The following is a 71,857-nucleotide window of genomic DNA, read 5'->3' on the forward strand; positions in this document are numbered from 1 at the left end:
ATCGAACCCAGCACCTTCTTGCTGTGAGGCGACAGTGCTACCCACTTATCCACCGTGCCACCCACGACATCACAATAATAGAATAGAATAAAATAGAATAGAATGCCTTTATTTCTTAAATATGCATATATAGGTGTACAGTACAACAAAATTATTTCTAAGCATATCCCAGTTTGTTTGGAAGCTGGGGTCAGAGTGCAGGGTCAGCCATTGTACTGCACCCCTTGAGCAGACAGGGTTAAGGGCCTTGCTCAAGGGCCCTACAGTGGCTGCATGGCTCAAACTCTCAACCATTTAGTTGATAGCCTAAAGCCCTACCCACTAGGCTACCACTGTCCACTGTAGTAAGCAGCAGTGCAGCGTGTTTTTACCTCCAACAGGACTAAACAGTGATTTTAAATAAGCTTTGTTTTTGCTAAAAAATTGGAGCTCCCGGAGGAAACCCACACAGACACGGGGAGAACATGCAAACTCCACACAGAAAGTACCCGGGCCGCTCCACCTGGGAATCAAACTTCTTGCTGTGAGGCGACAGTGCTACCCACTGAGCCACCGAGCCACCACCCCAAGTGCATAGCTGCCGTTTACTGAGTCATTACCGGCCCAGCATCTTCTGGGCTGTGTACAAAATGCTTTAGACTCACTTACAGCTTCTTCCTTCGTTAATAATATTAAACACATGCATTATTATTTAAAAAAACCACCCTGATCATCAGGCTGATTTTGATACTGATTCGTGACTCCTGATCACAACTAATGTCGAGGTCCAAAATGGTCGGGGAGTCCAAAATGTAAATCTTTATATTTCCAGCAAACATATTGTCCTATAGTATTCCCCTTTACACACTCACACATAAATACACACTACAGTGTTTGAGATAGACTACTAGTAATAGGTTTAAGCCCCACCACTGCCTGAGCAAGGCCCTTAACCATCAACTGCTGCACTGAATTCCATCATAACTAAGTGGGTTTTAATAAAATTATAATTACAAACACACAGATTATGAGTGATAGACTGTGTTTATTATTGTTATTATTACTGTGTTGTTTATATGTAGAGTTTGTGAAAATATTCACTAACACAGCAGGACTGGATTCGTATCTGATAATAAGGTGAATCAGACGTTGTGCTGGTACAAAATCCTTATTAGAAATGATAACATCTCTTCACATTGCACATTTATTGTAATAAATCAACACGAAACATGTCCATGAATCCTTTCAGTCCCATTTGGAGGATTTTCTGCGCATGTATCTCTCCCCCTCACTGTCGATAGCTTCATACAGCTGCTCGTTGTTCTCCTTCACCGCATGCAGGTACCCCAGGTATCCAACACACAGAGTAATGGTGACCAAACCAAAAGCCATCACCGGCTTGTTCTGGAAAAAAAAGAAGGAAACAAGAAAATTCATACAGAATCATACAAATCAAATTCCAAAAAAGCAGAACAGTAAATTATAAATTGTAATTTAATTTTGATTACAAGCAGCACAAAGAAGGAATATTTAGAGTTTCTCAAATTTACTGATTTTTTTAAACCAGATGCTGGGATGAAAAAAAATTAACATCAGGAATTATGTAAAATAATAATAAATAAACTAATCTAAATCTAAAACAGACTAGACTGACTGGTCGATTGGGTAAAAATAGAGAAGAGATGGTCCAGGTTCACCACTTTTAAAAATGTATGAGCAAATAGTCCAATAGTTTAACAACAATGCTATTAGTAAGAGAGTGCAGGTGCTAGACTAAGTTCACGTTTAATTTCTTTCTCATCTAGGTAGTGAAAACGGGCTTCCATAGACCAAAATAGTGAAGTTTGATATTTTAGAAGAAAATGTTAAGATATTATAATAAATCATGGATTAATTAAATAATGTGTAGTACCATGTGTGGGCGGCACAGTGAGTAGCACTGTCGCCTCACAGCAAGAAGGTCCTGGGTTCGATCCCCAGGTGGGGCGATCTGGGTCCTTTCTATGTGTAGTTTGCATGTTCTCCCTGTGTCTGTGTGGGTTTCCTCCGGAAGCTCCGGTTTCCTCCCACAGTCCAAAGACGTGCAAGTGAGGTGAACTGGACAAATTTGACTGTATTTGACATTAAACTTGTAAACTGATAAATCTTGTGTAACCAGTAACTACCTGTTCTGTCATGAATGTAACCAAAGTGTAAAACATGACGTTAAAATCCTAATAAATAATAAATAAACCACCACGTGTAACCACACAGAGGTTTAGCAGGTGGCGCTAACAGCTTATAGGATTAAAAATCTCTCCAAAAAGCTTTCTCATAGAAGAAGACAGAGTCAAAATGAATGCGTAATATTTCGCAGAAACAAGCCATTTTTATTAAAGTCTATAAACTTTATTTAGGCGTCATAAAACTCACAGGTTTAATAAAGAGTTCAGGATTAAAAACACGGAACAGTGACGTAGTTCTCACTCCTCTCAATCCGGGTCCTTTACTGTCCTGCTCTTTAGAGGACATGATGGATCCTCACAAAGTCTGTAATTACACATAAAAACAAACTTTAAACGCAATAAAACTATTTTAATTGACTATAAACAAGCATTAATGATTTAGAATGGTGATAGTAAAGGAGATGCAAACCTGTAAGAAGTACAAACCGATCAACTAACTGTTATGACTAGCCTTCTGCTCGCCGCCATCTTGTTAAGGTCTGAGAAGGGAGTGGGTTGACAAATCACAAATAAACGCAAAAATGTTTAAATCAATTAAATCATCTAATTCATATTTAAAATAATGTAAACAAAAACACACGACGAACGGAAAACTCAGCAGTGCATTCAACATAAAATGGCTGATGCATTAGGAATAAACTTAAAATTTTAAGATGTCATGTAAAAAGTTGGGTTTAAAAATGTAATTATGGCATAATGAGAAGCACAAAATAAAACTGAATAAAGTTTCATATTTGGTAAATGTATAAAATGATGATTAATGGAAAACATTCATGTTTAGTAACATGATTTAATCATATTTAACTTCGCTAATGGCGTGTCCAGGCACAGTTTATTTAGAAACCTACATTATATTACAGTTGTTACCTGTTCAGAGTAAAATTCTAAGAACTGTTGATGTTCCTGTAGACCTAAATAACGTTAGGGGTGTAATTTAAGGTACAAGTCAAGTCAACTTTATTTATATAGCGCTTTTTACAATAGACATTGTCTCAAAGCAACTTTACAAAATCCAGGACCAACAGATACAAAAAACCCCTGTTGAGCAAGCCGAGGGCGACTGTGGCAAGGAAAAACTCCCTGAAAATTACAGGAAGAAACCTTGAGAGGAACCAGACTCAGCAGGGCCCATCCTTCTTGGGTGGCCTGGAGGATACTTTAAATAAATACACGATTTACACAGAGCATACGAACACAGAATTAAATAATCTAAAAGTTTAAAACTGGTAATAAATGATCTAAAAGTTATAACTGGTAATAAATAGATAAATGGATAAATAATAATAGAGTTGTTCTTCGCTCTAGTCTTCAATAAAGTCTGAAGTGATTTCTTGTCATTCTTGGTGCAATTACTCCAGACCCGTCACATCCGGCAGGAGCAGCATAGTTGTCACGGCAGTCTCGACTTTAATCCTTAACCTCAGCGGGTAAGCAGGTTTCCATCAGAATGCCTTTGGAGTACACAGCATAGAGTTAAAAAATTAGAGCAGATTTTGGACCTATGGGATGGAAATCTGTGACATAAGTTTATTTGGTGATTTCTGATTAAAGTTGTTTATAACAATGAACATAAATCAGGAAGATAATCAAATTTACAGATACAGAAGTATTTTAGCTTCCTTTGTTCTAATTGTACACACTTCCATCACAACCATGCTGTTTAAATCACATCAACTTCCACCTCTGAATAAGTGCAGCTTTAAATACTACACATATTAACCCACCCCAAAACTACAATCCTTAAATCCAGAAGTTGATTAGAGGATTAGAGGTGGTTGGTCTCACATGGCACTGCTGGGATTAATAATAAATAAAGATGGTGGTGATGCGATTAAACATGTATGATTCTGACTGTATCTGATACACACAGCATGTTCTGTACATTCACATTCACGTCTTCATAAGCTCACGTACACACTTTATTTACAGAGCGTTAAACAGATCTGTCAGTCTGCTGGGCACCATGGAGCTGCTGCTGCTGTTTCCTACAGCTGGTTTATCATGTTCATTGTTCAGCTAAAATCTTTCGCTCAATTATTCATTAGTCATTATAGTAGGAGAATATTTTTCTGTAGCTTTAATATTAGTGGTTATTTTTATAGTGGTTTTTAATAAGCTTTTTTTATGGAAAAAAGTGAATATGAAACAGGTAGATCAGCTTACACAGTGTTTGCTGTAAGCACACAGGTGGGACACTGTCATAGCAACCTGTACACCACACCACACCACACCCCCCCCTCCGCTCCACACAGGTACATTTGACTTTCAAAACACTACAGGAACCACCGGCTCTTTCTCCTTCAACCTACAAACAGAGCTACAGGTAAATATAGATCTGTTTATTTCTTCTGTTGATTGTATAATATATGATTTATATCTTACTATACTGTCTGATGTGTTTATTTTGTGAATGATGAAGGATTGGAACACAATTCTTAGTGACTTTCATAATTCCTATTATCAGTTGATCTTTTTTTTAATCTGCTGGGTCAGAATCGATTCACTTTACCTGCTAAAGTTTAACGACACCCATTAAAAGTACACGGAGTAGTGGACTCTTTACCATGCTGTTACCTTATACTGAGCACGGACAAAGAGATGTCAGGAATTGGGATTGTGTCAATACAAATGTCAAAATAACCAAAGCTATATTTTATTTTTAAGCTGTCAAAGTCATTATGAGAGCTTATGTGCCAATGGTATGAATATTAATAGCAATAATATCTAATAATATCTGAGCTGATCCTGCAGTTTCTCATTTTAAATGGGTTCTTAAATTAATGTTCCTGATGGACCTGTGGCCAGTGAATAGAAAAAGTACTTTATTAATATTGAATGATTTATAATAGCAATATTATTAATGCATAATAAATATACAATCATTTTGGTTCACTCTGCTCAAGCACTTATTAACATTTTCTCTTTTTTTTAAAGGAACTATTATTTAAACTATTAACTATTTAAAGCACCATCAGATAATTGTTAGCCTTTTTAATATTTGTATTGCATGTTTTTTATGATTATTTGTATTTTTCAAATTATTTAGTTATTTTATTCTATTATTTTTAGTGATATTTTAAATTCTTTTTTTTATTTTACAGCAATGAACTGGGCGTTTTTGCAGAACGTGCTGAGCGGGGTAAATAAATACTCCACAGCGATCGGTCGAATTTGGCTCTCTGTGGTCTTTATCTTTCGCATATTGGTGTTTGTCGCTGCTGCTGAGAATGTCTGGAAGGACGAGTCGAGGGATTTTATCTGCAACACTCAGCAGCCTGGCTGTGAAAACGTTTGCTATGACCAGTTCTTCCCAGTGTCTCACGCCCGCCTATGGGCCATGCAGCTCATCATGGTGTCTACACCCTCACTGCTGGTGGCGCTACACGTAGCATATCGAGAACATCGTGAGAAAAAACACGGCAGGAGACTGTACCAGGATAAAGGCAGGATCGACGGTGGCTTGCTGTGCACCTACCTGCTCAGTCTAATCCTGAAGACGGCGTTCGAAGTGGGCACGCTTCTGATCTTCTACTTCCTGTATAGGGGGTTTTCGATTCCCCGGATGTACCAGTGTGAGGAGAGTCCCTGCCCCAATAAGGTTGACTGCTACATCTCTAAAGCCACAGAGAAAACCATTTTCCTCTACATCATGGGGTGCACGTCGTTAGTGTGCATGGTGCTCAATGTAACTGAGATGCTCTACATCCTGTCCAAGCAGTGCTGGAAATGCTTCAGTAAGAGATACGTCCCTGTTAAGGAGAAAGGAGCATGCCGATGCCACAGTCCATCCAGTACCGCACTCATTTTTGATCCAAAATCTGCAAAATGTTCTAGCAAGGAAGATGGAAAGGAATCTCAGGCACCACAAATGGTAGTAAAGTAAACACCCACCACGGAGGTGCAGGACAACACTTCTGGTTCTGTCCTAGTTCAGACAAATGCACTGAGGAGGAACCTTATGCTGTAGTTTGCCAAAATGTAAAATAAGGCCGTTTAAGGTTAACTGAATATGATCTGCTTTATGTATAGTAGAATCATTGTGCGCTTAATTGACTCCAGTCATTGTTCTTTCCCATTAATGCACTTCTGGAATCATTTTATGTTCTTTCACTGCAGCAGAGCCATTTCTCATTCAGCAAACCTGGTTTTGTTCTAGAATGTGGTGCTGTGAATGGTCAGGAAGCAATAACCAGTAACACGAGAAGTATTTACCTGGCATAGATTTGCTTCCTGGACTTTTGGTCCCTCCACGGTAATATGTGATCCCAAATCCTAAAAAAATGTCAATTTAGTTAAAGACTAGCCTCAGTGGTGATTAAAGGTCTCCCAGAAACCTTTCATCACTGTTTGTTTGTTTGTTTATTAGGATTTTAACGTCATGTTTTACACTTTGGTTACATTCATGACAGGAACGGTAGTTACTCATTACACAAGGTTCATCAGTTCACAAGGTTATATCGAACACAGTCATGGACTATTTTGTATCTCCAATTCACCTCACTTGCACGTCTTTGGACTGTGGGAGGAAACTGGAGCACCCGGAAGAAACCCACGCAGACACAAGGAGAACATGCAAACTCTACACAGAAAGGACCCAGACTGCCCCACCTATCGAACCCAGGACCTTCTTGCTGTGAGAAGACAGTGCTACCCACTTACATTTTGAATGGGCAGAACATGCAAACTCCACACAGAAAGCCACCGTGCCACCCCCTTCAATCACTAAAAGTTTTGGTAATGAACTGGAACCATTGGGTCTTTTACCTTAACACATACTGTAGTATCAGAATGTTTGGTTACTGGAAATGGAGCAGTGGGGTTGTTTATATGACAGTGACATCAGCTGTTTCTGGTTCTTATTTTTACATTGTGGTCGACAAAATCATTTGGCTGTGGGGAAAAAACAGTTCCTGGAACTGTTTAAAGAATGTAACACTATCATGTAATTTTTGAAATTGAAAGATCTGTTAATACCCATGTTCCAGCAGTTTAACGTTCATACTGGACATCTTTTGTGGTGGATTTTATAATACAGTACATTTGAAGATTTAGACAAAATTCCTGTCAGTAAAAGGTGACCGCTCTGGTTTTCATTTTAACCTTGGCAGAAGTCATTGTTCCATGTACATTTTAATAGGTGCAGTTAATTTAGTCCTTTTTATATAGACAAAGAAAAGTCAACAGCTGTTCCCAACTGTAATCGGTAATGAGGAACTGCAATGAGGCCATGATGCAAATTTTAACAACACCGATAAAGGTTGAACGCTTTTTGCCATCTATTTTTAGAAGTAAGAGGACAAACTGCTTGATTTGTTGTCTAGCTGGGGTTAAAAGGTGGAACGAAGGGTCCAAAAAGGCCAATAAAAGTCATGAGGACCCCTCCACAAGTGGGTCTGTTTCCACATGAGCATCCACTGGTATGGGCCTGTATAAAACCAATGACAATAAGAACAAACCACTAACTGTCAGTGCTATCAGAATATAGAAGATACAGCTTCATGTGCCAAGTCAATAATGAAATGGAGCACCCACAACATGCGCTTAAGAGGCATCTTAAAACACAATCTTAAAAGACATCCAGATCATGTTTATAAACCTGTACTCTTTCACCGAACAGAAACTGAACTTGTGTGTGTGGACGCATTTCTTCCTCTCTTCCCCTTAAATCCCTACACAGATTGGCTGCTCTTTTGTGTCTGTGGCTTATGTAGGATCTGAAAGGCTGACATACACAGACAGCATTTATTTTATTATTATTTTCGCATTGCACTTAAAAATAAAGCCGTATAATGGTTGTGTCTTAGCTCCTACTACCCAGGAGGTTAAACATGACAGTATGCTGTCAAGTCAGATGATTAAAAAAGAGGTTTGTGGTTTCAAGACAAAACCTTTAAAAACTACCGCACGAGAAAACATACCAAACTATTACTAAGAAGAAAAGTATTAACAGAAGATACTTTTGCACCACCGTCACAGATAAATGTCTGGTTCTGTTTAGGTGGTTGCAAGTCTGAGAACTGTTAGCCCTGCTTATTCTGCAATATTCAGCATTAATTGACATACAATCAGCTCCAGAAGTTTTGGCACCCCAAGCAATCCTAGAATCAGACAAATGCTGTTGTATGTTTGCATCCATGCTTTGTTGACCTTTAAGGCACTTTTGACTTTTGTAGATCAGCCAGTTTTGAGCAGACAGGAGCTGGTTTGTACCAAAGTACTGACAACATAAATTATTGCATTGCATTATTATTGTTTTTTGTGGACAGCATGTTAAAGATAAGAATATAAAATACAGCATGTAAGCTAATGTATTAATATTGTATAATAAATATATTTTGCAGCACATCATTGTGTGGGACTAAATTAAAAGTACTTACAAGCCCTGAAGATATACAGTGTATACAAGGACTTAAATCACCAGTATCCACACAAGGACCACTTGTGGGTTGGTTATGATCTAAAATAATACAATTGTTGCTGTTATCTGTTATTAAATCAGCCAGAACATTAAAACCACCTGCTTGCTGTCGAACCAGCTCTGACCCGCTAAGACATCTGGAGGAGTCCTGTGGTATCAGGTACAAGGACGTTGTTTCTTCCAAAGTGAATCGTCCTACAGTGCATCTCTACTTCAGGTACACAATGCATTCACCTCATCACCAGGATAAAAATCATCTGCAGTTTAATCCACACTTGATCTTCTGTTGGTTCGTAGCAGACTCCATAGCCTTCATGTAAGTGTTTGGTGGCTCATCCCGTCCTCTGACTACTGTTGGTGAGTACTCGCCACGACTGCCTGTGACACCCCTTGCTGTTTGGGACATATTCAACCCAGCTGTCTGGTCGGGACGATCTAATCCTTATCGAAGTCCCTCAGGTCTTTGTGCTGATCAGATCTGCTGCATTCAATACATGAACTACGAGGTACTACCATTAGTCCAAGATCTAATATATCCCTCACCCTCGCATGGAACAATGCTTCTTATGTATTACTATGCACATTTTAGGGGTGGTTTTCATATTTTGGCTCACCACTTTAAATGGAAGATATTTTTGGGGTGACCATGAGGTCAACAAAAAAATTGCCTCTCAGGGAAACTCGTCTCCAGTACTGTTGGTAGTGTTTATTAATGGTCACTGTTCAGTTGCAAAACTGGAATATAAATCTTACATAAACGCTTCAAGAAAAAGTAATCAGTCAGCACCACGATCAAGTCAGTTTATAAAATAAGGACAACCACACAGATTAAAAAAAAAAAAGGCAAGCTGTAATAAATTGGTCTTGGTTGTTTAGGGTACAGACTGCTGGTGGCAGTAATTTATCCAGAACGTCAGGTATGTCCACACAGATTACACAACATTATAGACGATTTTAAATTTATAATACAAGATGAAGACGACTAAAACCGGGTCACCATCTACAGGTCACCACTGCACTACAGGTTCTCCAGTCCAACTGGTACAGAGGCAAATTCATTGTCCTATAGGAGCCTCTGAAATGAAAATCTAGCTTTAAAAGTACTTTTCCCATGTAGATGGATGAGCATGCTTTAGAGGTATATCATTAATATCTGCTCTTTAAGTTCATCACTACAAAACAGGTTTAATACACACAGGACTTTTAAAAACCACCAGGTGCCAGCCAACAAATACCATAAAGGTCAAAGACCAACATACACTTCTCATTTTACATCTAAACAGCTCACTGACCATGCGCTCAGGGCCTCAGCACTACCCCTTAATATTAATCACACTTTCTTTTTTAATAACCACCGCGGGCCGCATGTCATGGAGCTGCTTAAGCAAATGTTCGAATACATTTGATAAACTTCTTTGCACCTCGAACGTCACATTTCTCAGAGAGGTTAGTTTCTGCGGGTTCTTAAATTCCACATATTTCACCGTTCCTCTGGTGTGCTTATCAGGATTGATCCTGCTGCACACGACAGTGGCCGTCTTTAGTTGCACCGGGAGGATTTTCTTGCGTGGAACAACGTCCACTTTTTCGGGCGCTTTCCTCTTTTCAGGGGACTTCCTGGATTCCTCCAGGAATTTGAGAAAGGACATCTCAAAGCCCATTGGCGTAAATGAGGTCAGCACGGGGTCTTGCTCAGGGGGCTGATGTTGTGTCAACGTGGCACTGGAAGAAGTATCAGAGTTATCTGTGAAGTTCTCAGAGAAACTCTGTATAGCACTTAACCTCGTTGTTCTCTTGCGTACCACAGGTTTCTCTCGGACTCGCTCCCCTTTGCGTGGACGTCCTTTCTTTCGCTTGACAACTACAGAGCTATCAGAGCTTACGTCAGTGAATAATTTGCCATCCGAAACTTCTGTATCCTCAGTACTCTCCTTTTCAGACGTCGGTTTTGACAACTCGGACTCGCTGGGCGCACTGTCCACAGCATCCTCGTTCTCGGACACCTCAAAAGAGCTCTCGTCCGAGTCGTCGCTCTTTGATGCTAAATGTTTGTACTTTGAGCGAGGCATTTTCTTGCAGAATATGTAATTGCTCCTCTGCTCCTCCAAGTCCTGTTTCGGCAGGCCGTGCTGGACATAATGCTTCATCAGATTCCGTTCCGACCCAGTTACAGTCTCGCAGCCTTTAATCATGCAAGGGTACTGCAGTGGGAACTTCTTGGTGCACATCGCAGACGCCTCCTCCTGCGATTTTAAAATGGGCTTCCCGTATTTCGTCCAGTGGTTCTTCTGCTCCTTTTTCTTTTTCTCAGCCCCCTTCTGAACAGGCTTTGGCACGGGTTTCTTATTAACTTCTCTATTCTCTTTCTCAAGGAAGGTATAATTTTTGGGAGGTCGACCGAGCCTAACACCATTTGCACTGCGCTTTGCATTCAGTAGTTCGAGTTTGTAAAGTTCATCGTGCTTTTTCATGACATGGCGCAGAAGATTGGACCGCGTGGAATACCCGAGGTTGCAACCCTCGACTTCACAATGGAACACTCCATCGATAGGCTGAACTTTGGAGACCTTTTTCTCTTTATGATCGTTGTCGACATGGCTGATGTACTTCCAGATAGCAGTGAAGGTGACCTCACAGTTTGGCTGGTCACATTGAAACCTGCCCAAATTCAGACCGGACATCATGGCACCTGCTTTGTGAATTTTTAGCTTGTGTAGCTGAAGGTAATGCTGCAGCAGGTCTGTAACGACCTGAAATATTCGAGAGCAGTCTTTGACTTGACACCGCAACTCTGTCACCTCAGTGACCTCTCCCTCGGGCAGATCCTCTTCTTCATTGTTTTCAATTTCCTCTTCCTCTATATGCTCCTCGTCATCATTAGCATCAAATTTGGGAAGAGCAGACTGATGGACTGCTTTGTAATGGAGAATCAAATTGTGCTGAATCGTAAAGGCGGCCACACAGCCCTGATGAACACAACGGTAAGGTCGGTAGGGGCTGAAAACATCATCAACACCCATCTTCTTTTCTTTGGGCTTTTTGATCATTTCTCTTGGTTTCTGCAGTTTAGGTCTTCCAAGTTTGGGCTTCTCTGCTAAAAGATTACCCATCTGCACAGTAAAAGATTGATTCTGTGCCATAAGTGGTGCACCTGTAGGCAATGCCCTTCCAGTAGGCATTGCATATGTGGGCTGGCCGGGCACAGAGAGTCTTGGCCCATCCTGCACCATGTCTGGAGTAGGGATCGCAGAAGGGACATGCCTAATTACTGACGGTTGCATTGCAGTCTGACTTTGAGGGGGTGCTGCCTCTGATCTCTGCAGGGTGTCCATACTAGAGCCAAAATAAGAAGCGGGTGGCTGCTGTTCAAAATGATGGTTGTATTCTGATTTTACAGGTACACCAGTTGAGATTTCCTTTCGCACCAAAGAATCAGTAGGACAAGGGCTTTGATCCCCCTCTAAGGTTTTTCGATTGTATGGACGTGTGATTCCCATCCTCACTATCTGCTCCATTGAGTAATTGTGGTTGGTTTGATAATGGGTTCTGAGGTTTGAGTTTCTGGTGAAGGTCTTAGGACAGAGCTGACAAGTGAAAGGGGCAAGGTTAAACTGCTCTTTCCGGAACTGGTTCAGCATGTCATCGGTGTAGTTATGCTGCCTGATGAGATGTTTGAACAGGGCATCCTTCGTCATTGCTCTGTAACCACACTTATCGATGTCACAGCCATAGCCTCTATTCCCTAGAACAGAGTTTGAATCTAGGGTCCTGGATGCTCCAGGGTTTTCTGTAAGGTCCGTGGTGGACTGCTCATCTTCACTGATTTCTTTATCCAAGTCCAGTCTTTCAAGGGCTCTCTGAATAGCCGTTATTTCATCCTCTTGTTGTATTTGTGGGTTGGTGAGATTTTCATGTGTTGCACTGTCATTAGAACCACCTGCCAAGAACATTTCTGGGGAGGTATTATCAGGGGCAACACCGACTCTGTGGACATCATGTTCTGAGGAACGTCCGGCACTATTTCCAGGAGGTTCATTTCTTTGAGGAGTCATCTGAATTACATTTAATGTTTGTTGAGGAATATTCATCACAGGACTAGAAGCAGCAGAGCTTTGCAAATGTACGTTTTCAAAACCTTGACCTTGTCCTGAAGTGTTTCTTTTGTGGAAATCTCCAGCTAATATCTGCTCACGAAGTTTTTCCTTGACACTCTTTTCAGAGACAAGATTTTGAGCCAGACTAGCCATTGCAGCCAGAAGCCCGTCATTGGACAATCCAGTAGTGTTTGTAATTGTAGATTTTTCTTGGATCTCCTTTATCTTATTTAGTGTTTTGGCCTGCAGGATTCTTCCAACATGGTCAGTAGGAACTTCATTAAATGTGTGAGAGCGATCTTCATCTAGCAAACAAGACAAAAGCGAATCTTCGGGAGCACTCTCATTTACAGAAGGTTTGCCAGGCTGGGGCTGAGTATAATGAACTTGATTTATCTGATTGTTCTTTTCCTTAATGTTTCCTGTGTGTTGAATCACACTGCTTTGTCCATCTTGCGGGTAAGACACGGAGGATTCTGCGAAGGTCTGCTGAATTACACCAACAGACTCGATGGGATTTGCTTCACCTTGTTTACGGGTCTCACTGCTCTGCTTATTGTTATTGTTGGCATATTCAGAATCATTAGTGTGTAGAAACGTGACATTTGGAAATAGTTTTGGGTCGAGAGGACCTTTACTCACTGAAGGCCAAGCTTGGTTGGAATCCATGTGAGAAGGTGAGGACTGAGGAGAATTTGTGAGGTGAGGGGAGTTCAGAAGATCAAGGAATGAAGTGGGAAGGTCTGCACTGAGGACGGTTTCATCATAGGGTTTGCAGATGGCACGTTTAGACAGATGTCCTCCAAGAGATTTAGGACTCTGGAACTCTCTAAAGCACCGGCAGCAAATGAATTTCCCATCTCTGATTATGGCGGGCCACTTCGTTCTGTTGCTTCGTTTACGCTTCTTTACTTCACCGTCTTGTGTGGATCTACCAGAGTCATCTTTAGTCTTCTGAGAATTCACAACTGTAGGAGATGCATTTTGTGGTAGAGGTGGCGAATCTAAACTTGGGTTTCTCTCCAGTTTTATTATACACTCGGTGTGCTTGACCACAGGTACAGAATTGCTTTCTGGTTGCTGAATGTAAGAACCTGCAGATGAATCACCGGTATGGCCCGTTCTGGCCGGATTTCCAATTGGTTGGGTGTCCGTTTGGGTCTGGATATATTGACCAGGGGGATTATTCTGATGCTGAAGAGCAGAATAGGCCATTCCTTCATGACGGGTATTGGGCTCCTGGCCTTGTGTAGCTGTGTTCATTAGGATAGAGGAATGAGCACTGGACATGACATCCATGTTCCTTGCTTGCGAATGGTAAGCCTGTTGAAGTGAATCATTCATCAGTACAGTATTCCATGTACGGTGGGGGGTTTCATGAGACTGATTTGTTGAGCTTCCTAGCTGCGAGAGTACAATGGGATCCAAAATGTTCTCCATTTGATTGGGAAAAGGTTGGCTAGTAGAAGCTCCTATGTGGGATGGCATAGCATGATAAGTGGAATTTGGGTTTGGGCAGCTTACTGAGTACTGGTGCTGATCGGTAGGGTTCTGCATTTGTGTTGCAGGAGTTTGAATGCTTTGAGCCACCTGATTGTGAAAGGGTGCAACTGATTGCGAGTTTCCATTCATGGACACAGGTCTGCTTGTAATGGGTGGTACCTTATTGTTTCTTTTTGCTAGTTTCCACTGCGTATAAAAATCACAGTGAGCAGCTTTCATGTGCTTGGTTAGACTCCTATAATTGCTGTAGTCACGAGAACAGGTTTCATAAGCACATTTATATCTCTCTTTTTCCTCTGCAACCGGCCCAGTGTTTGACTGCACTGGCTGTACTGGTCTGCTCTCCGAGACCTGTCTGTTGACAGGAAAGGGAGTGACTTGTGGAGGAAGCCTTTGCGACACTGGTAATACTGGTGCCACATTATGAGCAGTGTGTGTTACAGGTACAACGTTATTACTGTACTGAACTTGGTACGGAGCTTGAATCTGGGACATGGGGTTTGAATCATATTGTCCGTATGCAGAAGTTTCATTATTGTACAGCGGCTGGGTATGACCTTGAGCAACAGCCGTCTGCATTTGAGCTTGTAAAACATCTCCTGAGGGTACGGGCTGCAAGTCCTCAAGAATGCTTTGATAAGAGGGCGCTGGAGGAACAAGGCATGGTGGAGAAAGCATTGGGTCACTCATTAAGACATCCAACAAGGAATCCTCTTGTTTAGGTTCATTCAGGTGAGGCATTGGACGATTGATTGAAGATTGTAATGGATTGGCAGGAGGATGTATCAGACTGGCAGGATGGTGGATGGGATTGGCTGGAGGAAGGATGGGGTTGGCGGGAGGGTGATGAGGGCTGATCGGCGGGTGAAGGGGGCTGACCGGAGGATGAAGGATGGGGTTGGCAGGAGGGTGAAGGGGGCTGGCGGGGGATTGCATGGGATTGGCGGGAGGGTGCATGGGATTGGCAGGATGGTGCATGGGGTTGGTAAGACGATGCATGGGGTTGGCGGAGGGGTGGATGGGATTGACGTGAGAGTGGTTGAGTTTGGTCGGAGTGTGAATCGGGTTGGCGGGAGGGTGGATAAGGTTTGCAGAATGGTGCATGAGGTTGGTGGGAGATTGCATTGGGTTGGCAGAAGGGTGGCTGGGGTTGGCAGAAGGGTGGCTGAGGTTGACGGAGGGGTGGATGGGGCTGGCCGGAGGGTAAATGAAGTTGGCAGGAGAGTGCATAGGGTTGGCAGGATGAGGGTGGATGGAGCTGGCCGAAGGGTGGATGGAGTTGGCGGGAGAGTGCATAGGGTTGGCAGGATGAGGGTGGATGGGGCTAGGCGGAGGGTGGATGGGATTGGCAGGAGAGTACATGGGGTTTGCAGAAGGTTCTATTGGCTGGCTATCCATTTGCAGGTTCCTCTGCAGCGTAAGGCTTGGACCAGGTGGTTCAGTACTAGGGGTTCCTGGGTCAAACGCATGTGTAGGATCTAGACTACCTGCATTAAGCATGTTCTTAACAGAGTGTTTCACTTTCATCAGACCCAAAAGGTGATCAGTAGGCATGGTTTCAAAGTTGCCTACTGAAGGCCCTGGAAGAATGTCTTCCTCAATCTCATGTTTAATTGATGGCCTGAAATGGTCTGGTTGAGGGTCTGAATCATGAGTATGTCCTTCCTTGGTGGTCTGTGGTTCCTCCGGCTTAGCATTATGGCTCTCCTCATGCAAATCTAACTGAGACTGAGTATGAAAGACCTTCCCACAGCCAGGCACTTTACAGGTGAATGTTTTGTAATGCTGTGCCTCGTGGTCATAGAGTCTATAAGCCTCGCTGAACACCTTTCCACAGCCTGGAAACATGCATTTGGCCTTGAAGACCGGGTGCTCTTTGCTGTGCACAAGCAGCTCAGCGTTGGTGTCGAAGCTAGCTCTGCAGTTTAGCTGAATGCAGGTATAAGGCTTGGCGTCACAGTGGACCTGCAGGTGGTCGTTGAGGTGATTGACGTTAAGAAAGTGACGGCGACAATACTGACAAACGATCTTTGTGCTCTGCATTTCAAGAAAGCGCTTCGCCTCTTCAACCTCCCCGTGATCCTTAACGTGGGCGATCAGATTCCGGAAGTACTTGAATCCCTTCCTGCAGTTTGGAACAGGGCAAATATTTCCCTCGTTCCCATTGACTCCAACACCAGACTGAGAACCCAGCACACCCTTGTTGTTCAAACCGCCTCCATAGCCAGTTTTTGCTTTCGTTTTTGCTGGGTTTTCTCCACTTTTGGCTGTAACCGGCACATCAGTTTTCGCACTTGCTAACTGCTTAAAGGTTTTCATGGAAGCCAGGCGCTCTTTGCAGGACTGCTTGACATGCAGCGCGACGTGCGGCTCGAGAGTCTCTCTCGTCTCGAACGTCTCTGTACAAATTGGACAGCTGTACCGGCCGTCCTTCAAGTGAGTCTGTGCGTGCCGCACTATTCTATGGCCGAGAAACTCCTTATCGCACAAAACACAATACTGCATGTACGCTTGCCAGTTTCTGAACCTGGCAGACACGAACCCTTTCTCTCTCAACTTTTTCACTTCCCGGTTTTTCTGCTTCTGGTCCGAGATCTCATTGAGTTCATTCGTAGTGTCTAAAAAGTATTCGAAAACGTCCTTGAACTCCTCATGAGCCGAACCAGACTCCTCCAGGTCCATGCCTGCGAGAGGATCATCGTTCAGCTCATCGATGGAACACACAATCGATGCCTCCTCACCCATCAACCCCAAGCAATGGCGTTTTAGCGTTTTCCAGTCCCAGAATTCAGGATCGAAGGGCCACTGGGTTTTAAAGACGAGAAGAACATCGCAGCGTAAAGAGTTCGGTATTGGAAGGTTCTCTTCCTCAAGCTTCTGGTCTGGCTCGTTGTACAGGGTTTCCACGGCATAATACGATTCCAACGTCGGCTCCAGGAGGAACTCTGTTAGCTGGCAGGCCCGTTTTATCTCCAGATCAGAGGGCAAAAGGCATGAGATGGTTTTGCAGATGGTGGTCTTGTTTGCCCCCTCGCAAGACTCCATACGGAGGGCACGTATGCACATCTCAATGCAAGTGGGTAATCCAGTCTTGTCCAGCTGCAGGGAGAAAAATAGGATTAAAAAAAAAAAATTTTTACAAATGACATTGATACAGTTCAATGGGATGGGAGACATGAATTTTTTTATTGATACTTAACATCACAATATTTTGAATACAGACAGTTTTTTTTAGTTTTTTATACATTTTTTCAACATTCCCTTTCTCTATCCCTCTCTTCCCATCCGTGGAGGGAAGAAAACAACAATAATAGCGACAATAATAATAAAAGTACTTCTAAATGAACTATGTACAATTAGGGATTGAATTTTTATATATAACATATATTAGTCTGTGAAAATAAAGTCAGGTCTGAGGGGTGTCACATAATTAACCCATTTTTCCCAAGATGAGTCAAATTGTTCAAACTTTAAATTTAAGAATGCTGTCATCCTCTCCATTCGATAAATTCCCAATGTGATATCCATCCACGCATTCAGGGTTGGACTCTCCCGGGATAGGGAGACATGAATTTTAAAGAATAGATTTAACATTTATTGGAGCAAAAAGATCTGGTGAACAAAAGCTGGATCTGATCCATTCTGGAAAACTGCATCTATACTAAATATCTGAAACACAAGTGCCTTAAAGTATTATGATGCACTCCAAACTAGATTCACCATTGAATTATTCAAATTTTAAAACTTAATTTGCATGATTGCTGTTTTTTATGATGCGAACTTCATTCAAGCGCTGTCTTTGGTGCACTAGTTCCACCTACCTGTATATGTAACTAACTGTTGTGACTGGGCGGTGTTCTTTCTTAAGTTTTCTAAAAAATAACCCCAAGCCCTCGTCTTTTGGTGAACAAAGATTAGTTGGAATGACTAAGTAATCCAAGAACCATCAAATAAAAAATATTAATAAACATATGCAATGAATTTGACATGAAAGCATCCCAAACACAGACGTCACTGTTCACAGTCAAGCCAGCTTGATAATGCCATGGGCTTAGAGATAGTTAATCATGATACAAGCTCATACAAGCTCTTACTTTTCTTTGTCAACAGACTTTGGTACAGATTTGAGGTCCTGGGGTGTCTCTGCCCACAGCAAAGTTTGTTTGTTCATTAGGATTGTAACGTCATGTTTTACACTTTGGTTACATTCATGACAGGAACGGTAGTTACTCATTACACAAGATTAATCAGTTCACAAGTTTATATCCGACACAGTCTTGGACAATTCAGTGTCTCCAATTCACCTCACTTGCACGTCTTTGGACTGTGGGAGGAAACCGGAGCACCCGGAGGAAACCCATGCGGACACGGGGAGAACCACCGTGCCTCCCCGCCCACAACAAAGTAAAGCTTACTTGACTGTGTACATTGTTACCCATGTTGAAGCTTCTCATTCACACTAGAGCTGTTTTTGTGATGGTTTTCTGATTACATCCAAGCATTAATGGGTGCAGTTAAACTAACCCTATAAATATGGACACAAGTTTTAGTCGATCATAATCAGTAATGAGGGATTAAGAGCCCCACTACAAACTTAAATGCCACTATGACACTTTCCACATCACCACAATTATCTAAGTTGCTGTCCGTATATTTTTGACTCGGGACTGCCATGATATACAAATCCAGCTAGGAAGCAAGTTCAGGGGGAAGCACTCACCTCGGACTGGATCACTTTAATGAAGAATAGCAGGTGGACCACAGTTTTAGCAAGCACCGACATCTTCTGACATCTTTCCAGAAAGCTCTGCTCTGAAGATTCTAACCTCTTCAGCAGTTTACTCCAGAAGAGAGTCAGTTCCCTGGGAAAGATCAGATCATCAGATCATCCACACATTTCACTACAGAACTGAATTACATAGCAAAGCTTTCATCCGATCATTCTGTGTCATTTTTGCCTGAATGCTTATCTGTAACAATGTTTATACACTGATGAACCAAAACAAAAGCAACGTCTGAATCTGTAGCACTTGTGAATGTGAGCGTGACCTCTTATTAGATTAGGCTGATAGTAGTTCCTCATAGTTCCTATGTTAAACGCAGCAGATCTGATCAGCATAAAGACCTGATGGACTTTGAAAAAGACCAGATCGTTAGAACTGGACGTCCCGTTTTCTCCAAAATCATGTGGACGGCCAGGCATGTGAGCATTGTTTACCTGCGGAATAGATGGAGCCACAAGGCAATGTAGGGAAGCTGAAGCTGCTGCTAACATCTGGTACCAGATTTGGTACCACAAAACACCTTTAGATGCCTCTGCAGGTCAGAGCTGTTTCCCCATTACATTAGGTGGCTTGTGTGAATGTTCTGGCTCATTGGTGTATAAATTAAAGAGGACGGCGTGTAATAAGACAACATTACAGAGAAAGTGGACGTTTACAGACACGCAAATTGGAATCCACAGTAATCAAGCTTTCCAGTGATACAGGAAAAATGCAGTCGCAAACTTTGTATTTAAAAAAAAAAAAAAAAAAAAAAGGTTGTTTTTATAATTTTTGACCAAAGACGTGTCTACAACCCCTGGCAAAAATTATGGAATCACCACTCTTGGAAGATGTTCTGTCAATTGTTTAATTTTGTAGAAAAAAAATAAATCACAGACATGCCACAAAACTATCATTTTTCAAAATGTCAACCTTCTGGCATTAAGAAACAATAAAAAAAAGAAACAAATATAATAGTTGTGGTCAGTCACAATTGCTTTTTTTTAGATCAAGTAGAGGAAAAAAATATGGAATCACTCAAATCTGAGGAAAAAATTATGGAATCACTCTGTAATTTGCAGTTTAAAAACAAAACATCTGCAGCAGATTAGATTTGCTAATTATTCTTCAGTTTAAAAAGAGTGCTCACACCTCGGAGAGCTGTTGCACAAAGCAGATTGTCATGAATCATGGTTCCAACACAAGATATGTCAGTTGAAACAAATGAGAGGATTATAAAACTCCTTCAAGAAGATAAATCATTGTGGAATGTCGCAAAAGATGTTGGTTGTTCCCAGTAAGCTGTGTTTAAAATCTGGACCAAGTACAAACAAAATGGGAAGGTTGTAAAAGGGAAGCATACTGGTAGACCAAGTAAGACATCAAAGCATCAAGATAGAAAACTTAAAGCAATATGTCTTGAAAACAGAAAATGCACAACAAAACAAATGAGAAACAAGTGGCCGGAAAGTGGAGTCAATGTCTGTGACTGAACTGTAAGAAATCACCTAAAAGAAATGGGATTTACATACAGAAAAGCCAAACAAAAGCCACCATTAACACCTAAAAAGAAAAGAACAAGGTTAAAGTAGGCTAAAGAAAAGCAATCGTGGACTGTGGGTGACTGGATAAAAGTGATCTTCAGTGATGAATCGCGAATCTGCATTGGGCAAGGTGATGATGCTGGAACTTTTGTTTGGTGTCTGTCCAATGAAATTTATGAAGATAACTGCCTAAAGAAAACATGTTAATTTCCACAGTTGTTGATGATATGGGCCTGCATGTCGGGTAAAGGCACAGGGGAGATGGTCTTCAATAAATGCCAAAGTCCACATTGAAATTTTGGACGCTTTTCTTATTCCATCAGTTGAAAGGATGTTTGGTGATGATGACTTCATTTTTCAAGATGATAATGCATCTTGCCATAGGGCAAAGGACGTGAAAACTTTCCTTCAAGAAAACATATAATGTCAATGGCATGGCCTGCAAATAGTCCGGATCTCAATCCATTTAAAAATCTCTGGTGGAAATTGAAGAAAATGGTCAATGACAAGGTTCCAACCTGCAAAGCTGATCTGGCAACAGCAATAAGAGACAGTTGAAGGCAGATTGATGAAGAATACTGTTTGTCATTAGTTAACTCCATGCCTCAGAGAGTTTAAACCATTATAAAAGCCAGAGGTGGTGCAACAAAGTAATAATGGTGCAGTGTTTTCTAATGATTCCATAATTTTTTCCTCAGATTTGAGTGATTCCATATTTTTTTCCTCTACTTGATCTAAAAAAAAGCAATTGTGACTGACCACAACTATTATATTTGTTTCTTTTTTTATTGTTTCTTAATGCCAGAGGGTTGACAGTTTGAGAAATGATAGTTTTGTGGCATGTCTGTGATTTATTTTTTTTCTACAAAATTAAACAATTGAAAGAACATCTTCCAAGAGTGGTGATTCCATAATTTTTGCCAGGGGTTGTATATAAACTGGCCCATTATTCAAAAAACTGAAAACAATTACTGATGGGACCAAAATCCAAAAATGCTGCTACCATGTCTCACCTTAAAGATGTAGTGATTGGGACGTTTTGTTCACTAATAAAGCTTTTTTATATATATATATATATACAGTGTATCACAAAAGTGAGTACACCCCTCACATTTCTGCAAATATTTCATTATATCTTTTCATGGGACAACACTATAGACATGAAACTTGGATATAACTTAGAGTAGTCAGTGTACAGCTTGTATAGCAGTGTAGATTTACTGTCTTCTGAAAATAACTCAACACACAGCCATTAATGTCTAAATAGCTGGCAACATAAGTGAGTACACCCCACAGTGAACATGTCCAAATTGTGCCCAAATGTGTCGTTGTCCCTCCCTGGTGTCATGTGTCAAGGTCCCAGGTGTAAATGGGGAGCAGGGCTGTTAAATTTGGTGTTTTGGGTACAATTCTCTCATACTGGCCACTGGATATTCAACATGGCACCTCATGGCAAAGAACTCTCTGAGGATGTGAGAAATAGAATTGTTGCTCTCCACAAAGATGGCCTGGGCTATAAGAAGATTGCTAACACCCTGAAACTGAGCTACAGCATGGTGGCCAAGGTCATACAGCGGTTTTCCAGGACAGGTTCCACTCGGAACAGGCTTCGCCAGGGTCGACCAAAGAAGTTGAGTCCACGTGTTCGGCGTCATATCCAGAGGTTGGCTTTAAAAAATAGACACATGAGTGCTGCCAGCATTGCTGCAGAGGCTGAAGACGTGGGAGGTCAGCCTGTCAGTGCTCAGACCATACGCCGCACACTGCATCAACTCGGTCTGCATGGTCGTCATCCCAGAAGGAAGCTGACGCACAAGAAAGCCCGCAAACAGTTTGCTGAAGACAAGCAGTCCAAGAACATGGATTACTGGAATGCCCTGTGGTCTGACGAGACCAAGATAAACTTGTTTGGCTCAGATGGTGTCCAGCATGTGTGGCGGCGCCCTGGTGAGAAGGACCAAGACAACTGTATCTTGCCTACAGTCAAGCAAGGTGGTGGTAGCATCATGGTCTTGGGCTGCATGAGTGTTGCTGGCACTGGGGAGCTGCAGTTCATTGAGGGAAACATGAATTCCAACATGTACTGTGACATTCTGAAACAGAGCATGATCCCCTCCCTTCGAAAACTGGGCCTCATGGCAGTTTTCCAACAGGATAACGACCGCAAACACAACCTCCAAGATGACAACTGCCTTGCTGAGGAAGCTGAAGGTAAAGGTGATGGACTAAACCCAATTGAGCACCTGTGGCGCATCCTCAAGTGGAAGGTGGAGGAGTTCAAGGTGTCTAACATTCACCAGCTCCGTGATGTCATCATGGAGGAGTGGAAGAGGATTCCAGTAGCAACCTGTGCAGCTCATGCCCAGGAGGGTTAAGGCAGTGCTGGATAATAATGGTGGTCACACAAAATATTGACACTTTGGGCACAATTTGGACATGTTCACTGTGGGGTGTACTCACTTATGTTGCCAGCCATTTAGACATTAATGGCTGTGTGTTGAGTTATTTTTAGAAGACAGTAAATCTACACTGCTATACAAGTTGTACACTGACTACTCTAAGTTATATCCAAGTTTTATTTCTATAGTGTTGTCCCATGAAAAGATATAATAAAATATTTGCAGAAATGTGAGGGGTGTACTCACTTTTGTGATACACTGTATATATATTTTCTTTATGCATTTTCTCCCTTTTAGCGCGTCCAATTGCTCGATTGCATCATGCCTCCTCTCCACCAATGCCGATCCCCGCTCTGATCGAGGAGAACGAAGCTAACCCACGCCCCCTCCGACACGTGGGCAGCAGCCGTATGCATCTTAACACCTACACTTTGACGAGCAGTGCAGCTCAGCGTTGTGTATGGAGAGACACACCCTGACAGCACTCTTTCCTCATCTCTGTGCAGGTGCCATCAATCAGCCAGCAGAGGTCGTAATTGCATTAGTTATGAGAGAGAGTCCCTATCCAGTTATTAATACCCCACCCCTATCTGAACAACAGGCCAATCGTTGTTCATGTGGCCGCTCAGCCTTAGCCGGCAGGCAGACAGAACTGAGATTTGATACGATGTATTCGAGATCCAGCTCTGGTTCCAGCGTGTGTTTTTACCGCTGAGCCACCTGAGCGGCCACTAATATTCAATTTCAGTAGTATAAGGCAGTATAAACGTATTTTTCACCAGCCACTCACCAGGCACAGTACGAGTCCTCCTGCAGGAGCTGCCGGGTCAGGAACCCTGAACAGAGTGTAAACGCTCCTCTCTCGTCTCCGTCCGCCTCCAGATTACAGATCATCTCCAGCGCATCTCTACAGTCCACCTTTGATAACTGCATTTAAAATAAAGATTTACATAATTACAGCTGGGTTTAATTTAACAAAAAGCTAACACACCGTCACATCTGGGGCACTCGGGCGGCACTGCCCACCAGCACTATTAAAAGCTCAGAATGGTGGAAAGGTGATGACTGGATGTATGTCGAAAAGGGCGTGTGCTAGTCTGAGGCTCCCCTTGTCCTTGGTCAGGGCAGGATTGTAATAGGAAATTGGGGCAAGGCTGGGACAAAAGCAGTGAAAAAAACATGCCAAAGTCCTGATTGGCTATTCAGAACAACATGTGATCAGTAATGAAATTTCAACACTAACAAAGAGGAGGAAACAAACACTTTCTTACAATTAATAACAGCTCAATAACAAGATTCCCAGTAGTTCTCAGATGGTTTAATACCACTGGCAGTCTCGAGCTTGAGTCTCAGTGGTGCTACAAGCTGGCAGAGTGCTCAAAAGTAACAAATGACCCAGTCTTATATTGGGAAGGTGGAATGGAGCCCCCCCCGACCAGTGAATAGCAATTTGGTGACATGAGGTGAAAATGGGCAAAACTGTTTTACAAAGCGGTAACACTACTCACCTCATCCAGCAGTGTCTCCTGAGGGGCGAAAGAGCACAAGCAGACCAGGTAACTCTGTTTAAAATGAGTTCCACTTCCCTCAAAAGCAGGAAAATCAGCGCAGGCTTTAGCCAACAGCGCCGCCTTCTCCATCCTGTTTTCTTTAATCAGAAACTTCACTCTGAGCTGCAGCAGATCCGGACCTTCACGCTCCAGAAACTCACGCACTACAAACAAGAACCACCAAAGTACCGAGAGTTTGAGAGAGTCCTCGGCAAATATTAAAACTAGAAAGTGATTTAGGCATCACCTTTTTCCTCTGGAGGCGTCTCATTTCGGAGAATGCTCTGTAGCGTGGTGTTGCTCCACATGCCTTTCTCCTGACTGGCTGCATAGAGCAGACGCAGCTGAGACACGCCATTCTGCTGCAGCTGCTCATGAGCTGCCTGCACCACAAAGAACACAGAAAAGCTTTATGGCTACATTTTCTAGCAATAAAACAGCAGCAGGTTAGGGCATGCTATAGCTGATGGACACAAAGAGGTGGCACAACATTATGGGAAATAAAAACAAATCACAAAAACGGGGTTCGGGTGGTGCAGGAGTCTAATACGCTGGCCATGACCGAGAGAAGGAAGGGCAGATGAGGTATAGCCTCTCTACTGCTCCAACAGCGACTCCTGCTGTGTGGTCTGTTCGAGGTACTGAAAGAAGCGGCAGAAGAATACAGGAGGAGTACGGGTCATTAAGGAGGTGCAGAGGCTCTCTGTAGGAAATAAACGTGTCAAGATGCAGCTGGAAGCTTTTTTCGTCCCCCAGTTTGATCCTCTTCAACCCAAATTTGGATTTATCCAATTGCACATTGATTTTATGACTCTGAGGGCCACTGAGAAGGGACACAGCTGCTTCTTCCAAAGAGCTTCAAGGTGTACTCCTCCATGACTCCTACTGATAACTCAACCAGTCACTAGATGCACTATTGCAGCAGCAAGGAGGAGATTCATCATATGGTCTTTCCCATCTCAGACACGCCCACTTGTGCCTGTAGATCCTGACCAGGCCGAAAGCACCACTAGGATTCAAACATGGTCTCCATAAAAGTGAACTAGGGCGTTAGACTGCTGCACTACCTGCCCGCAGGCGTATCCATACTCCAATATAGGTTACCTGTACAGAGGAGTGGAACTGTTCCCACAATACATCAGGAGAACTGTCAGCTACTGACAGCAGCACCTCCACACAGCTCCTACACACACACACACACACATTTAAAATCATGTTAGGAAACACAGATGAATGACTGAGTAGAGTTGGTGCTGCAGGTAGAAGGTGGATTGGCTGCTCTTATATATATATATATATATATATATATATATATATATATATACACATTATTTTAAATAAAGTAATGTAACTCACAGTGAAAGTCTCTCCAGAACCACACTGACGTTCTCACTCCCAGGCCACAGGTGCACAGATGCCTGCGCAAAACTCAACAGCGCCAACCGGTAACTCTCCAACACAGCCCAGGGGTCCTCTTCCGTCCTCCATACGCTCACACACTCCACCAACGACTAAAGAAAATAAAATAAAAAACACACACAGGTGGAAAATCGGCTTTTACAAATTCAACCCATTCTTAAAATTTGCAGCCCCGCAATTTAATCTAATCACTTCATTATCATTTGTTATTGCTACGTGAGTTTCTTATGTTTATAAGGGTGCCAGTACAGTGACCAGTTCCATACAGTCCTGTGACCAGTTCCATACAGTCCAGGACTGCTGGTGCCTTCAAAATCACCACACAAAAAAAAGTGTTTTATTTTTAACTGACTTCTGATTGAATTTCAAACCACATGCCAAGAGCTTAAATACCAACTCGAATACAAAAAGCAAAATTCAATGTGGTTTCAGTCTGAATAAAATCTGTCTGATAATCACAATCAATGAAAGTCATAATCCAACACTAACAGTATAAAGAATAAAAAGAAACGCTGGTGATGCCACGCCGACAGCAGAACTGTCAAACTAAATGTGATCTGTAAAGGCTGCCAGTCTGAAAACTTCTCCCTGTAAGGATTAAGGTTAGTAAGTCCTAAATATTGATTACTAATAATTAATATCAACCCTGAAACATGTATCGGTCGACCCTTACAACACAAAACTCAAATACTCACATGCAAACACTCTCACACATCAATACTAACACCAACATTCAGTCTCTCATCAGCACGTCAAACATAGTCTTTACATTTTGTCATTTCCAGTCCCCCAATACAATTCCTCCGCCACTTACACCACCCACATGCTGGCTGAGGAGAGCCACGGACTAGCTTCAACTCTGATCTTTATTCAATGCCAGTACCTGCAGAAATGTGCACTAGATTGGGATCACAACAACATTAAGTTAATAATGTGGATGATTTGAGTGATTTGCTGTGCACACCTTTTAGATTTGGTTAGATTCAACTTTATTGTCATTGTGAAGATAAGTGGGTAGCACTGTCGCCTCACAGCAAGAAGGTTCTGGGTTCAATCCCCAGGTGGGGGCGGTCCGGGTCCTTTCTGTGTAGAGTTTGCATGTTCTCCCTGTGTCTGTGTGGGTTTCCTCCGGGTGCTCCGGTTTTCTCCCACAGTCCAAAGACATGCAAGTGAGGTGAATTGGAGACACTAAATTGTCCATGACTGTGTTGGATATAATCTTGTGTACTGATGAATCTTGTGTAATGAGTAACTACCGTTCCTGTCATGAATGTAACCAAAGTGTAAAACATGACGTTAAAATCCTAATAAACAAACAAACACTGTGAAGAGAACAAGACCAGAGCCAATGAAATGCAGTAGCATCTAACCACAAGTTAAAAATATATATAAATATAATAGATAATGCTGATTGTGCAGTGTATAGACTAGTATATCATTACTTATTTATTTATTAGGATTTTAACGTCATGTTTTACACTTTGGTTACATTCATGACAGAAACGGTAGTTACTCAATACACAAGATTCATCAGTTCACAAGTTTATATCAAACACAGTCATGGACTATTTAGTGTCTCCATTTCACCTCACTTGAACGTCTTTGGACTGTGGGAGGAAAACGGAGCACCCGGAGGAAACCCACACAGACACGGGGAGAACATGCAAACTACACACAGAAAGGACCCGGACCGTCCCGTCTGGGGATCGAACCCAGGACCTTCTTGCTGTGAGGTGACAGTGCTACCCACTGAGCCACTGTGCCAAGTATATAATTACATTGCTCAGTAATGAATTAATATGGATAATAATCTGGATTATACAGAAGATTGACCATGTTCAGTGTCACCTAAAGCTCAGTAGTAAATAAAATATGAATTATAATCTAGATTGTGCACAAGTTTAATGTCAAACACAGTCATGGACTATTTAGTATCTCCATTTCACCTCACTTGAACGTCTTTGGACTGTGGGAGGACACCGGAGCACCCGGAGGAAACCCACGCAGACACGGGGAGAACATGCAAACTACACACAGAAAGGACCCGGACCGTCCCGTCTGGGGATCGAACCCAGGACCTTCTTGCTGTGAGGTGACAGTGCTACCCACTGAGCCACTGTGCCAAGTATATAATTACATTGCTCAGTAATGAATTAATATGGATAATAATCTGGATTATACAGAAGATTGACCATGTTCAGTGTCACCTAAAGCTCAGTAGTAAATAAAATATGAATTATAATCTAGATTGTGCACAAGTTTAATGTCAAACACAGTCATGGACTATTTAGTATCTCCATTTCACCTCACTTGAACGTCTTTGGACTGTGGGAGGACACCGGAGCACCCGGAGGAAACCCACGCAGACACGGGGAGAACATGCAAACTACACACAGAAAGGACCCGGACCGTCCCGTCTGGGGATCGAACCCAGGACCTTCTTGCTGTGAGGCGACAGTGCTACCCACCGAGCCACTGTGCCAAGTATATAATTACATTGCTCAGTAATGAATTAATATGGATAATAATCTGGATTATACAGAAGATTGACCATGTTCAGTGTCACCTAAAGCTCAGTAGTAAATAAAATATGAATTATAATCTAGATTGTGCACAAGTTTAATGTCAAACACAGTCATGGACAATTTAGTGTCTCCATTTCACCTCACTTGCACGTCTTTGGACTGTGGGAGGACACCGGAGCACCCGGAGGAAACCCACGCAGACACGGGGAGAACATGCAAACTCCACACAGAAAGGACCCGGACCGTCCCGTCTGGGGATCGAACCCAGGACCTTCTTGCTGTGAGGCGACAGTGCTACCCACTTAGCCACCGTGCCGTAGTTTATTTACATGGACTATAATCTAGAAGGTACATGAAATCGACAATGCTCAGTGTCAGTAATAAAATCTGGATTATAATCTAGATTGTTTGGGTATTTATTCTGTGTTCCTTGACAACAAAGAAAGGAGATTTATCGCACTTACCAACAATAAAATCCAAGGAGGAAATCATTCTAGATTAGAATCTGGATTATATGTGTGATTTACTCTGCACAGTGACACTAAATGCACAAAAATAAATGAAAATCCTGATCTGGATCATTTATTGTGTTGACTGACAGTAGCACATCCATACAACAAGCTTTATAATATAACATAAAGAGCTGAAGCTGTAATCTAAGAGTGTTAAGGAGCAATAAACTGTATAAATTATTTATATAATTAATGTAATAATAATGTGTGGATGATTATTCTGCTGCAGTAGGTGGTTATGGTTAGCATTAGCACATAGCTGTAGGTGTCATTGTGCTTTACTGACACACTGTATGTTATTATATTTATGACAATAGTGGAGGAGTCAGTATTACTGTACAGCATGTTGTGTATTGTTGCACCCTGTGTGTGTGTGTGTGTGTGTGTGTGTGTGTGTGTGTGTTTCCAGCTGCAGGCTTGACTCTCACCTGACAGAAAGCTCGGCAGTACTGGGCGGTTCTCTCCTCGTGCTGCTGCGGCTCTGCTCCGTCTCTCAGCGCCGAGCGGAGCTCCTCCAGGCGGCTACAGAGCAGCTGCAGGGCGGACTGACTGCGGCTCAGAGCGCGCTGGTCCTGCTCGGCCTCATCACCGTCCGCCATCTTCACATCTAGTTCCGCCGCGTCCGCAACTCACCACACCACGTGACCCAAACCAATTGCGTCTCCGCGTACTCGTATGGATGACGGCTAGATTCAGTGGTGGAGCATCGAATCGGGACTATTACGGAATGTTGCACCCCAAAGACCTCTATGGGTTGCTGTCGTTTTGCCTGATTAAAAACACCACATTTATACTATGAAACGGGTTTTGTGAGCAAAATGTACGGAATGCGGAGTATATAAAATAATATCATCCAAATTGTATGGGTATTTATTCAGTGTTCCTTGACTTTCCATGTTTAGCAACAAAGAAATCTGAATTATTCTGGAGATTTATAGCACTCACCAACAATAAAATCCAAGGGGGAAATCATTCTAGATTAGAATCTGTATTATATAAATGAAAATCCTGATCTGGATCATTTATTGTGTTGACTGACAGTGACACATCCATACAACAAGCTTTATAATATAACATAAAGAGCTGAAGCTGTAATCTAAGGGTATTAACGAGTAATAAACTGTATAAATTATTTAAATAATTGTTTTAATAACAAAACGCACTATTAAAATAATAAACAAATAAAGATTTACTTGAGCAAACGGCACAGCCCCATGTGATTATAATTATAAAAATTATGTTGGTAGTTAGCATTATTAGCTAACGTTTCCTCTTGTATTATCAGTATTCCGTACACTGTTTTTAAATCTACACACGTTGAAATGACAAACAATCTAATGTGCAGGAGTAACGCATTCACTCTCATTAATCACTTATTTCTATGATTTCGACCATTCACTACAAAAATAAATAAAGTAAATATTCAATTTCTTGGAAAAATTCACAACCTATAACCATGGCTGTGATAACAGCAATCCGTACAGCACTAGTTCATATTTATTACACATTTTTGCCCTCCTCACAAACATCTATAGTGAAACACGACGCACTCCAGGCTCGGAAAGTTCTTTTATAAAACTAACATTTGGTCTGTGTGGGTGCTGGCACATTAACGTTCAGTAAAGGGAAATGTGGGCTGATTGTGGCTAGTGCAAGCATGGTTAACCACATGTAAAAACCCATCAGCTCCAGTAACAGTGTTTGTGTATCATGCAGGTTAATAACAGACAGGTTAGTTAGGGCCTGTTTGTAAGATTCTCCAGTGGGCAGTATTCCAGTACTGTACTTCTGTTTGTAAGCCAACAAACAGAAAGTGTTTGCTGTACTGCAGCAAATATGCACAGATTTTTGAGTGCTACAAATAAATAAATAAATAAATACATAATTTGCAGTGTTGTCGGGGTGAGTAAATAGGAGAGAAATGAGAAAAATATGATTCTGATTTAATTCTCTTAGTGTAGATATGGAATTAAGGGGCGGCACGGTAGCTTAGTGGGCAGCACTGTCGCCTCACAGCAAGAAGGTCCTGGGTTCGATCTCCAGGTGGGGCGGTCGGGGTCATTTCTGTGCGGAGTTTGCATGTTCTCCCCGTGTCCGCATGGGTTTCGTCCGGGTGCTCCGGTTTCCTCCCACAGTCCAAAAACATGCCACCAGGCTAATTAGAAACACTGAATTGTCCTATAGCCGCTAGATGCACAAACCAGTGCATTGTAGTGCCGGTCCCAAGCCCGGATAAAATAGGGAGGGTTGTGTCAGGAAGGGCATCCAGCGTAAAAATTGTGCCAAATCAATGCGGATCATGATCCGCCGAGAGCCGACCCCGTAACCGAACAGGACAAAGGCCGAGGAACAAGAAGTGTAGATATGGAATTAAGATGGAAATCAAAAACATTATTGAAGTAGATTCATCATAATATTGTTAAAACAGCTTTTCCTGTCACTTTTGCACACTTGGTTCACTTTGAATTGCTTCTATTTTTTAAAAATTATAATTTAAGTTTACTTTTTTGCAATTTCAATTAAAAAAAAAAAAAAAGTCTATTTTGTAATTACTGATGTGGCCGAACAGTCCACAAAAGCATTTCACTGCCAGTTATACTGTGTATGACTGTAGGTGACAAATAAACCTTGATTTGATTTGAAAGTAGCACCTGAGAAACAGAGCTGAACTGGCATGTTTACATTTACATTAATTTTAGAGCATTTTGGAGACATCTTTATCCAAATAAATTTACAATTACCACAGAATACAATTCAAGACCCAACAGCATAGTTTGGCAATGGTGGGTTTGAGCTAACAACCTTATGAATACCAGTCCAGTGCATTAACTGCTAAGCTACCACTGACAATGTTTCCAGTCCTAATTCCATACACAAACAGCCATTTACTTGATTATAATCTTTACTGCTCACAAAGACACAAACATGACATTTTTAGGCAACATTTTATGTACACTTTTAAAAATGCTTTTTATTTCAATCCTGACGCTAGATGACACTGTTCCACCTAACAAAACATTTAATACCGTTCATCTACTGTTGTCCTTTTTCTTCCACTTACGTTATTATAGTTTTGTTTATTACAACTTTTTAGATGTCAATCTATTTATTTTTATCTATTGCAAGTCCAACACCGCATTTTTATTCCTTATGAACAGTGCAAATCCTTTCTTATATATATATATATATTTAGTGTGAGATACCGGAAGCTCAAGTGGTGCAGAATATACCGGGTGCACGATCCGATACCACAGCGGCTTTGACTGTGATATGGGGTATGTCTCAATGCAGTAGCACATCTTCTCTTTGTAGTGCACTAACCAGGACTATAATAGATATTTGTTTTGTATTTGTAACATAATTGATTATTTCTGGTTGTAATCACTATTTATTTATCTTCAATAGGAGCTTCACCCTGATCAGGGTCATGGTGAGTTCAGATCCTCTCCTAAAAAAACACTGGGCAAGAAGGCGAAATGCATCCAGCTCACCATTCCATTACAGGGCTTCACACACAAGTAAAAATATCCAAAAGATTTTCAGCTGGGTTTGGATCAGGGCTCTGTGAAGGGCTCTGAAGATCCTCTACAATAAACTCATTAAACCAGCGTCCTCTTTAAATTGTTTCCAAAAACTTTAAAGCATATAATTTAAAGCATAATAATAAGTCAATAGCTAGGAGGGGTGTCCACATACTTTTGGAAATATAATGTAACTCCTGAATGCAAAAGATCGGTTCTTATTTTGAGACCCAATAAAACAATAGAAGATTTTACTGGACTTCATGTCTGTGTGGGTTTGACCCGTCAGCCCACAGGGGTCGTCTGATACTTACACACAACACACACACACACAAACACACACACACGCACTGCCATGGCAACAGGACTCCTTTGCTAAATGGCTAGCATCTCAAGATGTTATGTATGTGGAGATAAAAGCAGTCTGCTGCTGTAATTCACCTTTTAATCACAGTTGTTAAAATTCTACCCCCTGCACCTTATTAATTATTTCAATGTTTTTGTTTCTAGTTTAGTGTAGAATCAAAGTCCTGCATCACCCACTGCCCCCCTTCAATACCCATCAACCCACAGACACAGAAGCACGGTTAGCGTTGCTCTGATTGACAGTGAATACCATCCCCTCCTGGCATTACAATTTCTGAACAATAGGGTGAGTTTTACCCATTTTCTTTTTCCTGAGTCCTGGACACAACAGAAGTCGAATTAAAATACAACATATTTTATTAAAAAAAAACATTTATTTTTAAAGACAAAGTTATTCAACACCCATATCACCCTGTGAAAAAGTATTTGCTTGCGAGTGGTGCAGCAGTCCAACATGCAAGCCCACCGCGGTAAGGACATGAGTTCAAGTCTCGATGGTGACACGGCAAAACGTCTGAGTGAGGAATCACCTTGTTGCTGCTAAAACAGAGACTCTTACTGTCTGGTCAAGAAACACTGCATACGACTGTAGTAATAGTTCCTGGGTAACTGGTGTTCCTGGTGCAACAGTGATACCTTCTTGGTCCTCATTTAACAATCATCTCACCTACATTCCTCAAGTTCTGATGAATGAGGGAACTTAACTGAAGGTGTAGAAAACCCGTATTGAAAGCCAGAAGTTGGAGTCCAATGGGGGTCTATGTGTGCCCTTTACAGCTGAGCAGTTTTTTGAATGCTTGTTTAAAATCATCATTGAAGCTAGTATAAAGCAGCGGGTTAATAAGTGAGTTCAAATATCCGAGCCACGTCAGGAAATCAGACACAAGCGGCATAGGACGCATAACCTTCAGCGCCAATAGCAGTTCTTTAATAAAAAATGGCAGCCAGCAGATGATGAAGGCTCCAAGGATCAAGCCGAGGGTCCGCGCCGCCTTCCTCTCACGTGCGCTCCACAATTGGTTTCTCTCATCAGGGCTGTTTAGCTTCTCCAGTTCCACGCCTTGATCAGAGGTGGACAGGTCGCCCCGAAAATGATTCAACGAGTCGTTGAGGTGGCGTGATGAGCCACGCTTCTGGTACAAAGACTTTGCGGCATTGTAAATTCGATAATAAAGGATGAGAATTAGAGTCATCGGAATGTAGAAGGCTCCGAATGTGGAGTAGATACTGTATCCGAGCTGGTCGTGCTCGATCACGCATTCCCGAACGGCCTGGCGACGACGCCAGAACAGAGGAGGTGCCGAAATGAACACAGACGCTACCCAGACACCAGTGACCATGATGATAGCACGCCGAGGCGTCCTTTTCCGTGCGTACGCAACAGCCTTTGTGATGGCCCAGTAACGATCAAGAGCAATGACGCACAGGTGCAGGATGGAGCAGGTACAGCAGGTCATGTCCACACTTAACCATACCTCACATACCACCTCTCCCAGGCTCCACGTTGTCATGACAATGTACAGGATGCTGGGCGGCATCACCAGCACGGCCACCAGGAAGTCTGTAATGGCCAACGAGCAGATGAGGTAGTTGGCTGGAAGGCGAAGTTTCCTGGTGTTCAGTATAGCAGCGATGACTGCAGCGTTCATCACTGCCGTCGATACTGTCAACAATCCCAAAAGCGACGCAACTGCTAGGCGCTCCTTTGCCATGGTGATTAGCCCCTGATTAGAGGAGTTGATGTGAGAGCAGTTAGTTGGAGGTAAAGCTCCAGAACTTTCCGTCAGGTAAAGCTCCATCTCTACCCCGGCTGAGGTGACCCCACAAGGACAGGACGTTCCTGTTAACTATAATCCTGCGAAAGAGAATTACAATTAGATTAAAGTGTGTAATTAACTCACTAATTATGCAACTAATTATGCAAACTGCAGACAACCATAGACGTGACATCAGGATGGAAAGGTTTAGCAGGAGTATAATTTGTAGAAAATTAATGCATTGGTGGATGACAGCTTTGTCCAGCACTTTACAGGGTTGTTACTAAATGCCTCTAAAGTGGCACAGCCTCTAAAATACCCACCCTGTCAAATGAGCACCTCTGTCATCCAGTCTGAGACAAAATTATGTAGAGCTACAGTGCCATCATTACTGTGAAATATGGTGATGGTAGCATTGTGTTGTGGGAGTGCTTTTTAGTAACAGGGACTTAACAGGGTATGGTGGGGATTAATGGGGAAATGAATGGTGTGCAGTACAGAGAGAAAATAGATGGAAACAGTGTGCTTATAGTGTATGTACAGTGTGTGTGTTGGAGAGTGGGTGATTGGCCACATCACAATGTTGTTAATGAGTTTCTGATAAGAGCAGCACGTTAAGCTCCACTATAAAAACCACATCAACAAATCAAAAAGCTTTAAACCTGTGTGGCTGCATAAACAGCGATCACTTAGGAATGAAGAGTTGGGTTTTCATGCGTGTTTAATTTACTGTTTTATTATTTTAGAGTTTAGGTTCATGGTTGGAGAGTTGGGGTTAGAGATTAGAGTTGTGGATACGGTTAGAGTTAAGTTTAGAATCAGAGTTGAGGACTGAGGGTTAGGGATTAAGTTAGGTGTGGGTCTGGTGTTAAATAGCCACAGTAATACACAATCAAAGGCCCCTTACAAACACAAACGCAGTAAATAACATGTGTGTGTGTGTGTGTGTGTGTGTGTGTGTGTTTTGGGAATTAAAACCACTCCAGATAAGAGGTGATAAGATGTAACTTGTCGCATGGATACACAGTAAACAATGTGATACACGAACATGTTTCACCTCCACACGAATAATCCAAAATTTCTGTTACATCTAAATATTTAATCCTAAAATTCAGTCACATTAAATTAAAGTTATATTCTCTAATGGAAATCCTAAATAACTGGACAGAGCAAAATGAAGAAAAAAGTAAACATTATCAGATGAAAAGTGCTGCACGTTTGGATAATTACTGCTATTATTATTTAAAAATAACCAGCAGTGCAGCAAGAGCCGGTGTGATCAAACCCATAATAATGAACATTATCTGTTCTGTTTTGTTCTGTTCAAGCGTGAAAATGATAAACAGTGAATAAAATGTTCCAGCAGAAAAAGACAAATATCAGAGTTTCAGTGACACCGAGTGGAACTTCTTAAAGTGCTTCTTAAAATCACATACACTGAATACAAAAATTTCACCCGGCCAGAAATATAATGAAATACATTTACATTTTCAGCATTTAGCAGACGCCTTTATCCAAAGTGACTTACATTACAGTTACAGCATATAGTCTGAGCAATTGAGGGTTAATGGCCTTGCTCAAGGGTCCAACAGCAGCAACCTGGCAGTTTTGGGGCTTGAACCAGCGACCCTCTGATCACTGATCCAGTACCTTAACCACTAGGCTACAGCTGGAAATAAAATAAAAGGTTATTTTGTTAATCATGTGGTAGTGCACACTTTAACACTAAACATCTACTGATAACTATTCAGTGTGCTCAAAATAGTAACCTCACCATCAGTGGAGTTTTAATTTACCACATTAATGAGGGGATATGATGTTTGTTGGGACACAGCTACTCTTCCTGCTCCGTGTGCAGCATGATACGGTTGCTTTTGGATATTATTCCCACATATCATGTGCAAAAATATTACATGCACCCTGTGATGCACTTCTCACACTTTCCATTTACACATTCTGTTTCTAATAGTTGGGGTGTAATGAGTGGTGGGATTGATGCTACCTGGGTGTGGTGATAATTGTAGCAGATTGTACTGTTGTCTCGAGAACACAGCGTGGCTGGAGTGGTATAGCTGTGATCTGATGGTTGTGATCTTACTTAATGTGTCCAAAAAGGAGAAACTTTCTGTGTTTTCAGTTTAGACAACCAAATATTTGAGAGCTAGCACATGCTTCCTCAGAGACACGTGCAGCCAGCCAGCAGAATTCTCACAAGCTATGGCTCATGTAGAGTGAATAGGCAGATCAATGTGAACCAAACTGCCCACGATCACGTCCAGATTCCCAGGACTGGCTAGTGATGAATCACAGACGAGATGCTTATGTAATATATAACACTGATGCATCTTTAAAAATAGTCTGATGAATGAATGGCAGTGGTAGCTCAGCAGTTAAGGTACTGGACTAGTAATCAGAGGGTTCCTGGTTCAAGCCCCACTGCTGCTAAGTTGCCACTGTTAGGCCCCTGAGCAAGGCCCTTAACCCTCAATCACTCAAAACCTGTATTCTTTTACATAAATGTAAGTCGCTTTGGATAAAAAAAGCATCTGCTAAATGCCAGTGGTTAAGGTAGTGGACTTATAATCAGAAGGTTCCTGGTTCAAGCCCCACTGTTGCCCCACTGTTTACTGGTTTAAGCCCAACCACAGCCAGGTTGCCACTGTTGGGCCCTTAAGCAAGGGGCTTAGACAATATACTGTCACAGTACTGTAGGTTGCTTTGGATAAAAAGCATCTGCTAAATGCCAGTGGCTAAGGTAATGATTAAGGTACTGGACTAGTAATCAATAGGTTCAATCCCCAACATTGCCAGGTTGAGCAAGGCCCTTAACCCTCTATTGCTTAGACAATATACTGTAACAGTACTGTAAGTCACTGGATAAAAGCATCTGCTAAATGCTGTAAATGTAAATGAATACATGAAGGTATGGAGGTTGTATAGTATAGATAAATAAATGATGAATGTATAGATAAATGGCTGATTGATAAATAAATTGATCAATTACTCAACATATAATTGAATAGAAAAAATCATAATGGATGGATGGATATACACTACAGAGGAATGAATGGATGAATATATATGCAGATGTATAGATGTAGGCATAGATGGATCTTTTTCATGTCTTTCAGTCAAAACTGGTGAAATTTAGGCATAACGTGACTGAACTGGAGGAGGACAAGAAATGAAATTCACTCTCAAGTCACAAATGTGGATAAAATATGAGTAAATGAATAAATGACAGACCTATGAAAGTGAATATGTGTGCTGAAGTTGTTGGAGTGCTGTGTGGATAATGTTGTGACTGAGTGGGACTGAAACAGACTGATGATGCTTTAGTGTCTCCATGATTACATGTGATCGTTAACACTCTTTTCAAGATGTCGCCTTGGCATTTTTCTTCTGAAAATTCATCATACAAACTGCTGATGACAGCGTCGGTGTTGTACACGGTTCCTATTTTATCTACTATTATAGCTGTTGTCTGACCAGAGATGAATGTTCTCCTACAGTTGAATGCTACAATTTACACCAGAAATCCATCCAGAAATGACGTTAGGCTGCCAAGCATCAAAAAGTATGGATCCTAAAAACAGGAACAACATATAAACATCTGATTTAATCAATCAAGCACTGAGAGTGCAGAAAAGTGAGCCTGCTACTGTCTGAGAATTTATTATTTTAATCAGGAATTTATTGGGAAGCATTTATGGGGAAAGGACGTGGCAGGACAAGACCTAGTACGATTTGTGGATAATTAAGTGGAAGAGATATGGTACCTAGTGGAATCTGTCATCATGTGAGGAGTAGTGACTCAGAGACAAAACATCAGGAGGATCAACTGATAGGGATGAAGGAATGAAGAAGGGTCTGATGAGGATGATTTTGTTGGCAAAATGAAATAATCAATAAATCATTCTGAGAGCTTGTTAATGATTCTAGGTGAAGAGAAAAGTAAATCCCACCAAACATGGTTTAGTCTGGGCTTTGTTCTACATCAAATAAGTAAATGATAAATCTCACTTAATAATTGATTGAACGACATTGAAAGTATTCACATCTTATATTCAGTACTTTGAAGCCCTTTTGGAAGCAAGCCTTTCTAGATATGTCACTACAAGCTTTGTGTACCTGGATTTAGGTACTTTGTCCCATTCTTCATGGCAGATCCTCTGGTTTTAGGAATGCTCATAGCCTTAAATGTAGTTTTATATCTTGTCCCATCTTGATCTATGCCTTTTGGAGATCCTTGAAAGTCATGTCATAACTGGGTTCTTGTCCTGACAGTGTACATTGTGGGCCCTTATAGACACTGTTGTGCCTTTCCAATCTACGTCCATTCAATCAGATTGCAGCCGGTGATTCCTACTGAGTTCTAAACATATCAAGGATCAATAAAGCAACCAGGATGCACCCGAGCACAATTTGGAGTGCCACAGCAAAGGGTGTGAATACTTTTGTGAAGAAGAGTTTTAACTTTTTGATGTTTTCACTTCATCATTCTGGGTGACTGAGTGTAGATCGATGGTTAAGTGCTGATTACTTCCATTTAACATCAAATCCACATCACACTCAAGTGTGCAGAAAAGTCAAGGGTGTGAATCCAGCGCATGGTAGGCGTTAGGGAGCTCTCATCACCCTGCATCACTCTCACACTGAGAGACAGACGGGAACTGACCTGTCTCCCTGCGGGAACCGTACGAGGTGTGAATGAATCTTCCTTCACTCACACATCTGCTGTGATGTGAAACCCTCATCTGTTCATCTCCTGCATTTATGCGTCTGGTTACATTCAAAAGAAGAAGAAAAAAGATCTCGCACCCACGTTGCTGTAAGGATGTTCTGGCTTTACTGGATCCTATAGATCAGAAACAGCATAAACACACGTCTGATACTGAGGGGTTAAATTACTGCATTTAGACACATAGATTTATCAGACGACCGCAGAGAAATGAGATTCCGGTCATCACCTGAATAACAACCACACACAAAGTGAATAATCAACAATCAGTAATCAACATTTAATACTAATGTACATGTAAACACACTCACACACTCACTGTGTATCTAAGGCTGAGTGATGGGTGGAACAGTGCTCAGCAAACAGGCAGAACACTGAGATCAGGACCATGAACAAAACCACCAGTAAACAAGACTTTCCAAAATCACATAAAAACAGATTAACAGAACCTGACCATTGAATGCAGAGCTTAAAACATGGAACAAACACAAATAAGCAGCCGATTTATTAGGAGCACTTGCACATCTGCTCATATCCAATCACGTAGCAGCAGCACAATATATAAAATCCTACAACTTCACATCAAACATCAGAATAGAGAGAAAAAATCTAATCTGAGCGATGTTAAGCGTGGCATAACCTTCAACACTGCTGTCAGTACAACTGCATCCAACATCAAAAATTGGAACATCTATGGAACCACAAATCGTACGAACCACAAATCGTACGAACCACAAATCGTCCCCGGACAGGAGAAGCAAACAAGATCTCACAACCCGCTCTCAGACTCATGATTAGGAAGCTCAGAAAAAAAACAGGAGCCACCTAAGAAGGAACTCTCTTTGATGAGCTTTAGGTTTGACTGAGAGAATGATGCATTGTGAGATTGTCAGTGTGTAGTTGTGTATAGGTGTGTATGTGTATGTGTATGTGTGTTAGAGTGCGGTAATGTGCTTGTGTTGGTGTGTATGTATGTGTGTATGCTAGTGATGTGTATGTGTGGTAGTCATGTAATATGTGTGTGTGTGTGTTTGTGTGAATAGGCGTTACTGTGTGTGTGTGTATACATGTGTGCATGAATGTTTGTGTAGGTGTGTGTAGGTTTGTATTTGTATGCTAGAGTGATGTGTGTGTGCGTGTACATGTGTGCATGTATGTTTGTGTAGGTTTGTGTGAATAGGTGTTACTGTGTGTGTGTGTGTGTGTGTTATGTAGTTGTTGACTGATTGGTGCTATAAGAAACTATATTTTGCTAGAGGACACTGCGGCGGAATTTAAATGAGACCAAAACCCCAAGTGGTTTGTCAGGGGTCACAGTCAGAACATTCTGCACCTGTATTACACCTGTGAGGTACAAATGACATCAGTCACAGCCATAACAGCTATAAAATCCTAATATAAAATCACAGTATCATCGTTACACTTAAGCATTTACAAGCAATTTAACTAAGCATGTAAGAATGAAAGACTGTAATGGCTTTTCTAAATACCTGCTGGGTCAGAAATAAACAGACAGCATGGAACATTGAGGAAGGAAGATTACTGCAGAAATGTCATCATGGATGGAATTTGGTGTTACAGCAAAAAAATTAAATGAAACTTATTTTAACTGGTTATAAAATAAATAAACCAGGTTAAAATGACGCTTTTAAACCCTGTGATCATGTGGAGGTGCTTTGCAATCAGGTGAAATTGACATTAATGGACACGTTTATGCAAAGCAACTTACAACAGTGAACAAATACAATGCAAGCCTTTAAGGTGTCAAAAGTCTTGTTAAGTGGTCTTGTCTGATCAACAGTTGAGTACCCTAACTGCTGACCAATCACCACCCTGATTTCTTTCTGTAGAAAGACAGAGATCCAGAATCCAAAAGCTAGTTCAGCATTTAAAAGTCTGAAAAAAAACAGAATGAAAGTTCTGGTTCTTCCTGGTGAAGTCGAGACTGGAACCCAGTAGAGATGCTGTGAGATGCCTGGTGAGAATTCAGTGGGTCTAAAGGTGGTTACTGCAATACCTTCTTACAGCAGTGATATAGGTGTTGAATAACTTTGTGTGATAGCCTGAAAGTTTTCAGTGTGACCAGTATGCAACAACAAAGGCAGTCAGTAAAAGGGGGCATTTACTTTTTCAAACCACTGACATTTTCTGTGTCTGATATTTATCAGTGATTTATATTCAAGGTCTGATTTATTTTCATGTTTACAGAGTAAATATGGATTGGCCTATGCAGTACAAACTGCAGCAGCTCTACATTACCCATAATTCACCACCGACAGAAATAAACAGTGTAATAAAGTCAGTGTGGTGGTGGTGCAGATAAATTTACTGAGGATTTGTAGGTTCGGAAATGAACACTGATGCTGCAGAAGCAGGAGGAACATGATGAGTAGTTTCATCAGTGTTACAGATCTGTATAATCTGTAGCTTGTGTACATTTAAACGTACAGATATTTTCAGAAAAGTTGGGACATGCAATATAAACACTGGAAATATTTTCTTTGCACTTTGATCAGTTAAATAAAGACTCAAGAGAATTAACAAATCACACATTCTTCTTTATATTGCATTTTACAAAATGTCCCAACTTTTCTGGAAATGGTGTTAAAGACGTGGGTGCCTTGATGCCCACTAGTCATTAATATTTATTTACCTACATTATCAGGTTTAGTAGACCTCAGTGACAAAGAAGCAAAGAACACATCTGTAAATCACCTGTCCTGTGCAGCCAAGAAAGACAGTCATCTCCATATCAGGTTTATATATAACAGTAATCAATCAAATTAACTTCAATCATCCTCAGACCAACTCATTTACCAACAACAGTAATGATTAGTTTTAATTACAATATTGTTTCATTAGAACTCATTTGTATCATTTCATTACATTTGTGGCATTTAGCAGACACTTTTATTTAAAGTGACTTACAATTATGACTGAATACCATTTGAGCAATTGCGAGTTAGGACCTTGATGAGGGGCCCAACAGTGGCAATTTGGTGGTGGTGGGTTTTGAACCGGCAACCCTCTGATTACTAGTCCATACATTAATCGCTGAGCTAACACTGTTCCAAATTTCAAATTCCATTTCATTAGAACATTACAACACATTGCATTATTAATAGCATATAAATGTGTAAAATCAAATGTGTAACATTGTGTCATATTTTACATTTATTATTTATTAAATCACACGATTAGGTCGAGCTCGTGAGCTCAAATAGATTCCAAGGGATTCGGTTTGAGATGTCCTACTAACCTACCTGCACAAATGCTGCATTTGCATCCACATCCTATTCCCACTACCCCTATTTATACGGACACAGGGAAGTCAAAAGTGCTATTTAATCATAAACAGCAAAAAGAAATTGGGAGCCATGATACCAAATTAAATATTATTATACCAAATTAATCATCCAAGTCGGTGTATATTTTGTACCAGCATATTTCAAAAACTAAATAAAGTTATAATATAGCTCAAGCTCATGAGATGTGTGTTCCAATTCTTCACTTTTGTCTTTCAACTGAATTGAATTGTGGGAGATGAAAGTGGTACTGTTGTGTAGCTCGGTTTAATCTAATATCAGAATAATTTACAGCTGATTCACCAACAAACAACACATTTAATATTCATCAAGCACAAAGCACTTACATTTAACACAGGAAAATGATTTCATTCACATCTGTTTTATTCAGTCTGACTGGGTTAATCCAATCAGATTTTACTCCTGTACAACCCATCTGAACTGGGGAAGGCTGAAAAGCACATAAAGCTTGTGGGTGGAAGGTACTAACATACAGGTCTGAACCAGATATCAGGGTGTTGAAAACTAAACATGAACAGTGACTGGGGGGATTAGCACTAGACATGGCAAAGTGACAACGTGACAAGAGGGGTTTTGATTGATGACACAGTATTTAACTTCGGGAAATTATGGCCTCGACGATGCTTTTGGTAAATACAAACCTTGGTTGCAAGTTTAAAGTCAGTACACATTCATACAGTAGTATTTAAAAAGCTACAAAGCCTCAGCAAACACCTTAAACATCACCGTCAGTACGACTACTCCTATCATCAACAGGTGCAAAGTTCATAAAACCACAAATCATCCCCAGATAGGAGCGGCACACAAGATCTCACAACCTGCTCTCAGACTCACAGAAACCAGCAGGATGCCCAGAAAGCAGCAGGAACAACATTCACACAGAGAACAACAAGCAACGAACTGAAGCATCTGCAATCATCTCCATGCCTACAGATCACGCTAAACTTAGTGATCTTAACACGCCTAAAATTAGCACACAAGCATTCAGACCAATCAGAACACCTTTAGATGAAAACAAAAAGAATCTTTGGTAATGATTTAGCTTCTCATGTTGGGAGAAAGAGAGGCTGCATATGTGTTTGATCCCATAACACTGAACTCACTGTGAAGTATGGTGGTGAGAGCATCATGATATGGGGGTGCTGTTCTGTTTAGATTACTGAAGCATCACATGTCATGAAAAGAAACATAAAATGAGCACATTGGACACACTGGAGGAGACCAAGAAGCTAAATCTGGACGTTTTAATGAGATGACAAGTCCAAACATGAAGCCACAAGAACTCAGGACTGATTTCTAAAGAAGAAGCTTAAGGTGCATCATCATCTAACCAAACTCCTGACATTTATCCCCCTGAAAATGTATAGATTCTGTGAAATTGTAGGTCCATCAGAGGGAGCACCATAACCCTGGAGAATTACCAGGAGGATTGGGTTTGGAATAATATCCAGTGAATGAACCAGACAGAGGCAAAACTGTATTACCTGTCAGTGAAGCCACATGTGGGAGAAGAAGTTCATGTAACCTAATAGAGGAGTGGAGGAGCACTGGAGGGGTTAAAATAAGGTTTGTGTGAGAGATAAAATTGGAATTACATAATTGGGGTTAAATACACTACATCTCTGACCCGGTGCTGGCCGGGGTAAAGATGTGGCCGGCTGCTTCACCCACGTCAGAGGAGAGCATGGCTGTTGTGCAAGTGGCAGAGGTCCCCGGAGTCCACAGGGTTACAGAGTACATCCAAATTGGGATGCAAAAAGATAAAAAAGCCAGATGTTGGAAGGTCAGGTGTCCACATATTTTTAGCCAAATAATATACACCTTAAAGGGGGTGAAGGAGAGACTTTAAAATAAACCTTGTGTGTGTGTGTGTGTGTGTGTGTGTGTGTGTGTGTGTGTGTGTGTTGCCTGAACCTGAAGCAAGTAAGCCCTCATGTTGGGGGTACAACACAAGTTTACTCACTTGACTTCTGATCATGGTCCAGGTGACGTGCAGCTGCAGGTCCTTCCATAACAACAAACAGATAATAATCCACCAGCCTTCAGTTCTTCTCTCTCCATCACTCCATCACTCAGGATCCAGGTGTTTCATCTCACTCATTCATCAGGAATCATCAGGTGCTCATGTTGTACTCATGTATTGTAATTGTAATGTGCTCATGTATTATAATCCATTAATAATCACACACACACAGACACAGACACACAGACACACACTGGTTTTTGTACATACTGTACAAACACTGCTCTCAGCTCCGTACACCCTGCTACTGCTGCTGCTGGAGCGGAATTGTGTGTGTGTGTGTGTGTGTGTGTGAGAGAGATGGAGTAGCTCTGATATTACAGTATGAACAGCAGGGGGCGACACTGAGCTCTGTCACGTCTATAACACAAAGACTAAAAACAGACTGGGAAATATGAGACTGACTGGCTGAGAAATAAACATGCGGTTTTAGACAAATATTCAATCATTAAAATGACTTTTATTATTTTAGGTAATTATATTTTTTATATATATTTTGTTTATGCATTTTCTCCCCTTTTTCTCCCTTTTAACGCATCCAATTGCCCGATTGCGTCATGCTTCCTCTCCACAATGCTGATCCCTGCTCTGATTGAGGAGAACAAAGCTAACCCACGCCCCCTCCGACACGTGGGCAGCAGCCGTATGCATCTTATCACCTACACTTTGACGATTGCAGTGCAGTGCAGCTCAGCGTTGTGTACGGAGAGACACACCCTGAGAGCACACTTCTCTCATTTCAGCAGAGGTCGTAATTGCACCAGTCATGGGAGAGAGACTCCTTCCGGCTTAGTCCCGCCCAAATCTGAACAACAGGCCAATCGTTGTTCATGTGGCCGCTCAACCTTAGCCGACAGGCAGAGCTGAGATTTGATACGATGTATTCAAGATCCCAGCTCTGGTTCCAGCGTGTGTTTTTACCGGTGCGCCACCTTAGTGGCCTTAGGTAATGATAATTAAGTGCTAATATGGTATAAATGTATTAAATTCACACAGATCAATATTTTACTGCATCTACTGATGCATTTACTGTGTACATACATTTACTGTGTATGTAAATTCCTCACCTGTGTGAAAACTGTTTGATCGTTTTAATGACTTTTTTATTTTATTAAATTCGATAGAAAACGTTTCCTCTTAGTATTATTTCAATCTTTATTGTAATTATTGAAATGTGTTGTTAATATAATTTTGTATAATTTATGTGTGTTAATGTGAAGCTGATTGTAACTAATCAGGTGATTTAATGTCATTCCGGCCCATAGCCGTTAGATCTTATAGAGCAGGGGTGTCAAACTCATTTTCACAGAGGGCCACATCTGCATTATGGTGGCCGATTGGGCCGTATCCTGCTGTGATTGCAGTCTTGGACAATTTGTTGTTTTTCTTGGAGGCTAAATTCTGTGTTTGGTGTCAAAATGCTAAATTGATACTGTATATTTATAACGTATATCTACATTTATATTGTACTCCTTTACCACAGACACGGCCTCATAACACAAGAGACGTACCGGCTTCTCTTCTTGAAGCACAAACTTGTTTTCACTTTCACATCTTTTATTAAATTTCCTCCGTCTGCTTCAGTTTTCTCTTCTGGTACATTTTGGGATTATTTGTAAATATTTCTCAACATCACTTGTTGGAAAAACCGCCTCAGTTAAACGATGATGTGAAAACACTGCCATCTAGTGGCGGGATGTGGTCACTTTGCAGGTCACAAAATCGGCATGCATTGTGGGAGATGCAGTCTGTGTACAATTTTACAGTGTATTTTAAGACAATCATACGTCTTTTAAGCTCTCTCGGGCCACATGAAATGACATGGCGGGCTGGATTTGACCCGTGTTCTAGACTCTCTAGGCACTGTGGTCAATGTGGTCTTTATTTTATTATTAAGAGGTGTTTCTGAGTTGAATCATTTGCACTCACATCATTCCGATCACAACACAGGTTTAATGAGGATAAGTTATGATTTTGAGCTCCAGCAGGCGGTGGAAGGATGATCACCTGCTGAGAGAAAGAAAATGGTTTCTTCCTGCAGACACTGAAGTCACTTTATATATACATTATATATATATATATATATATATATATATATATATATATATATATATATATATATATATATATATATATATATATATATATATATATATATTATATTATATTATATAAGTGAAGCAGATGCATCAAAACATCAGACTATGCAGGGCCCAAACCAACCAAATTTTGTTCCAAAACCAGCAACAAACAAGCCTTGAACCAACCACAAACAGGCCAAAATCAAACTTTCAGACCAAAAGCAGAAAGCAACACAAACACATTTATCAAAAATTTGCTCAACCGGACCAAACACCAACCTTAAATCAGCCCATCACAGAATGGTTTACAGGTGTTGGGTTGATGCATTAGTTGGTACATGAGCTGCATCAATTTACATGAATTTCTGGTTCAGTGAAGTAATTTCACGTGTGTTTGTGTTTCTCAGCTGCACTCAGGCAGGGATCAGAGTTTTATATGAGCCAACAATTAAATACCTTTTTTCTTCCTTTTAGAAAACAGATGTGTTTTACCGCCCACCCAATTTTTTTTAAAGCGTTGTGAGAAATAAAAGCTTGTGCTGACTTCCTGGCTTATGATTTACAGCTTGAGAGAAGGAAAGTGAAGGCAAATACTTTCTTATTTGTCAGTAGGTTTGCAATTCAGGGTCACTGAGGGTGAAGTTGGTGAGTTGAAGGAAACCAGAGTCTGCAAAATGTTTGCTTGGCTGTTGATCCAAAAGCTGCATTATGTCACGTTTGGATATTTGGAAACATCTTCCTTACATGTGATTTAGTAAAATCTATTGTGCAGTGAATTATTCTCCTGCTTTGATTATTGTGAGCATTAAAGCACCTGATGTAATTACATAGACATTCTTCCACCTAAAGCGAATTATGATGAAATGCAGAGACTGCTGTGTAAAGAAACTGGAATTGTCAGTCACTTGTGCCTCCACGCTCCCCCTGCTGACTGTTACTGGGCATGATACTGTAGTCCGAGCTGTTAGGCAGGTTGGGTAAAAGCTAAACTAGCTAAACTAGAAGCTAAACTAACGCCATGTCCCAAACTCCAAACGTCATCACTACATAGTGCATGAAACCAGAACCTCATCTATCAAAACACTGGATGAAGCCAAAGGGCTACAGAGTCAATCAGATGAAAGCACGAGTGATGCATCCATCTGAACCAACACACACTAATATGACAGAAGGAACAGCGGTAGAAAAGGTGTGTACCCGTGACCCGAGAAATAAACGTTGCAGCTACACAATACACACCAACAGGAAAACACAAACTACACACATGTATCAACTGGTGAGATACAATTATTTACCATGGCAACTGAGTTCCAATGGAAACCGATGCCAGCATAAAAATAAAGAACAAAAAGGAGACAAAAGAAACAAGCATAAAAAAGAAGATTAAAAAGGTTTTCTGATGGAAGGCTTCCTATCACAGTTGTTTCTGGGTGGGTTCCAGACCCGCTGAGACCCTTGTCATGATAAAATTGTATTAAAAGAATGTAAGAATGATTTAATTAATTATTAAAATGCTTGCAAAGATTTTTTCATTGAGGGAATGTTGAGTCCTATCAAAAAGTGATGTTTTTCATTCTCATCTCGTTATGACAAAAAGAACAAAACCACCAGGCACTGGATCTAGATCTAAACTCATTTATAATAAACATCTTCACCATTTTCAATATCAAATAATCAATTATGAAGAGTTCTAATGTCCATTATGCGGCCGTAAAAGTGGATATCTTAAACATTCTTGCTTAACAGTCCACTCTCATAATTTCTCCTTTATAAAAAAAAGACACAAGTAGACTTCAGGCAGGTCAGCCTAGCAACCACAATCTAACTGCAAACTGTTTTAAATTTGTTCCACTGTTCGCTCACAAAGCTTTTAAAGGTAAACCTTGACCCGTCCTATGCTCGTAAACTAGTGATTCTTTTGTTTCTTTTCATTTCATACCCAATCATGATATGACAGGCAGTGTAGGGCCCACACGGCAGCATGGCTTTTTGGCCCATTTGTAAGTAAATGAGTAAATCAGCCATGTGATTAATAAAGCAGTTTTTTAAAAAGCAAATGATCAGGGGTTGGATCCCACAACCTGCTGCTTTTGCCTTCTACCTTATCTTCTAATTTTACTCCTGTTAATCCTTTCTGTCCTTTTATTGTTCTCCGCCCAGTCTTTCGACCCCCACCTTTACAGTTTATCATGTGGAAGAGGATAGAGGTGTCATTTTAGAAGAAGCTACTTGACATGATCTTCAAAGCATCTGCATTTTGATCAAAGGGTCATTTTTGGAATTGTATCCAGGCAACAATCTTATAATGAGAAAAATAAATCACAGTCAATTGAAGACCTAAAATGACTATATAAGGCATGTAACTCATTTTTATATGAATTTAATTCAGTGTAATATATCATTAAAATAAAACCATTAAAATGGGTTTTCGCCTTGCTTCTTTTCTTGTTTCTTTGGGGTCAGTGTTTTGTGTAGGAAATGCAGATTACTTTCCTTTATTTTGAGGTTTCAAACACTAATTTTAACATCTAATCAATAAAGTTTAATCACTTACAATTAAAGTTGTATTAATTTATTTATTAGGATTTTAACATCATGTTTTACACTTTGGTTACATTCATGACAGAAACGGTAGTTACTCGTTACACAAGATTCATCAGTTCAAGTTTAATGTCTGACAGTCATGGACAATTTTGTATCTCTAATTTACCTCACTTGCGCATCTTTGGACTGTGGGAGGAAACCGGAGCTCACAGAGGAAACCCACGCAGACACGGGGAGAACATGCAAACTCCACACAGAAAGGACCCGGACCGCCCCACCTGGGCATCGAACCCAGGACCTTCATGCTGTGAGCCACCGTGCTGCCCCGTTGTGTTAATTAATATATACTGCATGTGCACAAGTGTTTGGACATCTCGTTCCTACAATTTGTAGTTCCATTAACTTTTCGCTTGTGAATCATAGCAGGTGTATTGATGCCAATGTCAAGGATGTTGCTGAGACTGGTAGATGGAAACCACTGTACCCACAGGGACATGAGATGGTAAACAGAGGTAGGATTCAAACCTAGCCTTACAAACACACATGCCAAAAATCATGACATTAGGTGGACTGACTACTAGAACTTTCCTTTCCTGGGTGAATTAGTGCACAACAGGCACCATGTTTTTTTTTTTTGATAGGCTCAGGATCCACAAGGACCTTGTCAGGTGAACAACATGCTTACTGAGGATGATTCAGTGAATAATTGAACTGAGAGAGATTTTATCATCTGCCTGCTGGTAGCTCACTGACGAAGAATACAAATTTAGGACCAGCTCACGGCTTCATCTTCACCATGTTCTGATACAGGAGACATAATCAACCAGCATTCGTTCACAAAAATCTGGTTGATCAGCAGCTGGACTGAGCCATCTTGTGGTCAACAGAGACTGAGAAGCAAAAGTCTAAATGATCTAAATGTATCATTTAAATGAGGGACGTTTTCAGGTTCTACCTTCAGCTGAAGGACAGACAGCACATCAAATGACAAAGGCAGCATGACGTCTGATTTAAGCAGCCAGTCTCAGTTTATCTTCACTTCACTGCAGCGAATGGCTGATTGGTTGTTTTCTTTCCACTGGTGTTTCAGCAAGAGATTAACACACAAGGAAAGTGATAAAAGATTTATTGAATTTATACAAAGAAATTCCACTGCAGCTTTTTTACATTTAACATTCAAACAATAAAATGAACAAAGAGGTAAAGCAGAACTTTATGAGGAAAAGATGTACAGTAGTAAGCGAGGGAAATTTGGGTAATGAAGATGCTATCTGCGTGAGGTTTTGGACTCGAGGATCTGGACCACCAGGCGGTTCTTGAAGCTGCGCAGTTTGGTGCTGTAGTTCTCCAACAGGGTGGTGGTAAGACACTCACGCAGACTGCTCAAACACGGCAGAGACTCGCAATCGGGAACGTTCAACAAGGTGTAGAAGAAATCCTGCCATACTTCACTGTGAGGGTTCCTGACACACACACCCGAACACGCACATTAAAATACAGGAGGAATACGTGTAAACGTTTTTATTTAACGGATCAAAAGCACCAACATTTTTATTCTATTTATGTATATTGCCCTTTTTTTTAATCAATTTAGTCATACCTAATTCCCTAGTTGTATCTCCTTTACTTCTGCAGACCCAGTCCCTGACAGAGGACTGTACCCAACACATGCCCCCTCCAACCGCTTTTTTCAGTATCAAGTACGGAAAGTCACGCACTGCTCTCTATTATTCACCATCTCTGTGCAGTGCCTCGACCGGCCATCAGAGGCCGCCACTGCAGCAGCAATGAGTAATCTCTTTAGCGTTTTATCTCTTAGACACAGCCAATCACGCCTGTGTAGGCGCCTGGCTCAGTCAATATGTGTTTAATTGTGATGCGTAATTGGCAGGATTCACATTGCGGGGCATCCTCCCCCTTTATTAAGTGGGAGTGTGTAAGGCTGGTGTGTCCAATGCGACATCTGGAGTAGATAACTTGATCTTTACGTTTATCTGGGTATGATTTCTAAGTCAGGGCATATTTCATAAAGTTTGTTCTGTGTTAATGTGTTCCATTCTGTCTGCCATTTGTTATATATATATATATATATATATATATATTGTTTCACTAGAGGCATAGTGTCTGTTGTTGGAAGTTTGAGGTTGATGGTCCGTTCTCCTGTTTCTCTTTTTGCCAGCTGATCTGCTTTCTCATTTCCTGGAATTCCACAGTGACCCGGGATCCAGCAGAATTTTACATCGAAGTTGTGTTCTGTGAGCTTGTGGTTTCTTTCCAAAAGATCAATCAGGATCGGGTGATGAAGTGAGCAGGTTGTAAGTGCTTCCAGACAGGACTTTGAGTCAGTACATATCAAAGCTTTTCCTTGTTGTATCATGTCTACAAAATTTAGAGCCATTAGCAATGCATAGGCCTCAGCTGTAACGATTGAGCTGTGCTGTATATAGTCAGAACCACAAGGCCTAGGAAAGAACATGCCAAACTCTTTACAGACATTCCAGGACCAAATACAGGTCGTGAGAAGTCATATTTCTGTGCGGAACCCATTTGGTTCACTCACCTCTTGAAGACGCCGTTAGTTTTCCAAACTCCTCCTTCATTTCTGACTTGCATGTAGGATCCAAACAGCATGCAGTGCACGGTGCCGGCCACGCCGAAATAATCCGTCTGCACACACCACCACACGTTTATCACCCCAAAGTCACCCCACACCAGTCACTTAATATGCTCCTGTGTCTAATTTCAGCTTTGTCTCTCATTTTATTTATTACCTGATAAGTCCACGGTCGGCCGCTGAGCATCTCTGTGCATTGAAAACCTGAGGTCATACAGCGGGCAGTGAAGGCAGTACCGTGGGGAAACAGGCTCATATCGATACTTTGTCCGAAATCTATCAGCACCAAACCGTGATCCAAGTTCTCCTCATCAAAGTCCTCATTCTCCAGAAACCTACACCCACAGAGAAGACAATGTGACATTAGAATAAAGCTCTCTGGGTTGTGTAGATGTTTTAAATGCTCTTACTTAGATAACATTTAGACTGCAGGGCCAATCAGATTTATTAGAGACGGAGCGTCTGCACTTCAAATTGCAATTCACTAAATTCAGTAAGTCTGTTCACATGGCAGGTTGGTCGCCACAGAATCAATTTTTAACTTTTCACACAGACTTAGGCAGCTTTGTTTTGGTCTGCTGGCAGATGCCGCTGATCTCCGAGCTTAAAGTAATCCAGAATATTGACCAAGAGTACGGACAGTTTATTTAGAAGAATGCTCGGCAGCATCGTTATTTGGAGACTTGAGATAATAAAGTGGACGTGGGTTGATAAATCTTTACAGCTTTAATTAAACACTGCATTCAAATCTTATTAAGGAGATACGAAGCTACAACAAGCGACTCCAGGATCAGGAAATGTGAGATTGCTATCTATAATCTAAACCACCTCTTACTGTTTCAAAGCTTGCTAGTCAAGATTCAAGATTCAAAGTAGCTTCACTGGCATGACTTTGTTTGTTTGTTTATTAGTTTTACACTTTTGGTTACATTCATGACAGACACGGTAATTCCTCTTCACACGAGGTTCATCAGTTCACAAGGTTATATCGAACACAGTCATGGACAATTTTGTATCTCCAATTCACCTCACTTGCATGTTTTTGGACTGTGGGAGGAAACCGGACCACCCGGAGGAAACCCACACAGACACGGGGAGAACATGCAAACTCCACACAGAAAGGACCCGGACCGCCCCACCTGGGGATCGAACCCAGGACCTTCTTGCTGTGAGGCGACAGTGCTACCCACTTAGCCACTGTAGAAAACAACATTGCCAAAGCATTACAACAATAATAATGAAATTACAAAAGAAGCAAAAGATGACAATAAAACAATAAAAGTGAATAGAAGTTTAAAAAAATAAAAAATAAAAATAAACAAAAACTTTGGTAAATTTACAGGCAGATATAGAGATGATATATAACTGTATTTTATACAGGACGTCTCTATGGCCAGACTGTGGTTACCGAGTCGGTACTTGGTCAGGATCCGTCGCTGCTGTGGATCTCTGACTGTTGTGAGATACGGCTCTAGTTTGTACTCACTTTTTACTTCACGGAAGTATTCTAGTCTACTGTGACATTGGATTTGGTTCTCCCAGTGTTCTGGATACTTGTTCTTACTGTTAGCTATGACAGTGCTGTGATCTGTGGAGAGGCCTGTTTGAGGGTCAGAGAGTCCCAGGACTAGCTGGCTGAGGGCACTCTTCAGGGGTCAGTTCTTGGCACTGAAGTGCTTTAAATTGTAATCTCTGAACCTGATTTTTTTAAATCCCAGATTTTGTAAAAACATTTTTATTTCATGTTTAAATGTTAACTCCGCTGTGTCTGACTACATCAAAAACAGTTTGTCTTATTGACGAGGTCAATAAAAACCTTGATGTGCTAAATCCATGCGCAAAGTAAGCACCACTGAGCAAAGCTAATGCTAACCACACCAGTAGGTAATATAACCGGTGATGGATGTTGGGTGGGTGTACCTTTCTCCGAGCAGGAAGTTATCAGGTTTGACGTCTGCGTGGATGATGCGGGTGCTGTGTAGGCGCTCCACCATGTTCAGGATGCAGACGGTGAAGTAAAGAACCAGCGGCTGCGGCATCACCTTCTCGCTGCGGCTCTTGTACATGTTCACCACATTCTACACGCACATACACACACATGCTCAGAAACCCTGTGAGTGTATAAGCAGCACTACTCTGGAAAAACCAAACCATGTTCGCACTGACAAGCAACAAAGGATGACACTATTTCAAATGATCATTTTAATGGTTGTACTTTGTAATGGCTGTTAGGAAGAAAGTTTCACTGCGTTCTGGCTCATATAAAAGTAAAAAAATGATATTTTTAATGACTTATTAAGAGTTTTATTAAAAATAAAGAAGTCTGAAAACAAAAGTGCACCTCAGCTGTGCCTGCTTGCACTGCAAATAGATTTGGATCACATAAATGCCATGAGTAACTGCAAATGATGCTGCCAGTGTCTGCTACAAGAGCAGCAGATTCTGACGCACTCGATAGAGACCAACTATGAACATCAATGATTTGCTGCCTGTTAGCATGAACGTAGGGTTAGTACACATGGGTGAAAGTTGAAGCTGTTGGATCCTCACCAGCAGTGTTCCACAGGTGTGTGGTTCTCCGATGAGAACGCTGCCGTTGGTGAACAGGTGAGCCGAGTGGAGCTGGTTGTACAGGTGACGTGCGCCGGGTTCCAAACGCGCGTTCAGCTGCGCATTGATGTAGAACTCCCACGGGTTCGACGGCTTCTGTACCTGCACACGTCAGACAAGAAAGGGACGACATCAAACAGACAGGTAATCACGTTAGGAACGGATCTGTTCTTTTGTAGATGATGATCAGATCTACCTTCACTTCACCTTCAATAAAATTAGATACCAAAGTTAATCGAGGATTCATTCATCTTTAGTAACTGCTTCATCCCAATTAAGGTCATAGTGGGCCTGGGTCCATTCAATAGAGCAACTATTCGGTCACATGCAGGGATCATTTAGAGCAGCCAGTCCTACGTGTGCATGTTATTATTACTCCTCATATAAAGATTGCTTAATCTTGATGCTGCTATAACTGTGACTCAGGTCTTTGTGGTGCCACCTGCCTGGTCATGTGCTTAACAGACACAGGTAGCCTTGTGCTATGGATGGAAGGTCAGATAGGATCCAGATGGGGACCAGTGTAAATGAAGAAGGAGGCATGTGTGTGCCAGTGGCCCTTCTTGGTAATTGACGGTGTTACCAGCATGCATGAGAAAACTGAGAATATCCAAATTGGGACAGGTTTATTCCCTTTTTATTTATTTATTTTTAATTTCCCCCCTTTTTTCTCCCCCTTTAGCGCATCCAATGGTTCAATTAGCATCGTGCTTCCTCTCTGTCTATGCCGAACCCCTTCCCTGACCGAGGAGATCGAAGCTAACCCATATCCCCTCCGAAACATGGGCAGCAGCCAGATGCATTTTTGCCACCCACACATTGATGAGTTTGGCGCCACCTAGCGTTGCATGCGGAGAGACACACCCTAAGGGCGCTCTTCCTCATCTCTTGTGCATGCGCCTCTATTCAGCCAGCAGAGGCTGTAATCGCATTCTGACAGAGAGAGACCCACATCCGGTTCTTTGTCCCACCCCCCCAACTGAGCAACCGGCCAATTGTTGCTCATACAGCCACTCAGCTTCGAACCAGGGAGGCAGAGCTGGATTCGATACCACGTACTCAGAATCCAGCTCTGGTTGCAGCGTGTCTTTTTACCGCTGCGCCACCCGAGCGGCTATCCCTTTAACCTAAATCTTACTACTTGAAGAACATAAAGACGTGAGAGAGCATTGACAAATGATCGAGGGGTGAAATGTTTACCTTCAGGATGAGTTTTCTGGAGGTGCTGAGGTTGGTGGCTTGGTACACGGTAGCAAACGCACCCTGACCCAAAACAAAGTCCACTCGGAAAGACTCATCTGCCACAAACACACAGGAAACATGGTACATCACACACTGGTTGTTTTATTGACCTAAATATAAGAACTATAAACTGAATCACAACCTCCCATTCACAAAAATAATGCAATGTGCTGAAATGGCCACAATGACTGAGATAAAAATAAATAAATAAATAAAAGAATAAATATGGGTTGAGGGCCCTGCAGTACAGTGTACTCACCAAGCTGAAGGGTCGATTTGGGAGTGACTGAGGGAACGGCGCGGGACCACACACTCAGGTTGGGGTATGAGGAGAAAGGAGTGCTCAGGCCAGAGAGCAGAGATGCTATTAGATCTTCATCCCACGGATCAGACACCAGTACTGGACACAGAGAGAAAATGTCAACACTCTTTTTTTGTAATTCTTTATTTATTGACGTTTAACATCACAGAGACTTCAGTACAAACTGTTTTCTGAGTTTTATCCACTTTTTCCAACATTTCCTTTCTCTTTCCCTCTCTCCCCACCCATGGAGGGAAGAAAACAATAATAATAACAACAACAATAATAGTGATAATAATAATGACAATTATTCAAAAGAAACTATGTACAAGTAGGGAGTGATCTCTTGTGTACAACATATGTATTAGTTTGTGAAGGTAAAATCAGGCCTGTGGGGTGTTATAGTTGACCCATTTTTCAAATTGTTCCAAATGTCAACACTTTCTAATGATCAAACCCTCAAAGAGCCAAACTAAACTAGGGAAATACCTGATTAAACAACTAATATACAGCTGATTGGAAAGGAAACTAGTCTCATCCTATTTCTTATTAATTATGAAGCTCAGGTGGTGCAGCCATCTATTACTGTAGCCCACCACCAATGAGATGTGAGTTGTGCTATCGGCAAGATGGGTGTCTACACAGACGTGAATGACTGATGGGAAGGGTGGGGGTGTAGAATCTTCTCTCAGTGGTTCTTATCCAGGGAATTAAATCAACAAACTGGACCTCTGAGAACTTTAACACCCCTGCTATGAATAAATTATTAGGAATTAAAATAATAGAGCTAATTGAATATGATCAGTACCTGGGGAGGAGCATTTTGAAACAGAAGGTTGTACAGGACTCATGGGAACATCTTCACACTCCATCACTCTAGACACTTGATGTGATTTGCTCTGATGTGGCGTCATCATTACATCCAGATCAGGTTCAGTCTCTCCGACCGGGCTCTCTGGGCAAATCCAGCTCAGTCCGGGTGTTAGCTCTGGACTCGTGGGAACATCCTGGATTGGATTAGAGACTCGATTTGGACTTGTGTTGATGGACTTCTCTACAGCCCCTGAAGAATGGAAGCTTGGTTTCTCGGACTTGCGTCTGTTAGAAAGCAAAGCCACGGACCGTTCCATAAGGGGCACTGAGTGCGTGCTCCGGCTTGGTCTGCTGAGAAAACTGGAGGATTGAGGAGGAGCCTCAGCCATTACGTCCAGGTCAGGTTCGGCAAGCTTGGCAGGACTTGCCACCTGGAGCCAGCTAAACCCTGGAGCTGGTTCTGGACTCATGGGGATGTCCTGAGGTGCACTCTGAGAATGATTTGGGCTTTGTGGAGCTGTGAAGGAGAGCTGTTGGTGGATTATCGAAAGCCGATGTAGAGATTTGCGCTGGTGGAAAGATTGTTTAGGTAGAAGACGATCATCTTCCTGGTTTACTTCCATTGGCTGGTAGCTGCTTGAGTTCATGTGGTCTGATTTTAACAGTCTGCTTGAGTTCAAGTCATTTAAGTTCATCTGATCCGGTCTGGTATCTGGAAATACACTAAGTCTGCGTGAATTGAGCTCCTTATTTGAGTTCATCACTCCAGTCCTGTCTGGACTCTGGTAGATGCTCCAGTCCGGTCTGTCGCTGGCATTTGGTTCTGGTCTGGATTCTCTCAGAAGGTTCACACTACTTGAGTTAAACTGGTCAGATCCGAGCATGCTGTTTGACTGAAGCTCTCGGTTTGAGTTACCATGCAAGATACTTGAGTTTATGCTGCCACCCTTCTGGATTTTTTCATCCGAGTTGGACCTCTCTGGACTCTGGTAGATGTTCCAGTTTGGCCTGGAACTGGTATTTAGCCCCTCACTTGAGTTGGGCTGATCAGGTTGGATCTCTTGAAACACACTGAGCCGGCGCTGGTTAAACCCTTCACTCGAGTTACTTAAGTTGTGCGGTTCTCTGATGCCCTGAAATACGCTAAGCCTGCGTGAGCCGAGTTCTCCGTTTGAGTTAGACTGCAGTCTGATTGAGTTAACACCTCCAGCTAAGCTAATTCTATCCGTTTTAATTCCTCCATTTGATTGGAACCTCTCAGGACTCTGGTAGATGCTCCAGCCAGGTCTGCTGCCTGTGTTTGTTTCTCCTCTTGAGATACCCGGCAGGCAACTTGAGTTGGACTGATCAGCTTTGATGTCTCCAAGTACACTGAGCCTGCGTAAATTGGGTTCTTCATTTGTGCTACCTGGTTGTCCAGTTGAGTTCACATCTCCAATTAAACTCATTTGAGCTGTTTCAATTCCATTGTCTGACTGGTTCTGTTCCTTATCTTGGTAGATGTTCCAGGTGGGTCTGGTGTTGAGCTGATGGGGTTGCTCTTCTCTCAGTACATTCAGGCTGCTTGAGTTCATCTCTCCGACCGTTTTAGCCGTTTTGATTCCCACGCTTGACTCGTTTCTCTCAGGACTCTGGTAGATGCTCCAGCTTGGCCGGGCGCTGTTGTTGAGCTCCTCTGTGGGCACTGTGCTGTGATCGAGAAAGGCCAGCGGTGCTAGTGACTGCCTGCTGATGGTGGTGTTGGTCTGGTTATGGCCGTGTCCCGGAAGGCTCACACACTCGCCCACGATAGTACCCTGCCCCCTAAGTGTGCACTCTGCACCTGCATGCTGCTTGTCCTCAGGTGGACTCTGCTCTAAAATTGGACTGGAAGGGACACAAGGGGAAGGAAAAATGTTAAATACATCAGAGGGGTTTCAAGTTTTTGTTCATCAAGCGACAAAAAGGATGAAAAACCAAAATCAATATCCAGTGCTAATCAGATCACAGGACCAAACTGACTGATCCAATGTCACTCTGTCACAGCTGTACCAAAGCATTGCCACATCATCTCACTTCTGAAGTTTACACATTACCACATTACCTTTAAAAAGCTGATGCTTGTCTAAACAACAAAAATAGACCACCATCCATCTATCTAAGTGCAAGACCAGGTTCTTAATCTGTGACACCCCTTACTGTTTGGGAGCCAGTCGTCTGGCTAGCCTCAGATCTTTATGCTGATCAGATCTGCTGCATTCAACCCATCAACTATGCAGAAGTTTAGTGTTTAGTTTTTAACGCCATGTCTGCCCTTTGGGCCATGTTCATGGCAGGAAAGGTTGTGATCTGTCTTTTATTTACTTATTTCATTTGAAGTTATGTCTGTTGTCTATGTTCATTTATACGTGTTGCTTCAGTTTTGTTAATGACAGGAATTTTAGGAGTGTTGTTGCTTGTCTTGGTAAAGAGTTCCTTTATGGTTTTTGCTGGTAAGATCTGTTGTCTTTCATGGTTATAGATGATACATGCCAGCATTAAATGTTTTATTGTAATCTGTGTTTGGCATGTTGCGCAATATGGGACAGTTCCGCCTTTTATCAGGTACATGTGTGTTAATCTAGTATGTCCAATACCTATGCTGAAGTACCACCCGTCCAACATCTAATTGATCCCTCACCAGTGCTACCAAGCAGGTATCTCCAAGCACATTTTTAGGTGAGCCATTTTAATGTTTTGGCTTATCTGTGTATATACTGTATTGTTGCATGTTGCCAGTGTCTATTGCCACCAATATTTTGAGAAGCACTGGCGTAGGATTGAAGCAGTACCTGAGTTTGGCAGGTTGGCGCTGAAACATATTTTCTTCTGCTCCATTGAAACTTTGTGGGTCGTTTTCTACTAAAGCAAACATAAAAAACGTGATTTAAAATTCATCAAACGATCAGGTGAATTTTCAGGGGTGTTCAAATGTTTAACCGAACAGATTTTATATATTCGCAAACTTTAGTTGTGAAAATAATCATAAATCTGTGCACCCTGTGTGATCTGTGTTTCCCAGGAGTACGGTGCGGCAGGGTGGAGAGGAGTGGAGACCAAGTGGGCGGAAAGAGCAAAATCTCGCGTGTGATTGGGGCAGGCGGCCATGGAGGCGTGGCGAGCACCCCACATCGCGCTGTCTTCGGTAAGAGACTCCACCCCCGGAGGTGTGACCTGAATAAAGAAACAGCCAAACACAGATTTAATATCTCTGTTTAATCTTCTACAGACAACCATCTCTCTCCATCTACTCACGTTTGCTTTACCAGTTGAGATCTCCCTCAGTGCTCGAACTGCTGCTGGTTGGGCCACTTTCAGCTCCGGCTGCTCCACACTGACCAATACAAACACAAAAAGGGACAGAAAACAGTTTAGTCCATAAGTTTACATACAGTTGTGTTAATTATTTTGGTATGTTTCTTTTCTGTGACACAAAAAAAACAGGCATCTATAAAGAACTGCAACAGACTGGCACCCTGATTCAGTCTGGTCTGGTGTTTTCAGGTGGAACCCTGACCAGGATGAAGCAGTTTATAATAAAAAGATGACGAATAAGAAGCATAATGATAGAATGAGAAGTTTATCATCCTTTAGTTCAGTCTTTAGTAGAATAAAGTGTGATGCTTGAGTTTCTGGACATCCCCTCAAGGTTCAAGCATATTTTAAAGCCACAATCTTTCTTTGGGCTTTGTAAATACAAAACATAAAATGAAGTCAACATTAAACACTATGTAAAATACAGAAAGACTGTAGATGTAACCAAAACCTCACAAAGAAACTAAAGACAAAGATTAGCAACAAGCTAATTGTTTCATCTGTCTGGAATAAAACACGGTAAAAATAAAATTACCCTTTATTCACATTGTTTTCATCCTGATAGATCATGAACGGCACTGAGGACTGGGGTTTCACCGAAGAGGGGGCAAAACCTTTCAAACACACACAATCAATGAATCAACTCAAAACTTGAAGGTGTATTAGATGTGAAGTGTGAAGAAACATTGTACAGGCAATAAATCCACACACCAGTAATTCTGGTGCTTCTCTCGAAGCTGTCCTCCTCAGCAGGGTGTGTGGTGGTGGTGGTGGTGGTGGTATTGAACAGCGTATCGTGAAGCAGAGTGGGTCCCTGGAACATGTTACTGATCAGATCTAAAAACATAAAGCAAACGTCAGGTCACCTTTACTCAAAGCTCGGTAAATTCTCCCTCACATTACACACAATGAACCGGAGAACTTTGAGAATTCCACCAGTGACCTTTAGTTATTTTTAGTTATGAGACGTGTTTGTTTGCAGTTGCTGCTGCTAATGGAGACAGTTACTTTAACTAAGGTAAATGAGGGAATTACTTAATGACAGTGATATAGGTGTTGCATAACCTTCCCCTTGAAGACACTGAATGAGTTTCTCCTTTTATTATAAGACAGTTTGTTTAAAGGTAGTTATAAATTCAAAGTATTTGCTCCCTTCTGATTTCCTCCATTTCTGCTTATTTGTGCATTTATATAACTATATATGAACTGTTCCAGAACAAGTAACGTGTATCCAGAGCCTGACCTGATTACTGAATCATGTTTCATAACTGATCATTTCTTTGAAATCGTCCATTATGACTACCTTCCATTTCCTTTGTTTACATCCTGATAGTTTACCAGAAATACTGTGAAATAGGTATGCTTACCCAGAGCCTCTCTGGTGTGGACAGTGGGTGAAGGAAGTGCTCGTGAAGGAGTGGCCGAGATCAGACCCAGCGATGTGTTAGGAGTGACATGAGAGTGATTAAAACCTCCGTGAGATACTGAGAGAGAAGGAAAGGAAATGAATGAGCCCCATATTTCAGTAGTAAATAAGAGAATTTATGTTCTTTACGTACCTTCTGTGTTTGCATCTCCGTCAGCTTCGTGTGCAAATGTTTCACTGTAACACAAAGCAAAAACAACTCGAGCACGGTTCAGTGAAACAAAGCCGACGCACCTCCTCCAAGTAAAACCAGCATAAATAACCACTGGGAATTCTTTTACATGATATGTGCAGCTAGGGAGAACTCACCATTCAAGTGCGTCCTGCTGCTGGGCTCCACTTACACACGATCCCCCAGCGTGGGGTTCCTCTCTGCCCATACAGGCACTCTGCTGTAAAAGAGGGTGCACAGGGCTCGGAGTGAGAGTGTGAGTGTCCTCAGGTCTCTGTGCACTGACGGAGAGTGTGTGAAGTGTTCTCTGAGCTGAGAGTGATGAGAGTTGTGAGTGATACGCTTGGGTTGAACTTTCCTCTGTGTTTTGGACGCTGGGTGGTGGTGCGCAGAGCAGCTCCTACACACAAACATGGGAGTTACAACAGAACCAGCATCGTAGCATACACAGATGTGTGTGTGCGCACGTTACCTGTGTCAGGAGTGTGTCTGTGTTCTGCTGCTCTGGTTCATCTGTAAGTTTGCTATTCAGCTCCTCTAAGAGCTTTTTCATCCTCACCACCTCCTCTTCTTCCTCCTCACACTTTCTCAATGCCTCATCTACACACACACACACACAATTATGTAATTTTGGTAGGTTAAAGGTTATATTGACCACTCACCTAAAACGCTTTTAAAAAAAAAAGCTATTGACCCGTTTACACATATGAAGGAGTCCTGTAAGAGTGTGTGTGTGTGAGTGAACATGTGTGATTGCTCACTTTGCAGCTTCTGTAGTTCCTGCTGTCGGAGTTTGGTGAAGTATCTTCGTGCTCTCAGTTCCTCGAAGCTCAGCTCAGATCCTTCACACACTAACTCGTCCACACAGTACATGGACACACACTCCGTCACACTGCTGCTACTGCTGCTAGTGCCACCCTGCCGTGGGTTATTCTCTGACCGAGAGATACTGTAAACACACACACACCCAGAACAGCATTAAATCTGAACATTAATGGTAATAATTTGACAAAATAAGTCATTATTACTATGATTGTCTTACATGCGAACAGTTCTTTCAGCAGGTAACTGTGCATTCTCCAGTTCCTGCAAAAACAATTCAGATATTCAAATATGTGCTAAGAGGAAAACATAGGCAATCAGACTTAGAGAAACTACAAACACTGTAGAGGCTTTGCAGCAACATTAAAGATGTAATGAAGAAAATATATGACATGCTTAATGTGATGGACAAACTAGTAAACTCGTAATAATAGGAAAACTACTCTCCTGTACCACGACTTACAAATGCTAAAGTGTAAAGCCAGAGCATTTAGGGCTTTGATAAAGAGGAAAAAAACAGCAAGAGAAGAAGGAATATTTGGTGGCGATTTGGTGTAGTGATAATCGTACTTTACACTGCGGTTGGATGGAGTCTCTGGGGCGGAGGGGCTGATTAACCAGCTGTGAATTCTGCAGAGGATTCCTCACTGGATCTGCATCCACACAGTGAACACAGTTCAATTAAAGATCTACAACAGGACCTGAGTGATGCATCATGATTATACGGTTCTCTATAAGACTAAGATAAAAAGGATTTGTTGAATTTGATTGATTAAATGGAGGTGATGAATTCTAACACAGTTAAGATTTCTTACCTGATTGAGTCGTCTGAGGTTTTGCCGTTCTGCTCTGGAATAATCTTGGAGACACAAAAAAGCGCTCATTATTAATATATCCATCGTTTCTTTACTTCATCAACCATATGTACCGTAAATAACCATATTTACATGTCTTTTAATAGTGTAGGATTAGTTACATGTCAAATTTAATTATTTATCTTTTTTTTTCTTCTTTTTTTTTAATACAGCTTGCTTTGTGGGTAAATTAATATAATAAATATTTAATATCTGGAAATATAGTACAATTGTTCCAAGTTGCTGCATCACCCCACAATAAATGTGTCCCAAATACAACACCTTGTACTAAATAGAAATGAGCTTTATCATCCCACCTGTATTGCTCCTGTAGAGTTTCGAGAGGTTCAGCAAGGTTCTCTAGCGCTTTCTGATAAACCTGTTCAGCCTGAGCTGGCTGGTTACTCCTCTCACACTGCTGAGCCCACAATATGTACAGAGAGGCTGCCCGAGTCCCGATTCCACAAGAGTGTACATAACTGTACAGTTTTACAGGATCTGGATAATAACTTGCCTGGAAAAGTGAGAGAGAGGATTTTTTTATTCTTTCCTTATAAACAAATGGTAGATGGAACATCCAGACTCTCACAGAATCAAGTCAACAAAGTCATTTATTTACAAAGCTGTGTAGGACCCTTAAAAATGGGCTGTGTTCTAAATAGCACCCTACTGTATATAGTACATTTAATTAGTGCACCAACAATCGTATAGTCACACACTATGCAGCAGCTCATATGTGCTGTCTGTCTGTCATGACTAGAATCTCTAATGGCTAAAAAACAAACACACACACAAAAAAACATCAGATAAAATGAACACTGTGTAACTGACACATCTGATGCAGTGGTTGATGTATCTGATGTCGTTATAGTATCGTTTCTCCTGCAGAAATGTCTGCACCAGTCGGTCCAGCACCACAGACATGTTACTCTTCTCTTCTGCTGGCAGTCTACACTCCAGAAAATCCACAAACCTGTTGAAAATAATTAAATACAGCCAATTAGTACAGATGCACAGTTTTATTACAAACGTGAGTGAAAACATCTAGTGATACACACTTATCCCATGCATCCAGCGGATCATCTCCGGCATAGTTCATCATACTAGCTTCAAACCCTCTGTAAAAGAAATCAATAAATGTGTCAGTCAATAATTCAAACAGTAACAAATAAATTAGAAATGACAATTATATAATAAGTTTTGAAGTGGGAGCGAGGAGGTGTATCTGATTTTCGGGTACTTGTAGAGACACTAGACACTATTATGAAAACATTGTCATTTAATGTCCTGTTTGATTTGTTTATGTAATTCCAGGTTTTTCATGATTGTAAAAGACATTTTGAGCGATCTAAGGCAGCGAGTTAAACATGTTCATAGAAACATTTCTGAAGATTTCACAGTCTATTTATTTATTAGGATTTTAACATCATATTTTACACACGTTGGTTACATTCATGACAAGACAAATAATCACTGGTTCCACAAGACTCATCAGTTGACAAGTTTGATGTCAAACACAGTCACGGACAATTTAGTGTCTCCAATTCAACTCACTTGCACGTCTTTGGACTGTGGGAGGAAACCGGAGCTCCAGGAGAAAACCCACAGACACGAGGAGAACATGCAAACTCCACACAGAAAGGACCCAGACCGCTCCACCTGGGAATCGAACCCAGGATCTTCTTGCTGTGAGGGCGACAGTGCTACCCACTGAGCCACCGTGCCACCCTTACATTCTATAATGTTACAGCAAAGTAACATCATACATTGGAAGTTTTGGAGTTTTATTAGAAGGGGGCATGGGCCTTATGATGTAAGCATCATATTAGAAGGTGTTGCTGGTTAAAGAGGTTCAGATCTGGACCTCTGCTACTTGGAGACAGTGTTCTATAGAGAAGACATCAACATGGACACTTCACAAAACTGATGATGTGCCAAATAGTGCCATATCTCATTAACAAACACACGAACCAATACTCAAATCTGCAATCAAAACAGAACTGTGATTAATTTTATAGTTCATGTAGTAGAAACTTGACCACAAGTCAAAATAATGTTCAGTAATAAATAAAAAGCTGATAATAAATAAATCCCAGGTTTTTATTTGTAAAAGAACTCTTCAATACTCCATACAGAACACAAGGGTTCATATAAAACAAGCATTCTGACTGTATTTAGATTCATGTTTTAATTTCAAAACAGTGTGTTAGTAACATGCTGTTAGATGCAAATGAGACTCTGAAGCAAAAGTTTGTGAACCGCCAATTCCGTCTTCTGTTGATTGTAAACACATTCTCTATATATAACAAGCGTGTGCTCTTTTTATGCAAAATTACTGAATATAAACATTTAGGAAAATGTAACAAATCATAATTTAACATCTTATTTTATTTGTCTGCTACATCAAACACAGTTATCGATAAACACTAGCTCCCCGAATTAGCTACCGAGTTAGCTGCCGGTAAAACTGAATTACTTACTGTAAATAAAAGTGAATATCCATATTTAGTCCTGTTTCTCACAATTTGCCTTTTTAAACTTACTACTGACGCAAAGTTACTCTAATATAATTTGCATGTTTTATCCACAAATAACACGGCTAATGCTATTGCTAACACACTGACTGGGATATTTTTCTATTCTCCTTCATTTTAACGGAATTATTTCAAATCGCCCGCTTCGACCAATCAGGAGGAGCCTTTACCAGCCTCGACCAATCCGATGACAAGACCAACAGACCGTCTGAGGGAAACGTTACCTCAGACAGATCTTGAAACCGAACGTTTAGATTGTTTAGATTTAGGTCGATTTTATATTTTACATGTGACAAACAGCACCGATTTCTTATGTAATATATTATATTATATCCATTATTTGAGATGTACAGCGCTGTAAAATATGTTGTCACTAACTGTAGTCCAGGGGTATATTAAAAAACTACATAAACCAACTCATAAGCAGTGGTGGTAAATTCGGTTCATTTGATGGACTCGGGTTAATGTGAACCGGTTCACTTGAGTTACTTGTACTGACATCTTGATTGCGATTGATTTACTGCATGAAAATGCATCCAAATATCACTTGTCTTCCATGCACTCATCTTCTGTAAATAAATCCATCTCTCTACATTTTCATCTTCTGTAAATTAAAAGGCTATGATACTCCTTAAGTGGTACAGTCCTTAAGTAGCCTGTAAGTATTTGAATTTTAATAATAATATAACTATTTTGTTGTTGTTTTGCTTACAAGAAAATATGCTGCATTACTAATCTATACCACTACTACTGATAATAGTAATAATTATAATAATAAGAAGAAGAAGAAGAAGAAGAATAGCAGTGTTTCTGGTGAGTCTGCTCACTCGCCTTGATCCTGATTCAGTACGAAGATTCGAATCATTAACTCGGGTGATTCAGGAACCGCCCAGCTCTACTCATAAGTGACGTCAGCATTGTCTGGTTAGATAGGCGTTTAGCTTCATGCAGACGTTGTTTTCCAAAGATAATCGTCCAACTGCTTTAAATATTTACGTTGTAGAAGTTATTTTTGTTAAAGCAAACATATACAAACGTTCCTGAAAAAAAAAAACCTCTTTTAAGATGTTGAACGCCATGTTCACTAATACACCCCAATACCACGACAGTCACTGACTTTTGACCTTTACTAACAATGTCCATCATTTTCATAAACAATTAAAATGTTTGGCACAATGCAAGTTTTAACTGTACACCAGTCCATTTTAGGTAAACATGAGCCCAGAGAATCAGAAGCATTTCTAGACATTGATGCTATGACTGGATTTGGGTTTGGTAAAAGCTAAAGAATGTTTCTGACCCACAATGTTAAGAAATCTTTAGGTTAAGTAACAAATACTCCTGCTTATATCCCTATATTCAGGGATCATAAAGTCACAATGCATACTGTTAAAATTAGAATAGAATCTTTGTCAATGTACACAGGTACAATGAAATTTTTCATGGCATCTTTCCAACAGAGGTAGTAACAGCAGTAGAGAAAACAGTAACAGTACTCACAAAAATATTTACACTCTGCATAAGTAAATGTACACGTGTAGTTATAAATATTAAATACTGGATGTGTGTAAATGCTGCATAGTCGGTGTGTGAGCCAGTCCTGTGTGTATGTGCTTATCCAGGAGCAAACAAATGTGATTAACATGAGAATGAAGTTCAGCTCTGATGTTCCACTTATTTGTCATATTTACACACCCTTAATGATTTATAAGAGTTTTTGTGCAGACGGTCAAGATTGTTTATTAGGATTTTAACGTCATGTTTTACACTTTTGGTTACATTCATGACAGGAATGGTAGTTACTCATTACACAAGATTCATCAGTTCACAAGGTTATATGGAACACAGTCATGGACAATTTTGTGTCTGCAATTCACCTCACGCTCATGTCTTTGGACTGTGAGAGGAAACCGGAGCACCCGGAGGAAACCCACACGGACACGGGGAGAACATGCAAACTCCACACAGAAAGGACCCAGACCGCCCAACCTGGGGATCGAACCCAGGGCCTTGTTGTGAGGCCACCGTGCCCCAGACTGTTAAGTAACTCTACTTGATCTCTCTCATATCTTAAATAATGAAGATTTCCTTTTTTATTTCAGAGATCTCCTATAGGGGAACACTGACCAGGATAGTTTTTTTACTCTCAACAAATAAATTAGGTATTTTAAATACTTTGGTTTGCATCCCATGTCAATCATTTTTAGTTTAGGTAAAGCTTAATGATGAAATGGCTTTTAATTTACTCTGGTAGTGGTGAAGAACTGAAACAAGCATTTCTAGTTCACACCAACAAAGATTTGCCTGGAAAGCAAAGTGTGAACACCTTTGTTTGTGTTAAACATCAAATAAATAAATTCAAACCACTCATTTTATGACAAAATATTTTATTCACAAGAAGGTAAAACATCTTAGCACCAAGAGTCAAGTTCCAAACAATTCAAACATCAATAAATAAAATATAAAAGGTTTGATATTTTGGCATTATACACATGTAGCTTCCTTACACACATCACTTCCTGTTTGAGCAGTGTTAAGTGCTTTACTTTTGATCAGTCTTGCAGGCCACACACATGCATATAACAGAAATAAAGCACAAGAAGAAAATACCGAAGAATGTTGGCTTCAGCTGTACAGAGTTGTGTATCTGATTGGTGCACTCCCATTAGTATAGTTTCACACTATGTAGTAAACGAGATGAAGGTTATGATGCAGTGTGTGTGATATGTTGATAAAAGTTTGTCATTCATTAATTTAACCAAGATCAACGTGTGAAGCAGCTATTTTTGCCCATAACCTGGGAACACAGTAAACAAAACAATAATGTGCCTGAAGACTCAGATTAGGATTGAGTAGTTCTGCAGATTGATACAGGAAGTTGTTGATTTAGGATGTGTGTAAGCAGGCGAACACTCAGGTACATGCTGAACTTACCCTTAAGCCTGGTTCTTACTGTGCATGTCTACAAATGTTAGCACCCTGCTACACACACACACATACAAAATCAAACATCTGCTAAACATGATATAACATTACTATACTACTGAGTGAGTATAAAATAGTGCAACGAGCTTTTAGAAAATCAGACTAATGTAAACAGAGCAGAGAAAGCACAGGAGTGACCAGATTCAGTCCGACTGCATCGTCAGAGCCGCAGTGTATAAAGGAGGTTTAATATGGTTCCTGTGCATAAACCTATAAACCATAAGACCCTCCATACAGAGGTAGATCACACTCGCTAAACTATAATCAGGTCCTAAACTGAACCACTTTAACTCTTAGTCCACCTAAGACTGTATTAATACACTACAAATCCCATGATGCAGTTATAAACACATATAGGTCCATATTAGAGATCTAGAAAAGGTTGAGAGATTATCAACATTTTCATTGGACATGTAAAAACTGCTTTCTGCTCAGCTGATTAAAATGACACACATTACTGAGTTTGCAGTATTGATTTTATATAATGTTTTTTCAATTATGCTTGATTTTCATGGGCCGGATGCTGAGCACTACTCATGGAGGTAAAATACTCTGCATCCAGCACCTGTGTAGTAAACGGAACACTGTGATGGCTTTAAGCTGGTACCACAAGCCCCAAAAGCAACAGAATTGGGTAGTGGTAACTGAGCGATTAAGGACTTGGCATTGGAGGGTTGCTGGTTCAAGTCCCACCGTTGACTGACAGTTGAGCCACTACTGCTTGGGCTGTGTTCCATCACACTGGATAACAGCATCTGATAACATGGTGCAACACGTCTATAATAGATCTGGGTGTAGGAGTATCTTTATGTGCACTATATAGTGAACAGGGTGTCCAATGTCAGCAGCATGTATTAATAAACAAGGCTTAATCTAAATCTGCAGATTTCCCTGACCTGGTCATTAGGGGAGTGTCGAAGCCTCTTTACAAAGGCCATAAGAAGACTAAAGCACTCGGAGGCCCAAACTGACCCTGCGAGTCTGGAGATTTGAATGAAGCCTAAATGAGCTACATTTATTTAGTTTTCTCCCCTGGTCGACAGGAAGCAGAACTGGACGGCAGGAAGTGGATCTTACCGCCGTGTCCTCCACCGAGGTCCGAGAGGAAGTCGCCCATAACGAGCTGCTCTTCACTCAGTGGGGGTTCTCTGCGTCGCTCTCGGGACCCTTTCCCTGCTAGTCAGGTGACAAAAGGAACAAAGATTAGCTTTTATAACCACACATTAGATTAATACAAGTCATTCATTCATTCACTGTAACCCTGTAGGTTTAGCATGCACGGCTCTCATCGCCCCCCCTGCTGGACACGAGCTGAAGTGCTTCATGTTTAATCAGATGATTGACGTCAGCAGGACAATTGAGGAGAAACGAACACAGGTGGAACAGACCGGATCAGAAAGGTCATGCATGTTGGAAGTGGTGGAGGAGGTGAACACACCCCGCTGGAAAATTTGGGACAGAATGTGCATTCCAGATGTCATGAAGAGAGACGCGTGTAATTAAAACCTCTCGACACAAGGCAACACACAAACACTGAGCCTCAATCAGGTTTAATTCTACTGCATGCACAGACATCAGTGTGTTCACATGTACACAATACTCTGAACTGCAACACATGGTGGCATGAATCGGATCACTAGATGCAGCTGATGGTGCAACCACATCACTAGTTGACATTAACTAAACTTTTTATCTAAACCTAAACTTCAAGGAATTGATGGTATGGGCCTTGCTGAAAAGACCAAAAGCTGGTAATCAATAGTTTTTGATCAATAGTTCAGCACCTCCAGTTCTGAGCTCCCACAGTAATTTTTAACAGAATATTAACACTAAAAAAAACTGCAGTGCAACTGGAATCAATTCCAGCAGTTTGGGGATTTCTTGGCACTACTGAGATAGAGCAAGACACTAAACTGTGCTGGACTCTGAACCTCCCAAACTGGAAGTTCTGCTTCACTATACTTGTGCATGAATGGAGGAGTTACACTAGGGTAGTGCAGGTTTGGCTAAAAATTGGCATTATCCAGACACAAGAAGAAGGATTACACAAAATATCTAACCTGGAAAAGAAAACGCCCGTTTAACAAATATTTTAAGTGATTATTTTAGGTTTTTAGTCATGAGGTGGTTTCACTAAGATCGAAAGCTTCTAATGAACTGATCTAACTGGAAAGGAGAAAAGCTCAGGTGAGAACTCATTCACACAGTGAGTGGCTGAGCAGTTTGCTTGCCGGTAGTAAAGTGGTACAGCAAGTAATAGGAAGCATTATGGGATCTAATCTGAAGAGGAGTCATCAGATGAGACTGAATTCATTGTGATGAATGCTTTGTAAATCAAATGCATTTTCCTGATAAAACACAGCAACTAAAACTGAAGCCCAAGTTATTTATTCAGTAGCAGCGAAGAAGCATTACAGAACCATCAGACAATTCTAGTGTTGGTTGGATTTTAATCCTTTGAGATTTTGCTGTTTGGTTTATTGATTTGCTCAACAGATTTAATTCTTCAGTGGCACATCAGCATCCTACAACCAATATTTAACCACCATATACAAATATTTAAACAGAATAATGCAATGCAGATTTCTAATCCGATGACGGCCACTTTCCCTCTTCAGGTTGAATCCCAACTTGCTACTTAATTCAGCAGAATGCTACCCAACTTAATGAGATTCACCTAATATTTGTTTACTTTCGCCCCAGAGATTAAGATGTTTAATAAAATCTGAATAACTGCTGCAGTGTCCTGATTCATGTACTACTAAAAAGTACATTATGGAGCAACAGATGTATAGAACTGCACTACACTAATTAGATTTCTCAAGCTAGGTACTGCTATGGGTTCAAGTGAGCCGTTTACT

The 71,857-nt window shown here is 41.2% G+C and overlaps 5 protein-coding genes across 6 annotated transcripts; 1 reads left to right on the forward strand and 4 right to left on the reverse strand.

Moving 5' to 3' along the window:
* Positions 1-1,004: 1,004 nt before the first annotated feature.
* Positions 1,005-2,687, reverse strand: smim8 (small integral membrane protein 8). The gene is made up of 3 exons (XM_063001038.1): positions 2,614-2,687; positions 2,392-2,508; positions 1,005-1,383 (listed from the first exon to the last, which is right to left on the reverse strand). The coding sequence occupies exons 2-3, from the start codon at positions 2,488-2,490 to the stop codon at positions 1,225-1,227; spliced, it is 258 nt and encodes an 85-aa protein (XP_062857108.1). The 5' UTR covers positions 2,491-2,508; positions 2,614-2,687; the 3' UTR covers positions 1,005-1,224.
* A 2,620-nt stretch (positions 2,688-5,307) lies between these two features.
* Positions 5,308-6,087, forward strand: gjb7 (gap junction protein beta 7). Its single transcript, XM_063001906.1, has one exon. It carries the CDS (start codon positions 5,308-5,310, stop codon positions 6,085-6,087), a length of 780 nt encoding a protein of 259 aa, XP_062857976.1.
* A 3,216-nt stretch (positions 6,088-9,303) lies between these two features.
* Positions 9,304-29,530, reverse strand: znf292b (zinc finger protein 292b). The gene is made up of 8 exons (XM_063001753.1): positions 29,360-29,530; positions 25,832-25,986; positions 25,580-25,658; positions 24,723-24,858; positions 24,434-24,639; positions 23,716-23,852; positions 18,940-19,081; positions 9,304-17,318 (listed from the first exon to the last, which is right to left on the reverse strand). Exons 1-8 carry the CDS (start codon positions 29,528-29,530, stop codon positions 9,936-9,938), a joined length of 8,409 nt encoding a protein of 2,802 aa, XP_062857823.1. The 3' UTR covers positions 9,304-9,935.
* A 3,669-nt stretch (positions 29,531-33,199) lies between these two features.
* Positions 33,200-34,617, reverse strand: LOC134319790 (5-hydroxytryptamine receptor 1E). The gene has a single exon (XM_063001039.1). The coding sequence runs from the start codon at positions 34,615-34,617 to the stop codon at positions 33,577-33,579; it is 1,041 nt and encodes a 346-aa protein (XP_062857109.1). The 3' UTR covers positions 33,200-33,576.
* Positions 34,618-50,399: 15,782 nt separating this feature from the next.
* bub1 (BUB1 mitotic checkpoint serine/threonine kinase) lies at positions 50,400-66,042 on the reverse strand. 2 transcript variants are annotated; one of them, XM_063001756.1, is made up of 25 exons: positions 65,958-66,042; positions 64,536-64,595; positions 64,309-64,450; positions 63,795-63,991; positions 63,439-63,482; positions 63,194-63,276; positions 62,844-62,887; positions 62,563-62,750; positions 62,274-62,401; positions 61,939-62,201; positions 61,763-61,806; positions 61,571-61,687; positions 60,915-61,040; positions 60,739-60,817; positions 60,144-60,222; positions 59,888-60,062; positions 59,681-59,747; positions 56,866-58,736; positions 56,016-56,156; positions 55,715-55,812; positions 54,455-54,616; positions 53,825-53,982; positions 52,062-52,239; positions 51,851-51,957; positions 50,400-50,753 (listed from the first exon to the last, which is right to left on the reverse strand). In XM_063001756.1, exons 1-25 carry the CDS (start codon positions 65,978-65,980, stop codon positions 50,558-50,560), a joined length of 4,770 nt encoding a protein of 1,589 aa, XP_062857826.1. In that variant the 5' UTR covers positions 65,981-66,042; the 3' UTR covers positions 50,400-50,557. The 2 variants fall into 2 exon arrangements, with proteins under 2 accessions (XP_062857826.1, XP_062857825.1); XM_063001755.1 differs by having other exon boundaries at positions 59,681-59,750.
* Between the last annotated feature and the right edge of the window lie 5,815 nt (positions 66,043-71,857).

Source organism: Trichomycterus rosablanca, chromosome 9 (genome assembly GCF_030014385.1).
Source record: "Trichomycterus rosablanca isolate fTriRos1 chromosome 9, fTriRos1.hap1, whole genome shotgun sequence".
NCBI lineage: Eukaryota > Metazoa > Chordata > Actinopteri > Siluriformes > Trichomycteridae > Trichomycterus > Trichomycterus rosablanca.

Bases quoted from the DNA above. Each gene is read 5' to 3' on its own strand.
- smim8 (XM_063001038.1), bottom strand. From the start codon at position 2,490: ATGTCCTCTAAAGAGCAGGACAGTAAAGGACCCGGATTGAGAGGAGTG. The intron at 1,384-2,391 runs GTGAGTTTTATG...TTTTTTTTCCAG, and splicing joins CTGAACTCTTTATTAAACCT to AACAAGCCGGTGATGGCTTT.
- gjb7 (XM_063001906.1), top strand. From the start codon at position 5,308: ATGAACTGGGCGTTTTTGCAGAACGTGCTGAGCGGGGTAAATAAATAC.
- znf292b (XM_063001753.1), bottom strand. From the start codon at position 29,530: ATGGCGGACGGTGATGAGGCCGAGCAGGACCAGCGCGCTCTGAGCCGC. The intron at 24,859-25,579 runs GTAACCTATATT...TTTGTGGTGCAG, and splicing joins AGTTCCACTCCTCTGTACAG to GCAGCTCATGAGCAGCTGCA. The intron at 19,082-23,715 runs GTGAGTGGCTGG...GATCTTTCCCAG, and splicing joins GAGGACTCGTACTGTGCCTG to GGAACTGACTCTCTTCTGGA.
- LOC134319790 (XM_063001039.1), bottom strand. From the start codon at position 34,617: ATGGAGCTTTACCTGACGGAAAGTTCTGGAGCTTTACCTCCAACTAAC.
- bub1 (XM_063001755.1), bottom strand. From the start codon at position 65,980: ATGGATATTCACTTTTATTTACA. The intron at 60,063-60,143 runs GTGAGTAGATGG...TTCTTTATTCAG, and splicing joins TCTCAACTGGTAAAGCAAAC to GTCACACCTCCGGGGGTGGA. The intron at 58,737-59,680 runs GTACTGCTTCAA...TGTCCCTTCCAG, and splicing joins CGCCAACCTGCCAAACTCAG to TCCAATTTTAGAGCAGAGTC.